At 40.8% G+C, this 72,089-nt stretch overlaps 1 long non-coding RNA gene across 1 annotated transcript; it reads left to right on the top strand.

The window, feature by feature from the left end:
• The first annotated feature begins 27,326 nt into the window (after window positions 1-27,326).
• Window positions 27,327-69,836, top strand: LOC140116682 (uncharacterized). The gene is made up of 3 exons (XR_011852903.1): window positions 27,327-27,411; window positions 29,384-29,546; window positions 69,505-69,836. It is a non-coding gene; the product is annotated as an uncharacterized lncRNA (long non-coding RNA).
• The last annotated feature ends 2,253 nt before the right edge of the window (window positions 69,837-72,089 follow it).

The raw sequence follows: 72,089 nt of genomic DNA, 5'->3' as shown, positions 1-72,089 counted from the left end.
ACAATTTCAGGATATTCCAGGGGCAGGAGAAAGAAAATTTAAGTGTTTTTTATTTGTCTAAGACATTTAGAGAGGAAAACTGAACGATATTGTACCACTTGTGGGGAAAATGTCTACAAAGAAATTCTTCTGAAAGATAGCATGTGAAAATAGCTTGGAAGACCAAGAAGTTTAAAAAGAAATATTAGAAAAGAAATGTAGCTGCAGCTAGTTTACTCTAGATTTATATACAAGCGGGCCCCGACTTACAGATGACCCCTAGTTACAGATGGATCTCTCAGAGCACTGTGACCTCTGGATGCTTTACTTTAGTCCCAGGTGGCAAGGATCAACTGTAAAGTGTCTGTAATGAAGCTTTATTGATAATCCTTGTTCCCAAAACAGAAATAAATTTAGAAATCCAATTCTGGAGTTACAATCATAAAATATACCTGTTCCAATTTACATACACATTCACCTAGTTACAAACCTAAAGAACTTACCTTGTTCATAAGTTTTGTGTGTTTTTCATATCTTTGAAATTTGGGAAAAAAATGTTTTTTGGTGTTTTCTGAAAAAATTATAATTAAAATGTGCATTTTTCATATTTAATTTTGCAATTTTGAAATAAACTTGTTAAAGTTATTTTTGTGAGTTTCCCCATATGATTAACATTAGGATTAGGCCACCACTACTTAAAACTGTAGATTTGTGATCACTCATGCTCATATTTTTACATTCTTTTTTATTTTTACATTCTATTCTATTTTACATAATATTATAACTTACATACTGTGGTGTGCTAAACTTTTCAATCCAATGGCAACTAACACAGGTCTATTGCTCAGTATGTTTCATCATTATTTAGAAGCTAAACCAGCAGTGTATTAGTGTATCAGTGTATCAGAGCATGAAAGATATGTAAAAAATTTGCAGTAGTGTAGACTGTACTCCTGGTTTTGGCTGACATATAATCATCCAAATAATGACCATCTGAAAGTCTCTCCTATTAGAATCTTCTAGAAGCAGAAGAGAATCTACTATAATCCACCATGGGTAAGTCATAGAGCAAAGATGATGGATGTGTTGGTATCCATGAAACGCATTGACCCTGATTTTTACAATGCAGCCACCTTGCCACAGTGACTGTATTTAAGAAAAAAAATAGTTGTATACTGTGTCCTTACTGATAATGGCCATTGCAGCAGTGGGTCAACTGTATATTACAGCTGACATGCGCTACCCATGCCTAAGAGTCCGGTGTTGAGTAGGTAATAAAAGGTCCTTCTGTTTAAGCCACTCTAGACCAAAAGAATAACAAGAATACTGTCACTTAATTTCAAACCCCCTCATATGAAAGGGGTCACTTGCAACCTCCTCCTTCAAAGGGAACCTGTCAGCAGAAATATACCTAATAAATCATTAACACCTTCCTGACAAAGTTTCTTTCATGATCCAGTGTGGTGGCATCATCCAGAAAATGAACTTTGAAGTGAGATGTAAATTTGTTGTATAAAGTCAAGGAGTCAGAGAGTTTAACACTGAATTTAAGCTTTCCCTGCCTCTGAACACCCCCTTCACTGTAATTGATGATCCTGCACCCAGAGACATCACTATCCAAATCTCCTGAAGTCCGGTGCATGATGTAAGTCACAGGCAAAGGCGTTAAGAGGCAGGGAGAACTTGACTTCATTGTAAAAATCTCCGCCTCCCTGAAAGAAGCATTATCTGTAAGTTGTAAAGCTGCTAGACAACATCCTGATAGTAGTTTAGTAGGCCAGTATCTGATGACAGGTTTCCTTAAAAATCTGTTGTTGACTTGGGTGGAATCAGTACTCACAAACTGTATTCAAGCATCTGTTCTCAACATTTCCACTATGCAATTAGCCCCAGCAGCAACGTCAATTTAAAATTTGAAAAAAAAGAGAAAGTTAACAATTATATTTTAGAGGATGAGATATTCTAAGCTGCAATTTTCTCAACTTATTGGTGCTAATATGTGACAACTTTAAGAAACTGCTATCGCATTTAGCTGGATGAGACCATTATAGAGGGAATTTATGCTTATAACATCCTGTTAAATATAACCTTTATATGTTCCTTTACAACCAAACATCTTAATATTATATATTGTTGCATCCTAAAGTTTCATTTTACAACAGTTATGTTAGCTTTGCCAATTGAAATGTATCCAGGAAAGCCACAAGTTTTTAAAAGAATTTTAACCCATTAATGACTAGGGCCTTTTTTATTTTTGTATTTTGATTTTTCACTCCCTACCTTCAAAAACCTATAACTTTTAAATGTTTCCATGTAAAGAGCTGGGCAATGGCTTATTTTCTGTGTAGCAAATTGCAATTCATAGTGACAGAATTTAATATTGGTGAAATTGGTGAAAAAAATGTGTCACGGCAAGGAACGCTGCCTCGTCATGTGACATGGGGTGCGACTGTACAGGTTAATTTAGCCTACTTAAACTTGCATTCACCTTTCACTCAGGACAGAAACTGAGCATAAATCACACCTCATACAGCTCCAGCACTCCAGATATGATCCGCTCCCACCACTTATTGCATTTATACTGGGACCGATAAGTAACCCACTCTACATCAACTCTTGCCTCTCAAGCAGTCATCTTGTCACACCACTAGACATGCACACTCAGCACTTTAGCAGTCACACAACTAATCACACTTTACAAGGCTATGAGTTTGCAGAGTATACATCGACCAAAATTAAAGCAAAAAACTTTAATTACAAAAAGTTGTTCAGTGCATAAAAAAGATGTTAAAAACAAAAGAATTACAAAATAAAATGACACACATCAAGGCAAAACAGTTATAAAATAAAAAATAAACAGTGAAAAATAACAGAAACTTACAACTTAATTTAAATCCTGATTCCCTGGAGGTGGGAGAAATAAGTAACACACAAGCAGCCCCCAAAGAGTGAACCCCATTTCCTGTATCTCATATTGTTTTATAAGATGTCTGCTTAGTTCAGGTTTAATAACCTCCCATTCATTAATAAGTCCACAGGGTCATTCAGGATTGAGCAAAGTGTTAATAAGGGGGATGGGGAGGGTCCAGGAATATTTAAACAGTTCTTTGTTGTCAAATTCAGATATAGGGAAGGGGGTATGTGCAGAGAAAAGGTGACCAAATGGCTTTTGAAGTCATCACAGGCCAGTCTTCAGGTCAGAGTTTATCTGGTTGTAAAGGTCTCCAGCATGTTGTAAACACTGCCTGGACGCTTCAATAGATGGCAATATATCATATATGTCATATATCTCAACAAAATTAGTAATTGCATTCATTGGGTCGGTACGATCACGGTGATACCAAATTTTTATAGATTTATAATGTTTTCATACATTTAGAAAAATTTAAACCTCCTGTAAAATTAAAATTCTTCATTTTGCCATTGCCTGTTGCTAATAACTTTTTCATACATCTGTGTATGGAGCTGTTTGTGGTGTCATTTTTTACGACTTTTGAAATGTAAGGCCTTTTGATCACTTTTATTGAATTTTTTATATTTTGCAAGATTGCAAAACAGTAGCATTTTCCAATTTGGGCGCTAAATGACAACCGTATATATATTTTGATAAATCGGAGATTTTAGGACTCAGTGATACCTAACATATTTATGATTTTTACTATTTATTTATATTTAAATCAATTCAATGGAAGGCTGGGGTAATTCGAATTTTCAGGGTTTTTTTCTTTATTTTTTTTTACTATTTTTCAGGCCTCCTAGGGTACTTTAACCCATTTAACCATAGATTGTCTGAGTGACCCTACCATATACTGCCATACTATTGTATGGCAGTATGTGGGGATTTTCCAAATCCTCTATTGGTGCCCAGGCGCCTCTGGTATTTTAATGCTGCCCGAAGCTTTGCCGGTGGTGATCGCAGGGTTAACACCTGCGATCGGGTGCAATATTCAGCAAACACTCACTGTGCGTGGACAGAGCTCAGCCCATGAGCCCTCTCCAAACACCCGCAGCTTATGTGTGACATTGCGTAATAGTATTACATCACATGTCATTAAGGGGTTAACAGTACCCTCTGGTTAGTTGTGAAATATTCTCATTTTGCCCGAGATACTGTAAGTCATTCTGAAGAGCTAAAGTCATGGAAATATGAAAAGAAATGAAGCTCTCGCTTTAGTCTCAGAATGACCTATCTATGGCAGAAATATTTTAATATAAAAGGGGGAATGTTGTAAAGGATTATTTAATACCATAATTTAGTAAATGCAAGTGTTAAAAGAGGCTTGTCTTAAAGAAGTACAAATCCACTATACGGCACATAGCTCAATGGACATCGCCTTCATCTACTTGCTTTCTGGCATTAGTGGTAATGAGATACCTAGCTTCTGCTAGACCACTGAAGAATATAAACTGAAGTGTTAGATTTTGGAAACGTCTTAAAATTGTATATAATGTTATTTTGCCACAGAATTAATTATGCAGCAAAAAGCGGTCGGTAGTGTGGTGCAGCAGCACTGACTGACTGAATATAATGGCTGTTGCTGTTGGCTTCAGCTTAATTTCTTTTTTAACATTTCCGAGAATACATATCATGCTGCAAAAATTAAATCTTCAAATGGCCACATCATCTTAAAAGAAAAACTCTAAATACCAACAAATGCATAAGGGCAAAACTGTGACAGGAACGGAAGTGTATAAGGATTGTATAAGCCGTATAGACACTGAAAGCAGAAATAGTCATTCTCTGCCAGTATTGGTTCCAGTGCACGGTATCCACGTAGAAGCAACCAACGTAGAACTTGCAACAAAAACTTTTGACACAGAACTCCGGGAATTTATGATAAAAACCGTAAATATTATTTTTACATATTTAGAACTGGATATGAAGAGGGCTCTGGGGCTATGCACTTACGAAAGCCAGGACCTTACCAAAGATCCTATGGCTGTCATAGAACAATCTCTAATTGATCTTACCAAGACAGCATTTAAAGTGGCAGCATTTCCAGGCAAAGTCAAACTTTCCGGCAAAGGATAAGTTCTGGATAGAGAGACAGGGACCTGGTGCAATTGGTTATGACCAGTGACCTCAAGAGCTAGATTGAGATAACAACCAAGATGAGGTACCTTTGAACCAGAAATCGAGTTGAACTGAGTTGCTCATATGCAGAAATTGTTTTCCAGATATTTAGTTCCTAAGAAGCAGAGAAGAAAAAGCAGCATGTCGTTTCTTTTGTGAATTCCATGGGACACAGATGGCAGAATTTCCTAACGTGTATTTTATTTGTTTGAATGAACTGTATATTTACAATCATTAAATATATCATTATCAATAAGTATATTTAAAGCTTTAAGGTCCCCGAATACCAAAGTGATTTTATGTATAAAAATGATCCCATTACAGATTGGTATAAGCTATGTGACATCTAGAAGTGTCTCATGGGAAGTAGGGAATAGGCTGCACAAGGAAACTTATTACAGCTATTTGCTCCCTTATGTCTCTAAAATGTCAAAAAATGTTTTATGCATATGTTGTGCATCCTTACATTTTTTTTTTTAATTGTGTTAGAGGCAGCATATTAATTTGTTAATATTCCCCCTCATTACACTCATTCTTCCACACCATTTATTATCCCTCACTGCTTGATTACATACTTTACATTTTAGTTAAATTAAGAGGTACATTTATCTTATTTTCGTACATTTTTTTGTGTTTTTTTTTTGGGGGGGGTGGACTTTCTTGATTTATTTTAGCATGTTGATCTGTTGAGTAACAAATTTTGTCCAAGTATGCAAATGCTCCAAAAAGGTCTAAAATATAATAGAAAAAAAAAGAAAAGGCAAAGATAAATTACCCCGATTGTCTTGGACTGAAGTTTATTGATATTGTTATTAAGGGGGTTATCTTAGTTGTCTTGCTATCATATCTTTTAATTGCAGGTTTTGTTGCTGTATTCTGTCCACACTAAATTGACCTTAGAGAGGAATGAGATTGCTAACCATAGTTTGTAATGCAATGTGCTCTTAAACTTCTATTTCTGTTTTATGAACGCAGCATTACAATTCAATTCACTCTAGATTCCATAATTTTTCCACACTCAAACTATAAAACAGCATAATCCAAAATTGCTCAGTTTTTAAGGTCCAAACAGGCCATGTTCCTAAATGACTATCATAGGGAGTACAAAAAAATTTTATTTCTGACATCTTGTCACTCTATAAAATGTTTTTCAGCAAATTGGACAGACTTCAGCCAAGGTTGAAGATAACATTTCTCAGAGGACCAGACAAAAATCCTAAAGTTGTATAAAAAGGATCTAGTGGAGAAATACTATATTATAAATATTATATTAAAAGTGAAGTATCATTGACTTTAAGTCTTCATGGCCTTACATGGAAAGTTCCCATGAGTAGTCTTGTAAACTCCCTGAGCTTTTAGTATGTCAGAGTTATCAATGGCTTAGACAGCCTGATACCTTTATATACTGGGAGTTATTTATCAGGGCTTCTATGCCAAAAAACCTCCAGCACTTGCAATTATTATCCCCATAACGCTAGCTCCTTGCTATAAGAGTTCTGAAGGGGGGCAAGGCTTGCCGTGAAGTGGGCCTGTGAGGCAATAATTTTGCAACCCCTTCTAAATTTTTTCATACACCAATAGGGAAGAGGGCCTTTTCTGTAATAAACATTTGCAACAATTTTTCATATAATTAAAGATGCACCAAAAGCAAAAATTTTGAACGTGGGATCTGTAGTTATGAGTGAACCCAAAATGCACAATTCGAGTCTGTACTGAATTTGAATCCCACAAATTTGGTACGCATGAAAACGGAGAGCGACCAAGTGCTACTATTCAGGGAAAAGTGCCAAGCTGATTAATTAAAGCAGCTTAAAGCCTTTTAGAAACCATAGGCATGTCTTCTGTAGGTAGGCTGTGATTGGCCAGGGTTAACATGTGACTGCAGTATGAGAACAGATAATTCCATCTTGTCTCTATCAGTCCTAGTGTACACAATTCAATTTCAATTGTCCCTGGTTTTCAACCCCGTATCTTCTGACTTTAGGGTCGGCAGCCATCTTGCCCGAGTCTTTACGGTGCTTCACTCTCCCTATGCTCCTGCAGGGGCTTGTCCTGTATTCCAGAACAAGCTCTCATTCACTGACACAGACACTGATATCATGCCAGCACGTACACAGCCTGAGGAGTTTTAATCTGCAAGCTAAAGGCAGATAGGTTCTTTATCCTGGGCGGGGGAAGGTAGTAGAGCTGACAGTATGTAATGGCTGTAATAGCAGAGAGGAGAAAGTCATGTGTAATATGCATTTCTTGGATCTCATAATTAGAGATGAGCGAGCACTAAAATGCTTGGGTGCTCGTTATTCGAGACGAACTTTTCCAGATGCTCGAGTGCTCGTCTCGAATAACGAGCCCCATTGAAGTCAATGGGAGACCCGAGCATTTTTTTAATAAAACTGAACAGTAAAAGAACAGTGCAAAAAAAAAAAATCCAGATGTTTGCAGATGTTTTACTTGTAAGAACACATTGAAATAACACTATTCTTCACTTTCCAGGTGTTCGCGCGTGTCTCCCGCTAAGTTAGGAGATGTGCACGAACATCTGGAATGTGAAGAATAGTGTTATTTCAATGTGTTCTGCACTTAAATGGTTCTGTATTCACTGTTTTTAATGTTTTAATTCTATTCTTCACATTGCAGGTGTGCGCGCGTGTCTCCCGATAGGTTCGGAGATACGCGCGCACAGCTGCAAAGTGAAGAATAGTGTTATTTCAATGTGTTCTGAAATTAAATGCTCCTGTGTTAACAGTTTTTAATGTTTTAATTCTATTCTTCACATTGCAGGTGTGCGCGCGTGTCTCCCGATAGGTTCGGAGATACGCGCGCACAGCTGCAAAGTGAAGAATAGTGTTATTTCAATGTGTTCTGAAATTAAATGCTCCTGTGTTAACAGTTTTTAATGTTTTAATTCTATTCTTCACATTGCAGGTGTGCGCGCGTGTCTCCCGATAGGTTCGGAGATACGCGCGCACAGCTGCAAAGTGAAGAATAGTATTAAAACATTAAAAACAGTGAATACAGGAGCATTTAAGTGCAGAACACATTGAAAGAACAATATTCTTCACATTCCAGATGTTCGTGCACATCTCCTAACTTAGCGGGAGACACGCGCGAACACCTGGAAAGTGAAGAATAGTGTGTTCTTACAAGTAAAACATCTGCAAACATGTGTAATATTTTTTTTTTTACAATAAAAATTCTTTTATTCAATTTATTTTATTAATTTACTGCTCGATCTCGAGCCGGCGAGATACTCGTCCGAGTAACGAGCCGGTCCGAGTATGCTAATACTCGACCGAGCAGTATACTCGGACGAGTATACTCGCTCATCTCTACTCATAATCTAATAATCTAACCAAATTGTCATCACATAGAACTACAGGGATCATAATGTGTCTGCTGAGAAAGTCCCTGCCCACACTCTGGAATTTTACACTGACCAGCACTGAACTACAACAGCAATAAAACTTACTAAAATTGTAAAGTAATTATCTTTATTGTATAAACATCACTAAGGGATTGAAATTTGAGTTTTTTCTTTTGTGGGCAAACCCCTTTAGCAGTGGGATGTGGTGATCTAATTAGCAGCCTTTATATAGTTCTATAGTCAGTTTTACTGGTGGTTTTGCAGCCATATCTTTTTGCAGTCAAAGCAGCAGCTTATTTTGGCATCTAACCTCACAGAAAAGCAAGTGTGCAAGCTTTATGCGAGTGTACATTGATCCTAAGTATGTGGAGTGTCCAAAGTGGGAGTTAGGATTAAGGGATTTAACCCCTTCCCGACGCGTGCCGTACTAGTACGGGCTGGGTCCCGGGGCATGGAGAGGACTTGCGGGCCGAGCTCTCTCCATAGACAGTAAGTCTTTGCTGCATATTGCAATATTGCATCAAAAAAGGCACGGATCCCGGGTGTTTTAACCTCGATCACCATGGGCGCCGCATGGGCGCCGCCATCTAGTCGCGGATCGTCGCTCCCTGATGATGTCACGGGGAGCAGCGATCCATCGCCATGGTAGCCTCGGGTGTTCCGAATACCTGAGGCTACTTCGTGTTAACTCATGCATTACAATGTACAGTAGTATGGCAGTATATGATAAGAGGAATCAGACTACCTAGGGTTAGAGTACCCTAGGGAGTCTGAAAAATTCAAATCACCCCCCTTTCCCTAGAACTGATATAAATATAAATAAACAGTAAAAATCATAAACACAATAGGTATCACCGCGTCCGAAAATGTCCGATCTATCAAAATATAATAACGTTTTTTCACTGCGTTTAACCCCGTAACGGAAAATCGCGTCCAAAGTCGAAAATGACATTTTTTTGGCATTTTGAAAAATATAAAAAAATTAATAAAATAAGTGATCAAAAGGTCGCACAGTCCCAAACATTATAGCAATGAAAATACCATCAAAATTCACAAAAAATTACTTTACCCACAGCTCCGTACACCAAAAAATGAAAAAGTTATTGGCGCCAGAAGATGGCAAAATAAAAAAAAAATATTTTGTACAGGAGGTTTTAATTTTTTTAAATGTATGAAAACATTATAAAACCTATACAAATTTGGTATCCACGTGATCATACCGACCCAAAGAATAAAATGTCATTTGGGACACAGAGTGAAAGCTGTAAAATCCAAGCCCACAAGAAAATGTGTTTTTTCACCATTTTTACTGCATTTGGAATTTTTTTCCTGCTTCCCAGTAAATGCCATGGACTATGAAGTGCAATTTGTTACGCAGAAAATAAGCTATATAACAACTCTTTATGTGGAAAAATAAAAAAGTTATAGATTTTTGAAGTTGGTGAGTGAAAAATGGAAGTGAAAATACTAAAAAAGGCCAAGTCGTTAAGGGGTTAAGCTTGAGGGATTTGAGCAGGTAACTGCTGTTTTTGATACACTTTTTCTGTGAATTCTTCTTTTCTTCCATATTTTCTCTTGTATTTCCCATTATCACAATGGACTTCATAAGTGGCAATGCTACACAGTGTACATCCTGGAGGGAGTCCAGTCCTGATCTGATGCATCCCAGTAAGTTTTCTAAGCTGGTGGATGAAGGGGATATCAGCTCAGAGGTAGCAATGCTGCAGCAAGACATGGCTTTTAGCCTCCAGGGGACTGTCTGCTCCAGTAAGAAGGGGAAAAGGAGCATAGACAGGTGAGACAGGTGCTGGTAGTGGGCTGGGGTGTCTGTCTGGGCTGCGGGTCTCTGTTTGTGGGGGAGGTGGGCATCTGTCTGGGCTGGGGGTCTCTGCCTGTGGAGGGGGCATCTGTCTGGTCTGGGGGTCTCTGTCTGTGCCTGTGGAGGGGGGCATCTGTCTGGGCTGGTGGTCTCTGTCTATGGGGAGAGGGGGAATCTGTCTGGGCTGGGGGTCTCTGTCTATGAGGGGGAGGGGGGCATCTGTCTAGGGGGTCTCTGCTTGTCACTGGGATGGGAGTCGATCTTTCTGATCTGGGGGTCTCTGCCTGTATAGATTTATTAATGCGGGGTTGGCGGCTGTCTATATAGATGTTGAAGGGTGGTACAAGGTTAGTATTAGTATTAGAAAACAGAGGGTTGTCATTGATGGAACATTCTCACATTGTGTTGATGCTACCAGTGGAGTGCCACAGGGGTCAGTATTGGGTCTACTTCTTTTTAATATTCATATTAAAGGCCTTGTAGTGGATTTACACTGTTAAGTTTCAATATTTGCAGATGATACTAAGCTGTATAAAGAAATTAATATTGAGGTCGCTAGATTACAGAGGGATTTATGAATGCTTGAGGAGTGGGTGGAGAAATGGTTGATGAGGTTTAACGTAGATAAATGTAAAGTTATGCACTTCAGTAGAATAGAATAGAATAAAACTTTATTAATCCTGTTGGGAAATTATTTTGTGCATCATTACTCCAGCCAAGGCATGGCCAGCGTTTCACATAATAAACAACACAAATAACATTATAGTTACTACCTTAATTTTGGGGGGTGGGGAGGGGGAATGATGATGTGACTTAGCCCTTCACTTTATCCTCCGTATGGTTGAATAGTTCTATTGCCTTCAGGATGAAGTAGTTGTGGAACCTCATGGTACGGCAATACACCTGGCAGAAGCGATAACTTCTGTTGCTCCGTTGCTGTAGTAGTGTGTCGTGTAGTGGGTGTGTGCCGTTTTTTCGAAATGGTGTTAAATTTTCTAAGGCATCTTGTTTGCCAGACTTCCTCTAGTGGATGCATGTTCTTTTCTCTACTGTTTAAGCCTTCTCCCCAACAGACAATTGCATAGAACAATACGCTCACCATCATTGTTTGGTAAAATATTTTTAATATTAGGGTGGAGATTTGGAATGACCTCAGCTTCCTCAACAAGTGAAATCTGGTCATAATCTTTCTGCATAACCAGTTAATATTGGTCCTCCATTCAAGCCTGTCACGAATGTGCACCCCTGGTACTTGTAGGTGTTGACTTGATCTATTTCTCACCCATTTATCCTAATTTGTAGTGCCACCGTTTTGTTCCTTTTTATGTCGAAGACCATCTCCTTTGTTTTTTCAACATTGATCACTAGATTGTTGCTTTCACTCCACTTAACAAAGTTGCTGATGGTATTTCTGTACTCCTCATCGTTGCCCTCATTGATGCAACTGACAATAACTGAGTCATCCAAAAATTTTTGCAGGTGACAGGAGATGGAGTTACACCTGAAGTCTGAAGTGTAGAGGGTGAATAGAAAGGGGGACAGTGCTGTCCCTTGTGGTGATCCGGTGTTGCTGATGACTGTATTGGAATGGAAGTTTCCTATTTGGACGTACTTTGTTCGGTTCCCGCAGGTAGTCATAGCTCCAGTTGGTTAGGGCGGTGTCCATTTGCAGTTCCCTCATTTTTTCTTTCAGGCCACCAGGTTCTATTGTATTGAAGGCACTGGAAAAATCAAAGTACATAATTCTGACTGAGATCCCCCTGCGCTCTAGGAGAATGTATGTCCAGTGCAGCAGAAACAGCACCGCATCGTTCATGCCTATCCCGTCCTTGTAGGCAAACTGGAGTGAGTCCAGATGCCCCTTGACCTCCCCTTTCAGGTGCTTAATCAGAAGGTACCTGAGCCTTCCTTAAGCTAACATTGAAGAGATCCACCAGCACATTACACAGCTCCATGGCACAAGTTTTGAGTAGGCATAGATATATCTCATCTAGCCCGCTAGCTTTGTTAACTTTGAGGGCCCTCAGTACATCTAGTACCTCTCCTGTGCTCACTGTTGATACCGTGCCTTGGGGTTTACTCGACAAATGTTCGGTTCTGCAAGCTCTTGTTCTAGTGCTTGCTTTGTCCTGGTGCCCCTCTGAAAAACGATTGAAAAAGAGGTTCATGTCGTCTATTATCTGCTTGCTTATATCTGAGCACTGCTCAGTTTTTTGTCTAGCCCCGTTATTTTCTAGAGTCCTGTACACACTGCCTTTACATTATTGGTTTCTAGATTTGTTTCTAATTTTCTTCTATAAGCTTCCTTCCCCTGTTTAATCATGGTTCTCAGTTCTTTATTAATTATATTCAAGGCCACCTTGTCTTTTTTCCTAAAGGCTTCATTTTTCCTGTTTAGGACTGCCTTCAGGTCTTTGGATACCCAAGGTTTGTTGTTCTGGAACCACCAGATTTGTTCCTCTGGGATTACCTGATCAAGGCAAAACTTGACACACCCCCTGAAGAAGCAGGGTTCAAAACGTGCGTTGGGGTTTGGGACAGTGTGTACTGGTAGGGCTGTCATGGCGTCTGGTGGGTACTGGTTTATACTTTTGTGTTTGTGACATATGTTTGAATATGTGTTAATACATTGTACAATATTACTTTTCTGCATGTCGCAATAGCAGTACCTGTCATATATAATGTTACATGGGCCTGGATAGTGTTTGACCAACACCAGCGTTGTATATACATGTAATAGTGTACCCCTCCAGTTTTCCCACACTGTCCGTATTTGCGTTTTGTTTTTAGATGTCCTTTTTTAATGGGGTTTTCTTAGTATGTATTTGTTTATTTCTTTATGTATTTGCTGTAATATACTGTTGATTGAAATTACAATAAAGATTCTGATTTATTTATCGATTGAGGCATATTTGTGCTCTTCTATGGAAGCTTGATAGGGGTTATTTAAAACTTGAGATAGGCTGACACACTCATTGATCTCTTCTGCTCTAAAGACTCCTCAATCAGGTAGGTGGAAGCATGGTCTTAGGGCTTCAGTTCTGACTATAGTCCATTTGCGCACAGTTACTAGTAGAAATCTCTTCACCAGCAGTTCGTAGATAGGTATCCTTATGACTATGTTATGGAAACAAAAAGTACAATTATGTTCTAAACCGTCAATTTCCTGGTTAAACTACAACAGAAAAAGACTTGGGGTATTGGTGGATTGTAAACTTAATTTTAGTGACCAAAGCCAGGCTACTGCTGCTAAGGCAAATGAAATTATGGGATGTATAAAGTGAGGAATACATTTGCATGATAAGGACATACAGTAGTTCTGCCTTTTTACAAATCACTGGTCAGACCACACATGGAATATTGTGTATAGTTTTGGGCACCAGTGTATAAAAAGGACATAGTAGAGCTTCAACAGGGGCAGAGATAGCAACCAAGATTATTAAGGGAATGGGGGGATTAAAATACAATAATAGATTACAAAATTCAGGGTTATTCAGTTTAGAAAAAATACGACTATGGGGAGACCTCATTAAGATGTACAATGAAAGGGCAATGCAAGAATCTCTCCAAATATCTTTTTATACCTAGGCCTGTGACCACTACAAGGGGGCATCCTCTATGTCTACAGCCGAGGGGATTCTACCATTGCCATAGGTGGGGATTGTTTACTTTAAGAGTAGTTAGACTATGATACTCTCTGCCATAGGAGACTGTATGTACATGTTCTGAGAGCAAAAATGACATAGGTTTGGGGGAAAAAACATTTGTTTAATACTTAAAGGTTGGACCTGGTGGACTTGCGTATTTTTCCAACGATGAAACATTTCCAGATGCCATTACATGCCTTAGGGTCAGTCAGATTGAAAAAAAACAGGCAATAAACCTTTTCAGGGCACTTACCTATATATCCTGTTATTAGGAACTAGTGGAAATCTGAAGTAATTGTCCTTATTAGGGCACAATGAAGAACTGCAATTGGCTGCTCATAAGCTGCAATAGCACAGGAAATACTGCAAAGACCAGAAAAGAATATTAGCTTTCACCATATCATCCAGCAAGATCTGTAGGGTTCTGTCTCTGTATAGTATTCAGCTGTAAAAAAATCAAAAATCATTCCCTGTTTGTAAAATTACTATCAGTAAATAGTGCACATGAATATAGAAATCATAGAAGTGCTAATCATAGTGAATAGTACACAATAATGCATGAATTGTAAAAGTATTCATCATAGTGAATAGTGCTCATTAATATATGTATCATAGAAGTGTTTATTACAGTGAATAGCTGGCATAAATATGTGGGTTATTGTGATAACTTCTATGTTCTTCTATGATAATTATCAGACTTAAAAAATAAGGCTCAGGAGACATACCTGCAAATCACATGTTAACTAAACAGTGAGTAAATGATGCAATCATAACCATTTTAATATAAGAAACTAATTCTCTGAGGAAATATCCTTTGCTAAGTGATCAGTATTTCCATGTAGGAGAAGAAAGAAAATAGTTTTTCAACATATATATAAACACTAACAATTGATAACTAGTTGGGAGCTAATTGCCACAACTGAGTCTTTAACTTTAATATTGCGAAAGTATTGCTTCATATACAACAAAAGTTGTTATTATTGGTGATTAATAAAAGAAATATTTTAAAGTTACCAGATATGGGAAACTATATTTGCCATAGACAAAATTTGTAAACATCATAGAGAACAACATGCATTCATATATGGATAATAAAAGTGCTTTTCTCAATGAATAGACTGCATTAAAATGTGGATATTAATGATGCATAGTGACATATTACATATTTAATGAAAAGAGTGAATAGCATACATTAATACATGGATCATAAAAGTATTCACTATAGTAAATAGCGCCAATTAATCCATGCATAATAAAAGTGCTCTTCTCAGTGAATAGTGCACATAAATGCGTGGATAAAAAAGCGCTCTTCGAATTGTATAGCATTAATATGTTGATAAAATAAAGTTCTCATCATAGTGAACATGTGTATTATAGAAGTGCTTATCATAGTAAATAGTGCACATTAAATCATGGATCTGTCTCTACCTGCTCCAAGTTCATTTAATTCAATCTGAACACTCAGAGTGGAAGAGTGTGTTGTTTTGTTATGTTATTTCAAGCACATTCCATAGCAACTGTCCTGTTATTCACACCATTTTTCAGCCCTCAAGTCCTTATTTGCCCTATTTTACAGCTGAACCTAATTTTGTCTTGAAATTCGGACAAATCCTTCAAACCCAAATTTTGACCAACCAGCTCATCTCTAAAGATCTGTCATCAATCAAGTGCAACACAAACATCAAACAGAAATAATAAAATGCCACCTATTCTCGTTGCCTGTCTGTCTGGTAAAGAGATTTTGGTAAAGAAAATCATCTTCTTGCAGTTTTTCACATGGGTGTATTCATGGAATTGGTGGAGACAAGACAGGAGGGATGAATAACATTCATGGTTTGTCCCTAAGTGTTCCACACATTGCTCGTGCCTTTACAAGGGCAGTCCAAAAGAAAGATCCTGATCCAATATGCACCCCGCCACCCACACATTTCTGTCCCTGAATGACTCTTCAGAGGGAGCATGGGAAAGGAATAAAACACCATTGGAGTGTAGACACATTGGAGGTAGATAAACCAAGCAGTTGTGGGTCCCAGGTTGGCTATACACCTCCACAGTGGCGGCTGACACTCGTGTCATGTGTCTGCAGTAGACTGCATGTGGTTAAAGTGTTAAGGCAATGTTCACAACTCAAGATAAAATTGTGGCAGCAGCATCATTGTCTCTGATCAAGTTATTTTTTTTAGATGATACAGTAAAAGATGTCCTCTGCTGACAAGTTGCCATTTCTGTCAAAGGGCAGACAATGGCCTCCTAAACTGAAATATATGAAAGCCTTTTAATCGTAGTCAGAGGTTGAATCTTATAGACTATTTGTGAAACTGACAGCGACAATAATTAGCAACACAGAAGTATTGCAGGGTAATGTCCAATCAAGTAACTATTTGCAGTTGTTTAAAAACAATATAAAGAACTCTTAAAATTTTCTGCATTCTGCATCTCAAAAAAGGGCAGGTAAAAGTTATCAAGAGTAATACTTATCCTAAAATGGCACAAGTTCATTCATAAAAGTATCCTGCAATAAATGAAAATTGTCTTAGTAAATAAAACAAGTTAAAGCTCTCAGGACATAATTGTTCAAAAAGAAATGAGTCTGTCTAAAGAACAAGTTACAACAGTGTGATTTATTAATCAATAAAAATGACCTTTTTCGGCAAAACAACAAGCACTCATATGAAAGTAAATAGAAAACAATTCTTGGTCCTAATGCCCCAACAGGTCAGGTCATTAAGCGTATAACCTGTGAACTAAGAAAGTGGTCACATTTTTAATTTCATTTTTTGCAACTTGTAAACATGTTTTAAACTCCACTCACTCCATAAGCTTATTTAGGTTATTAGTCATGTAATAATATTATTGATGCCTTTGTCATTCTAAAACCCCTACAGATATCAGAATCAGTGAGAATATACAAAGTCTTCCACATGCAGATGGATGTTGGATGAAACATCTGTGAAATCGGTAGAATATCCCTGAAAGTGTAGTATATTGTAAAAGCAAACTAAATTGTTTGCTGTTTGTTGTATTTGAACAATGCTTAAAGAGCTAAATTAGCTTATTATATTCATCTGTCCATTTATTTCAATTAAGGACCAGTTCCTTTCCAAACAAAAGACTAGATATCTGCTCAGACTTAAATTGTCTATTAATCATGGAAGTTCTGAAATGGTTCTTAGCGTTTCATTTGCTTGCCAGTAAAATTTTTTGCACATCAAAAGTGGAGCTTAAATAATAGAACAGATTTATTACCAAAAGAAAAGAATATTTAGAACGAAGAATGACATAATATACATCACACGCTAGGGTTTGATGAAGTTTTAAAGTTTTATACAAAGACACTGTCTTTGGAAAATAGCATAAGGAGATGAAATATCAAAATATATAAACAAATATATAAACAAAATTAAAACTAGGTTAATCATACAGTGTGAATGATTTGGTAAAGTTTCTTTCTATTTGTTTCTTTCAAGATTATATATATTTACAGCATGCTGGAGTCAGGAATAAAATGTAGCTGTTCAAGTTAGTCAATGCTATTCAACGCTGTGTTTTGTAGCCTACATTTTGTATTATGTGAATATTTATATGAAACTTCATTATGTCCACCTACTACTCTTCCACTGGCAGCCCCCCTTCTCTCCCCCATATGCTGCACATATTTCTGTGTAGTCTAGTGAAGGGGAGAGTGAGATCAGAGAGTGATACAGGAATTAGTACAGGGAAAGCTCTGGCCCGAGCACCTGCTCTCCAGTACTCGGCCTTTCCCTTCCGGATCCCTTTACTGGAATATGTTTATGTGTTTAAAATCTGTACATGTGCAGATGACTTGGTTTTGTGTATATTTGCTAGAAACTATACACTGCTGGACAATATTATGGACACAGAAAATTTTAATCTTTTGCATCTTTCAATGGATATAAAATGACTTATAAACAGGGGTGTAACAATCTCTGCAACCGGGTCTGGCACCCGGGGAGGGGCCCTCGTCAGCACACTAATAAATGGAGGCTCGATCCTGGGTTCCTCACCTTAGTGCTGAGACCTATTTGGCCAGAACAGGCATTTTAAAGGCAATGGTACAGCTAGCTTATGCCCTCATGATTATGAGGGTAGCGGAGCGCAGCAGGGACTTCCCCCTGCAGTGCTGCTGCCTTAAGATACAAGCTATGGGATGGTATCTTCCAATGGCTTGCGTCATGACGTCACTGCATCAGAGGGGCATGTGAAAAAAATATAAAATAATAAATATAATAAAATTATATTAATATAATATTAATATATACGTCACAGGTGTTTCCATGACCAGATATTGGTTTGCCGGCTCACCCATGCCCCTCTCTGTGCTTGAGCATCCCGGCAGTCCAACTCACATCTAAATTGGAATTATTTCACATGCTTTAAATGTTTAACATTTTGCATAGTAACCTCTTTTGTCAAAATTCTTACATTTTTTTAATTGGTTACTTCTAAGGGTGAGGTCACATGTAGTGATTTTAATAGCATTTTTAATGCATTTTGAAACTAATTACAACAGCTGAGGAGAGGTGGTTTGCCTTATTTCATTACTGTTTACATTTGTGTTTACAAAATGCTATATAAACGCCGCATTAATGAATGTGTTAACATTGCGTTTACTATGCGTTTTGTAAATTCAAATGTTAAAAGTAATGAAATAAGGCAAATCACTTATCCTCAGCTGTTGTAATTAGTTTCAAAATGCATTAAAAATTAAACGTGTTAAATCCCAAATTACCAGTAGTGTCCACTCCTGCATATAACCACGTGGCTTGTGTCCATGTGGATTTGAGACATTTGCAACAAAAAGTCTCAAAAAGAAGCCAAAATTTGCACCTGTCAGGATAGGAAAAACTGAACATGTATCTCAAGTAAAAAGACAGGATCATTCATAAGGTGCAAAAACTTGCCGCCAAAAGTCTCTAAAATTCACCTCAGAGAGACCAAACTATGATGGATGTGGCCCAGTGTCTCTATGGGAAGATTTGTCAGAAGTGTCTTAAAGCAGAACTGTTCTAGTTGCCCATGACAACCAATCAGTGGTCAAGTTTCCTTTCCCACAGCCATTTATAAAATTAATCCCCCTAACATAGGGCTTGCGACAGACTTTGCATGTTAAATCTGGCGCACGGTCTGACTGAGCACCGGAACGCCCCATAATTTATGTCGCATTTGTGGTGCAGACACTTTTTAAATACCTGTGCAACCAGTTTACGCTAGAAAGAGCGTGCAAAGTCCAACAGAAAACTGGCGTAAAGCCCGTATTAAATGTGCTACAAAGATCCTAAGCATACAGCTAAAATAACACAGCAGTGGCTTCAGAACAACTTGTGGCTATTCTTGACCAGCCCAGCCAGAGCCCTGACCTAAACCCAATTGTGCATCACTGGAGATAGTTGAAAATGGATGTCCACCAACGTTCACCATCCAACCTAAGGGATCTGGAGAGGATCTGTAAGGAAGAATGGCAGACGATACTCAAATCCAGGTGTGAAAAACCTGCTCCGTCATTCCCAAGAAGACTCATGGCTGTAATAGCTCAAAAGGTGCTTCTACTCAAAACTGAGGAAAGGGTCTGAATACTTGTGGCCATATGATATTTCAGTTTTTCTTGTTTAATAAATTGGCAAAAATATCTACATTTCAGTTTTTTCTGTCAAGATGGGGTGCAGAGGGTACATTAATGAGCAAAAAACTTTTTTCAGCTTACCAATTGGCTGCAATAAAAACAGACTGATACATTAAATGTTTCACTGTAGGTGGATCGGAAAAGTTGTTGTCAGAGGATAGTGTGCACTATTAAGTGAATCAGAAAAGTGTTGTTGTCAGAGAAAAGCATATGCCATTATGTGCATTAGTAAAGTGTCATTGTCAGTGAATAGCACAGAATTTTTATTGGAGTAAGAAGGCGGTAGACCGTCAGAAGACACCTATGAGGATGATCAGGTTGTGGACAAAATCAGGTATGCACTGTGCAAAACTATTAGTCCTGAGGTGCACCACTTTTAGCAAAGCCATGATGAAACAGCAGTAGGTCATGCTAAAACTCATCTGTCTGGGTGAAAGACCACATATAATAATAATAATAATCTTTATTTATATAGCATCATCATATTCTTTAGCGCTTTATAAATCATAGGGGACCTATACAAATAAATTACTACATTACAGATTAAAACAGTTATAAGGAACAATAGGAGTGAGGACACTGCTCAAAATAGCTTACATTCTATGAGGATGAGGGGGTGAGACAAGAGGTATAAGAGCTTGTTTAAGGGTCCTCCCATTCTTTATAAGGGAGCAGTATAAAATAATTTAATAAATAAAAATGTTGATTCTTGTATGACGTCCAAGGTGAATGTGACTGCAGAGAATTCTGGAACTTGGTATCTATCTGGTTTTTGCCAGAGAACAGTTGGAAAGAGAACATAGGATGGGTTAGTGAAGAGAGTTGACATTTCATGCAGTTAGCGAGTGTGATAGGCTTCCCTAAAGAGATGGGTTTTAAGAGCACATACTGCCTGGCAGCTGTAGACTGGGATCCAGGAGTAAACAGAAGATCTGCCTCTCTAATAGCAAAACGGAGATCCTAACATTTGAGATAAGCAAAGCATCGATCCCACACAGCTTGGTTTTGCCACTGTCTGAATAAGTTCCATATTCCTGTAACCGCAACTTCAAATTTTTCAGTTCCGATTTCTTGAAACTTAAATGTAACATTTTTCAATTCTGCATTAATGGAGCTTCAAATTAAAAAAAAAAATAATAAAGGAACTTCAATTTCAAATAACTGGGTCTGAACATTCAAAGTGTCTTTAACATCAGTTAGGGGAAGGGTTTGTGGTTTTCCCATTGCTTCTTTCACTTCTATGAGAATTACTAACAAGGTCTAAATACCCAGAGCACCTTTGATTGCAGTGAGAGGAAGGGCTTGTGGTTTCCCAGAAAAAAAATAAACCAGATTTTTAATTTTACCTGATAAAAAATCTATTTTATTGGATATAATGTATATTTAGTTACTGTACATACGACAACCCCAATAAATATTCAACTCGAATTGATATGTACTCTAAAATTATCAACTTTTGCTCTCATTTGTAAAAGGTAAGATATAAAAGTAAAAGTTGGAGAAATAATCATCTTAAATATATAATATATTATATGTAACTGGTATAAATATCATTAACTTTGATAAAAAACATATATATACATAAAAATATAAAACATATATTGTCACTCAGATCCTGCATACTGTGCTTACAAAGCCTTGTTCCTTTGTTATTACCTGTTAGTAATGTTGTTATTATCCAGGTGCACTTTAATCTCTGTGCTTTCTACTATAATATTCCTAAGTGTTGCAGTTTTTTATATATGAAAACATGTTTTTGTGTACTGCTTTATAAATATTACATGCACTTTCTTAGTGTTTCCTGTGGTCTAATCTTGTATTGCTTTCTATGAAAGCACAATTTCCCCCTAGCCTATTTCCAAACATAAAAATTTTATGAAACATATTCTTTATTGCATTTTGTCTTGTTCCATGTGTTTTCTTGACTATTTTCATTTGTTTAGAAAAGTGTTTGGTAAAATTGAAGGAGTAACAAAAAAATCACTACATTTTAAGAAAGTAAAGAAGATGTATACAAAGCATGCTCTCTATAAATTTCAGACTTTTGAGAAAGCATAAGCACGCATTAAATTCATAAGATTTTATTTTGGTCATAAATTAACACACCGAAATACTTTTCTTGCTCCCTGCTAGAAATTGATCTCCATTCCCTATATTTTGTAGACAAATCATAAATCTTTTAAAGTGTTCCATTTGTCATTAGTGGACTACAACAGCTTTAGTGACAACAGCTTTGGTGACAACAATGACAACAGCCGGTTGTCACTGCCGGCTTCTGTTTGTAATCAAAGGCCGGCAGGGACATTAAAGGGGTGTTCCCATTTCAGCAAGTAATTGATATTGTTTGAATAATGCAAAGTTATGCACATTTCTAATTTACTTCCTCACTGTGTTCTAGCTGCCTGCTTGCTGTCCTTCTATAGAAAGCTTCTATGTTTACTTCCAGTGGACAGAAATCTGACCATGGTCACACAGATGCACAGCTTGTTACCACACACAGCTCTGATTCTGTGTCATAATAAGCCGTGCACCTGAAGCTTTCTTTAGAAGAACAGCAAGCAGAGATCTAGAAAACCATGAGGCAGTGATACAGAAAGTATATTGGAAAATTGTATTATTTTTCATAATACAAACAAGCACATTAATTTACCGAAGTGGGAATACCCCTTTAAGTCAGCTGTACACACGCAGCTATAGCAACATTTGGCAGGTTGTAGCAAGCATGCAGCTTTTGATGCCACATCATTGCCAGTTTTATGCAGGATCAGGGAACAAATTGTAGAAACAGACAGAGTAAATTTGGTCCTGAGACTATCCCCCGTCTCAGCTCTGCCTGCTAACTTGCTCAGCATATACTAGGCAGTAGGTAGACAATGGTGCCAAAGCGAAAGCATATAAACAAGATAATACAAATATAACAGGAAAATCACCAAATACGAAGTGGATCCTGCAATGCAAAATCCCCAGGCTAATGCATAGTCAAGAATAGAGGCAAAGGGTGACATGAATCATTTTTTGGAATAATATTTGGAAGGTCTTATTTGTGATACATGATTTATTTTTCCTGTCCTGGTAGGTGCAACTTTTGGCTTCTTTTTGAGACTTTTTGTTACAAATGTGGACACTACTGTAAATTTTGGATTTGAGGCTGTGGCCTGCATTTTTAAGCACTCAAGTCACCACAGGGAGATGACGATATATGAGGTTGTAGTCACATGTGTTTTCAACTGCATCACAACAGCTGAAAAGACGAAATTTGCCCAATTACACTGCTGTCAAAATGGTGCTTACAAAATACATGCATTTACAAAATGTTAACATACATGCTAAAATTGTGTTAATTTATTATTAATTTATTAAGTTATAAATGTATTACGTTAACACACGTGTTTTGTGAATGCCATGTTAAAGGCAGTGTAATCAGCCAAATATGTTCTTCTCAAATGTTTTGATGCGTCTGAAAACACGCATGTGTTATCTTATCCGTAGAAGTAACCAATACATTTCCAAAATATGTAAATGAAAAAATGTATTAATTATTTAAAAAAGAGCCCAAATTTCCAATGTCCTACAGGTTCTGTTAAATATAGCAGGTTAACCATTAGTAAAGCCATTTGCAGTCAGGCCACTTCAGTGAAAATCCAGATTGCCAGGAGAATAAATGCACCAGAGTTCAGACTAGTGTTCAGACCACCTCCCAGTGGTGAACAAGAGATGCGGTACTCAGGGAGCGTCCACCGGATGGCTCCCTTCCTGTGTGTCCTGAAGTGGAAGGTCCTAGAATTGGTGAGTCCATGCGTGCAGCTACTCTTTGAGAGACTTCAGGTCTTGGCAGAAATCTTTCCCCAACCAGAAGAAGGCCATACAATTTTTTGCTCTAGGAGGTCATATAAAACTTTCAACATCTCCCTGTTTCCCCATGGAGCAGTATTTATCTTGCCAATTCCATTCCCTGCGTCTCTGTGCATGGTCTTAGCAAGATAAATGAGTCATATTTGGGGGTTCTTTGTTGAAACTTGGAGGTCATGGAAGCCATATCCAATCTCCTGGAACCCTTTCCAGTATATCCTAGACCAGTGATGGCAAACCTTTTAGAGGCCGAGTGCCCAAACTACAACAAAAACCCGCTTATTTATCGCAAAGTGCCAACACAGAAATTTAATTTATGATTTTTTACTCCCTTCTCTGTCACAGTTTTCATTGATACCGGCACTCTGAGGACACTAATAAAGCAGAAAATAGTCCCAGGTAGAGCTGTCACTTTAAAATACTTCTGTGCACAGCAAGTCCTGGGCTGTCTGGGACTGCAGGAATATACCTGGAGTCATCTCTGGTGATGGCCTGAGTGCCCACAGAAAGGGCTCTGAGTGCCACCTCTGGCACCAGTGCCAGGCCCGGCGCCAGCACCCGGCTAACCCGGGCAAGTGCCGGGGCCCCGGGGTACTGGAGGGGCCCACTCGGGTTCCCTGGATCTCCCCGGGTCAGCAGGACATCTGCCCCGCTGCCCGGGAGGTTCCTTCCCTCTCTCATCGAGAACATGTGCAGTCACTCATTGCTTTCCCCGGCAGGAGCTGCAGCATGAGAGGTTGAAGGACCTGTGATGACGTCACGGTCACATGACCTGCCGGGGAAAGCAGTGACCACACAGAGAGACCTGCATAAGTGAGGTAAGGGGGAGACTTACAGGGGCCAGGGAATATACAGGAAGAGGGGGGGCAGAGTGTATACAGGAGGAGGGGGGGCAGTGTGCATACAGGGGGAGAGGGGCAGTGTGTATACAGGAGGAGGGTGGCAGTGTGTATACAGGAGGAGGGGGGGCAGTGTGTATACAGGGGGAGGGGGCAGTGTGTATACAGGAGGAGGGGGGGCAGTGTGTATACAGGTGGAGGAGGGGGGGCAGTGTGTATACAGGAGGAGGGGGGCAGTGTGTATACAGGAGGAGGGGGGCAGTGTGTATACAGGAGGAGGAGGGGGGCAGTGTGTATACAGGAGGAGGGGGGCAGTGTGTATACAGGAGGAGGGGGGCACTGTGTATACAGGAGGAGGGGGGCACTGTGTATACAGGGGGAGGGGTGGCAGTGTGTATACAGGAGGAGGGAGGCAGTGTGTATACAGGAGGAGGGGGGTAGTGTGTATACAGGAGGAGGGGGGGCAGTGTGTATGCAGGAGGAGGAGGGGGGCACGGTGTATACAGGAGGAGGGGGGCACTGTGTATACAGGAGGAGGGGGGGCACTGTGTATACAGGAGGAGGGGGGCAGTGTGTATACACGAGGGGGGGCAGTGTGTATACAGGAGGAGGGGGGCACTGTGTATACAGGAGGAGGGGTGGCAGTGTGTATACAGGAGGAGGGGGGGCACTGTGTATACAGGAGGAGGGATGGCAGCGTGTATACAGGAGAAGGGGGGCTGTGTGTATACAGGAGGGGGGGCAGTGTGTATACAGGAGGGGGGGGGCACTGTGTATAGAGGAGGAGGGGTGGCATTGTGTATACAGGAGGAGGGGTGGCAGTGTGTATACAGGAGGAGGAGGGCAGTGTGTATACAGGAGGAGGGGGGGCAGTGCGTATACAGGAGGAGGGGGGCACTGTGTATACAGGAGGAGGGGTGGCAGTGCGTAAACAGGGGGAGGAGGGGCAGTGTGTATACAGGAGGGGGGGGTGTACACGGGGATGGTGGGGCAGTGTGTCCACCCGGGGGAGGGGGGGTGCAGTGTGACTACTGGAGGGCGGCCCATAAAGGGGCCCACTAGAGCTCTGTCGCCCAGGGGCCCACTAAAGACTGGAGCCGGCCCTGACCAGTGCCATAGGTTAGCCATCACTGTCCTAGACTGTGTTTTGATATTTGATGAAAAAAAACAGGAGTTATGGGACTACCTGGGAATTTTTTTCATGTGCCCTATGTTTAATGATACAGTAAGTTTATTCAACCCCTTATTATATTACTGATTCAAACATCCTCAAAATAAATGCTCATTTCTGGATGTTTCTTAGTGTCCTTTAAAATCATACTTGATGCTGTAAGACTATTTTACTGTGTAAAGCAATGAAATATATTCATGAAAGCATACATTTTATTTGGTAAAATATACCACGGTTTTGATTTGATCATATTTTATGAACCATCTAAGTAAACATAGAATAAATATATCAATGTGTACACATATATTAGGTGCCCAAGTATAGATCTCTTTGAGATGCCAATTCTGTCAACTAGAAAATGACTAATGTAATATGTTGCCTTTAAATGTTATGCCAGAATATATAACAAGTGGTGAAGTGCATCCGGCTCAATGATAATCATCAGGGAACATTAACATCTACTTGCAAGAAATACAAAACTTGTTATATTTGAATTTATATTATTTTTATATAAGTTGACTAGATCCTTTGTTCATTCAGACAATCTATGATCCTTTATAGGACAGAAAAAAATACATGCCATTCGTGGTTTACATGATGGAATTTGCAACTCTTTTGGCCCTTTTTCACCACACATGCAACAACATACCATTCTTAATACATCCTTGTCCCAGGATTTGGATGAAAACATGAAATGAATTGAATAAAATAAATGTAAAATTTATTCAGTACTTTCTGTAAGAACATAGAAATGAAAAAAAGAGAAATTTACGGCCCACCGACCCGAAAATCAAATCTGTTCACTGTTTTAGATTTGACCTATGTGCCCTAAGATTTTAATACATATCTATTAAATATTTGTTTTATAAAATATTGTCACAAGTAAGGGTCCACATTATCTTGCTTGGTTAATGATTAGTTGTTAGTGAGGACCAGGTCACTGTCAGTCACTTATTTGGGACGCGTCTGAGATTAATGTTTTGGCTTATTGTACTGGAGTATAGGCAATTTCTTTTGGTACTTTCTGTAAGGGTGCAGAAGCCTCTAAATGAATTTAACTTTTACTTTATATCATACATATACCAAATATTTCTTTTTCAAACGCTTCTATTATTTTACAATTATTTTTTTTTTCATACAGATGAAAAGATTGATAGACTTGAAAATTGAGGCTTCTTTCAGACTACAAAAAAAAGATATTATTATTCAGTGGGAATCATTGAGCAAGTGCCCAGAATGAACTCCAAAGGCTGGAATTTCAATCTTGAGGCGGTATTATCTTCACATCTTTTAAATTTCTAGAATATCATAGAGTATTACTGATTATGCTGCCCTTTAATTGTCTCACATTACAATTTCACATAAAAAGCCTGCATATATTGTCCTCTATTTTCTCAAAAGTCTTAATATGACTACGACAGTTATATGAAAGCTGTTTTTAAATTAAAACAGTATCGGACAGGTACTCTAGTTATTTATTGCTTCAATAACCAGTTAATAGACAGGTAGAAAAATAGCAACAATTTTTGCAATTTCATTATCAGAAATAAATGACAACACAGTGTGATAAAGCATATAGATAGGATAGGGGATCTCACGATTAAACACATTTTTTCTAACACATGTGAAAATCCCATTAGATTTACTTGCTATCATTTTGTTTTTCAAGCCAAAGCCATGATATTAATGAAAGTAGAGCTTTAAATCATTACTTTGTAAATGCACAACTGACTTTGTTTCATAAAACTGTAGCACAAAATGCAGCAAAATACTGTGTGGGACTTTAACCCTTTCCAGACTGGTCAACTGGTTACGATCATGTTTGTGTTCAAGAAAAAACTGCAAGATGGTTGACTGACTGCTGAGCATCCAGTCAACCAGCTGTCAGCCCCTTAGCAACTATAGCCATTCCAACATTCCCACAGCATTACTGTGGTAGGCTAGGTGGGATATGTGACCCATGTCACATGTCCAAGCACCATTACAGAAGGGAGACAGAGCTAAGGAGAGGCTGCTGATTAAGATAGGGTCAGTAATACAAGAATAATTGCCCTTTAAAGAGCAACCTGGAGAACTCATATATTGCTATAGTGCAGGACCAGTCTCATTTACAGCATCATAAAATAATACTTTAGAGGATCATTCTTAGGCTATTTGCATTTACACTATCATAAAGTAATACCTCAAAGGACCAGTCTTAGCACTATTTGCATCATACAGTGTTATGTTACAGCACTAGATTTAGTACTATTTGCATTTACAGCATCATACAGTAACACCTTAAAGGACCAGCCTTAGTAGTATTTGCATTTATAGCATCATAGAGTGTTCTGCTAGACTATCAGTCTTAGTAATATTTGCATCATACAGTGTTCCTTTAAATACCTGTCTTCAAGGGGTTTCTGAGACTTTTAAAAAACTTTTATGTGGCCGGTGGGGGCTGCTTAAAAAATAATCTGTACTTACCTCTGTGGTCTTCCCAGGCCATGCCCCTGATTGTTTACAGGGGCATGGAAGCCGCTCTCAGCCCGGTTTCCGGACGGCCAAAGTGGATGGTACTCCCACCCATTCCCATATCCAAGCGTCTGGGTTGAGCATGGCTTTCGAGCCCCTATAAACAAACAGCCCACGGTCCACATCATTGTGGGACCCCTTACAAGTTTATTCTTCTGAGGAGCCCCCCAACAGCCACATAAAAGTTTTTTTCAAAGTCTCGGACAACCCTTTAATACTATTTGCATCATACAGTGTTGATTTTTGAATTTCCAGCATCATACAGTGTTCCATTACACTAGCAGTCTTAGTATTGATTGAGTTTACAGCATCATACAGTGTTTCATTACACTAGCAGTCTTGTTATTGATTGAGTTTACAGCATCATACAGTGTTCCATTACATTAGCAGTCTTAGTATTGATTGAGTTTACAGCATCATACAGTGTTCCATTACACTAGCAGTCTTAGTACTCATTGGGACACATTTACTTACCCAGTCTTGTCGCGATCCAGTGGCGCATTCTCCGTCAAGGATTCGGGCAATTCACTAAGGTTGTGCACCCGATGTCCACCAGGTATTGCTGCTGCGCCGAGGTCCGCCGAGGTTCGCCAGAGTTCACCAACCTTTCCTGGGTGCATGTAAGCGCGTATCAAGCGACACATTTTTTTTTTAAATTCGCAAATCAAAAAAGCTTGGTAAAATAAATTAATACATTTTTATCCCATTGTAAGTGTCTGACCACATTTATACTTATAAACTTTTATGACACTAAAATATACTAATATAGGTTACATTGTAGTGATACAAAGTTGTTGAATTTGCTAAATGACACTTTGTTGTTAATGGGATCAACCATTTCATCTGGTCCAATATGAATTAACATTTTAGCAGTTACCGTTGATGCGATGTCATCACTATGCCACTTTTTACTAACAGAGACTAGGAAGACACTGTGCTAGACAAGAGACACATACAGGGGTCAGGTTTACTTTTTCATTATTCTTATACCATTTATTTTTAAATCTAGTTTTAAAATTACTAAAACTAAATACAACCTTTAACTGTTTTATGTCTACAAAATCAGATAGATCCTACAGAAGGCAAAGTCCACATTGTTAGTGGCAGAGATATCCAATACTACACACATTGAAATTACTTATTATATTAGCGTAAAGTGGGTCAATCGCTTTAAATTCTGATGTTCTTAACATAGTTTTCCAGGTGTATGAACGTGGTATACAAAATAGTTATTTACATATTTCATCAGCCTTGAAACAAAATTATCTGATCATTGTATATTGATCTTAGTGATTACCAGGTTGGGAAATATCTACATGACAATGTGAATGAACTAAAGGCTATTCATTGTCTGAGTCTGAATCTGAAGAATCTGCAGATATGTATTTGTGGCTACGGTATACCTCTTAAACGTAACATAAGAAGTTCTACTTTGCTTAGTAAAAATTAGACTTTTGTGCTATTTTTAACCTTCTAACATTTACAGGTGAAAAGTAATGTCAGCTAACAAAATATCAATGGTATGATATTAATAAATAAATAGAGAGACAAGTGCCTGGAAGTTTGAATGAAAATATATGTAAGGAAAGTGTCAAAGATAAGACTGCAAAATGAAGAGGTAGGAAAGTTATCTCTCCAGTTTTAAGAAGGTCAGAAAGTTTTCTATTTCATATTTAACAGTTTAAAATAAAATATCAAATAGACATTTCTACTATACTACTAACAATAGTACTTCTAATACCAATATAGAAGTATGAAAACTTCACCTTCAGGACATCGCTTTTCTAAAAGAAGATTTTTTAGATGGACAGGATATTAATTTATTTTGCAATGCATATACTAGAAGGCTCTTTTCATAAGGGTAGCTGTAGACATTTGATCTAATTGAGCAAATTATTAATGGTGCACCACTCGCACAGGATAGATATATGAACAATGTACAAGCACTCATCTGCTTTATGGGGTAAAAAAGCCAATTACGACCAGTACCCTCAGGGAGACTGTAATATAATGGTTTGTTGAAAACTTGTGACTTTGAGAAGTCATGAGTGGACCCATTAAAATCCGGATTTGGATAAATTCGACCAAACCCGAATTTTAAAAATCAGATAACGAATCTAGACTCGAATCCCCACCAGTAACACCAGCGATGTTTTCAAATGCATGTGCGCTACAAAGAATTTTTTAAGATGGCAACCTCCCGAAGCGCTGGTCTTTCTATGTTTGTACTCTTGCCTTGAGTCCATGGGGATCGCTTGTTCTTCCGTGTTCAGGGAGTGAATCGTCAGAAAGGTGACCTGGACATTTGGATATCCAAATTTCAGTACATAGATACAGGGCCGGCTCCAGGTTTTCGTGGGCCCCTGGGCGACAGAGCCCTAGTGGCCCCCTTTATGGGCCGCCCTCCATTAGTCACACTGCCCCTCCATCACCGTGTACACATTTCTCCCCTCCCCTTGTATACACACTGCCCCCTTCCTCCTGTATACACACTGCCCCCCCCTGTATACACACTGCCTCCCTCCCCCTGTATACTCACTGCCCCCCTCCCCCTATATACACACTGCCCCCTTCCCCTGTATACACACTGCCCCCTGTATACACCCTGCCCCCCTCCTGTATACACACTGCCCCCCCTCCTGTATACACACTGCCCCCTGTATACACACTGCCTCCTGTATACACACTGCCCCCCCTCCTGTATACACACTACCCCCTGTATACACACAGCCCCCCATGGTCTACCCCTCCCCTGGCCTCTGTCATGTCTCCCCCCTCACCTCACAGATGCAGTTCTATCTGTGTGGTCACTGCTTTCCCCGGCAGGTCATGTGACCATGACATCATCAAAGGTCCTTCAGCCTTCAGCCGCCAAGGAAAGCAGTGACTGCAAATGCTCTCATCGCGATCTGTCTCCGGAGGACACAGACTGTGATGAGAGAGGGAAGGAATCTCCCTGGCAGCGGGGCAGATGTCCTTCTGACCTAGGGACATCCGGGGCCCGAGTGGGCCCCTCCAGTACCCCGGGGACCCGGCACTTGCCCAGGTTAGCTGGGTGCTGGCGCCGGGCCTGCATAGATACATAAATCACTGCTTAGAAACAAAGGAAATTGTTCATGTGAGATATAGTGGTTACCTTTTTCTTACTGATAAGGAACAAGTATCAAGTCATGTTGTCTTGATCTTTTAATAAAGCCTCCTAAGATACTTATTTATGTTGTGACGGTCCCTTAGCACCACAGTGAGCACTCAGCTTTCACAGATTCTTCTAAAATTGATACATAAATAGACGACCAGAGAGATTATATACAGATGTTAGATATAGATAACTCAAATCACCACAGTCAATAACAGGCACAGCGCCTGAGGGATCGTTTGCAGTTGTAATCGTAGTTGACCTCTACAGAATAAGATCTTTTTTTATGCTGTACTGTGAACAGTATAAAATTTATAACGTGAAAAAATTGCATCACAATTTAGTCCCTCTCAGAAAGTTCTAATGAAATGCAAGCCTTGTATAGTTATGTAAAAAAAAATATATACAATATACATATATCATGATAATAAGAAACATTATAAAGGTAGTTCTGACTCTACAAACTATTTCAAGAAAAAAATGTGAAATGAAAGTGTTAAAAATATTCCTGAATCTGCTTTTTATGAGATATTAGTGAACAAGTTTAACAAACCTTAAAGGAAATCTACTGTCAAATCAAGCATGATAAACCAAGGACACTTACTCATAGATCCAGGTACTGCGACTGTGGCCTCCTTTCTTATAAAATTAGCTTCTAAATTATTCTAATGAGCCTGAAGAACCCCCTTTAATGTAGCCTCCAAGGCTTTCTCTGTTGCCATAAGGTAACATCAAGAGGGAGGAGGAAAGTACTGAGTGAGCAAGGAAGGGGGGGGGCAGTGTAACAGCTTCTGAATCTGCAGCACAGAGGGGCTCCAGTAACACCCCCAGAGACCTCCAGACTTATTAGCATGATTTTTAAAATTAATTTTAGAAGGAAGGAGGCCATGGATAACTAATGTAAGATTACCACAGTCATAATATGAGCTGTCTTTGGTTATTCATGCTTGATTTTAGAAGGTATATATCCTTTAATGTAACATTTTGTAGTACTTTATGTATTTTACAGTACTGTATACAGTACTGTATATCAAGTCACTGTTTACAGTATAAACAAGTTAAAATAGTGAATCTCTATTTATAAGTCTATATTTCAGCAAGAAGAGGAAACACACACAAGCAAGTGTAAATCACAATAAAATTACAAACATTATACTGAAGTCTACTCATGTAAAGTCTAATGAGCATGCTACATGTATTCCTTCAGGTTCAATATGCCTAACACTAATAGATACTAATGTCAAGATATTGTACTGTATGTCACACACTGTAAGGATAGACCCACTGGGTCACTGCAAGGATGCAAAAGATGCATGAAATTGCTGAATTTCAGATGCAGACACCAAATCCTCAACAACCCAGTATCAAGATCCTGCAGATTTTGCAAAAGTTTTGTCTATAGTACAAAGCCATTAGGATTTGGCTTTTGCAGTGATCCCAGAAGATTTTCTGCAGTATAGAAGTAGCAGCAGAGATATTCATATTCATCATATATATTACTAGATACATACATTAGCAATCACAAAGACCTTCTAAGAATATCCTGAGGTATTTAAGTATCTTCCTCCATTTACCACAGAGGCTCCAATTTCTGTCCCTGCTTCCATTTTTCCACTAGCATCCATATTCTCAGTAGTAATTCATCTTTCACTTTTTCCATCTTTTAAAGTGCAAACATCTATCCATCGTTTATTGGTCTTTTAAAAAGTAAACTTTTATTATACGTTGTGCTTTATTCTGAACCCATTTCACACGTAGTTACTATATGAAATAAAAGCCACACATAAGTGGTAAGTTCTTGTATAATAAAGGACATCATTAAGAAAGGCAATATCCCGCCAATATCTATAATGTAAAACCCCATAATTGCTGTAATTCTCATTCATGAAACACAGTATGCAAAATTTGTCTGAACTGCTGATAATTATTTGACCTTTCCATTAATTAGTTGTTCTCTGCTCATAATTACGCACTTGACCATTCTCCAGGGGGTCCATTTTATTATTTGTAGCTCTTAGACAAATTTGACCATTTATTAAAATTGTTATGACTGTTAATGTTTGAATTTATGTTTAATTATCCTGAATATCTCTATAGGTTAACTGTGTACCAAAAGGGATTAATTTGTGCATGGAATTCACAGGTTAATCTTTTTTTCTATAAAATATCTTGTGTTCATGTGTTAATTCCATGGAAAATCTATGCCACCCCTTGCAGTTACATGGCTTCAAAAGGATCAAAGGTTTACATCTCTCTACTTACACACTTGGACTTTCTAGAATTAATATATGAAGGTAAATACAAGACTCCTGATAGCTAAAATATTTATGGCTGCTACCACTGTAGTTACGCCCCTGCTGCTAAATAGCTAGGTCCATAATAGCAGAAAGAATAATAAACTGTATCTGTCTGCTGCAGATGAAAATTGAGCCTTCATCTGGGGGTGACCCGAGCCCCCAGACGAAGGCTCAATCTGAGCCGAAACATGCGTCGGGGCTGCTGGACAGTGGAGATCTTTACCTTCTTCACCGGTAAGGTTTCACAAGCAATTCCATGGTGGACCACATTTGGTCCAGTATAGGACAAAGTTGTTTGCTCTCCTATACCTTATATATGTTATGACTAGAGATGAGCGAGTATACTCGCCCGAGTATACTGCTCGGTCGAGTATTAGCATACTCTGACCGGCTCGTTGCTCGGACAAGTATCTCGCCGGCTCGAGACCGAGCATTAAATTAATAATAATAATAATTCTTTATTTATATAGCGCACACAGATTACGCAGCGCTGCACAAGCATGTCAAATTGGTCCCTGTCCCCATGGGGCTCACAATCTAAACAGCCTAACAGTATGTTTTTGGAGTGTGGGAGGAAACTGGAGTACCCGGAGGAAACCCACGCAAACACGGAGAGAACATACAAACTCTTTGCAGATGTTGACCTGAGTGGGATTCAAACCCAGGACCCCAGTGCTGCAAGGCAGAAGTGCTACTCACTCACCACCGTGCCGCCCAATTAATAAAAGACAGTGAAGAACAGTGTTTACAGTGAAGAATAACACATTACACATGTTTACAGATGTTTTCCTTGTAAGAACACATTGAAAGAACACTATTCTTCACTTTGCAGGTGTTCGCACGTGTCTCCCGCTATGTTAGGAGATGTGTGCAAACATCTGGAATGTGAAGAATATTGTTCTTTCAATGTGTTCTGCACTGACATTGTCCTTTGTTCACTGTGTTCACTGTGTTTATTCTATTCTTCACTTTGCAGATGTGTGCGCACATCTCCGAACTTAACAGAAGACACGCGTGAACACCTGCAATGTGAACAATAGAATAAAAACAGTGAACACAGGACCATTTAAGTGCAGAACACATTGAAAGAACACTATTCTTCACATTCCAGATGTTCGCGGATATCTCCTAACTTAGCGGAAAACACGTGCAAACACCTGCAAAGTGAAGAATAGTGTTATATCAATGTGTTCTTTCAAGGAAAACATCTGTAAACATCTGTAATGTGTTATTCTGCACTGTTCTTTTAATGTTTTCTTTCAGTGAAAAAATGCTCGGGTCTCCCATTGACTTTAATGGGGTTCGTTATTCGATACGAGCACTCGAGCATTGGGAAAAGTTCATATCTAATAACGAGCACTCGAGCATTTTAGTGCTTGCTCATCTCTAGCTATGACACTTTATTATATGCCACCTACTTCTCCTTTCCATTAGTGTTTACAAACCTCTATTACCAGCATCTCCTCCAATCTTGTCCGGGGTGACGACTTTTTCCTCTGTGTCACCGTCACTGTACTGCATACCTTTAAAGCACCTTATTTGGGGTGCCCACAAATGTTTTTACCATCATGTTTTATCATATTTTGCAACAATAAAGTGTTATATTTTACTTTACTGGTATAGCTTAATTCATTAAATGTTGTCTTTCTTTCCCCTTATGTCAAGGGGTACTATTGGTTGTTTCAAAGGTTACATGGAAGCACTAGATCTGGTGTGGCAACTAACATAAAGATGCCAGGATATAATGAATATTTGCCATATTATTCATCAACACACACTTACATTTTTTCGGCATCTTTTTCCCCTCCTTTTTCCTGTTTTCTATTTGTTTGATTTTGGCAAGCTATATACTACAGGGGCTGGCTGGCTATACACTACAAGTGGCTGGCAGGCTATATACTACTGGGGGCTGGTAGGCTATATACTACAGGGGCTGGTAGGCTAAATTCTACAGGGGGTTGGCAGGCTATATACTACAGGAGCTGGCAGGCTATATACCGGGGGGCTGTGACCAGTTTATTTCCCTTTTTTGGCTTATACTCAATTCAATAGGTTTTTCCAGCTTTTTATGTTAAAATTATATATATATACAAAAACAAATAAACAAATACAATAATATATATAGGCTCCCTTTATGAAATTAGATGAAACAAAAATGAAATGAAAACATAGACAACCAAGTCAAAGACCAATTGTCACGATACATTTGCCCCAATGAGTCATCCTGCGCATCAGCATAGGCTGACAGTTCTAATACCCTGCAATACATCAGTATTGCAGGGTAGTACAATGAAAAATCAATCAAACAATTGCTTCTTCATATCCCATAGTTGAACAAGTAAAAAAATGTTTTTTTTTTAAATAAAAATAAACTAATAAATTAATAAAAAGCCCCATTGCATATAACACTTATATATAAGAAAAAAAGATGAGAAAATTACCATACAAAACCCACATGTAAGGCATCGTCGTGTTGTAATGACCCATACAAAAAGAAAATTATTATTAAACCTGCATGATGAACGTCATAAAAGAATTTTTAAAAAACCACCAAAAAGTATGATTTTTATCATTATCCACATAAAAAGTGATAAAAAAGGTATCGGAACAAAAAATGCACTGTTGTGATGTACAACATGTCCCAGAAAAACAAGTTGTTAACAAGTTGACAAAAGTTGTCAACATTTCACCAAAAGTAAAATGAGTTATGAAACTTGGAAGATTAGGATTTATTCTACAAAATTTGTAAAAATAAAGATATTTGTTCTCGCCTTAATCATACTGACTGGCAGAATAAATATAACATATTACTTACAAAAATACATCTCATTCCGCAAAAAAAAGCCCTCACATACCAACATTAAAGGAAAATCAAATATGTTATAGTTCACAAAATTGCGCCAATGAACCATATTCTATAGGGCAGAACTGGCTCATGGCTTCCCTTCTGCTGCCGGCTGTGCACCCATACAAAATTAACATCCACTTTTGGGTTGTCTCTGTACTAGGGAGAAATTGCATAACAAATTTTAAGATGGGTTTTCTCTTTTTATCTTTTGTGAATGTGTAAATTTTATGGTTAAATGAAAGTATTAAAGACAAAAATTGGACCATTCTAAATTTCACCTCCATTTTGTGTTTATTATCATCTATGAAGATCCCAAAGAGTTAACAAACTTTCTGAAGGGTGCAGATTTGAAAATGGAGTGATATATAGGGGTTTCTAATATTATATATTTCAAATCTCATTAAATTGATGATCCCAAAAAAGTCAATTTTGAAATCTTGAAAATACAGAAAACCAATATTTAATTTGTAAGCCTTGTGACATCAAAATAAAGTATCCAAACATTTTGAAAATTATGAAAATAAAAAGAAGACTTATGGTAAATGGTATTTATTAACTATTGGGTGCTAAAATGATTTGTCTGAAAACTGTTTGATAAGTTAAAGTGTTCAAAAGTACAAATTCACAGGGCAACCAACCAAACAAAGACAGTCAGAGACAAGGTAACTGCTAGCTCTATTTTGGCTTAGTGCATAACTAGGATTTTTTTATACTTTACAGTTGCTCTTTAAAAGGCATCTACCACCAGGATGAAAGCCTGTATGCAAATGAGCCTGAGGTGTTAATGCAGCCTGAAGCCCCATTTGCATACAATCTTTCGTAGATGCCATTTAAGCTATAAACTGGCTGCATCTTAAAGTCTTTTGAATGTTTGTCACGCTTAAATTTCTCAGATCACTAAACAAATTATTAGACAAACATGGCACATCTAAACACAAAGGAAGGTCTAAACACAAATGAAGGCTTGGAAACCCTCCATTGTGGGAGAATTATAACAATTCTGCAAAGATGTGTGGGTAAAAATTTCTCTGGGGCATTGTAAAAGACTGATTAGCAGTTATCACAAACGCTTGGTTGCAGTTGTTCCTGCTAAGAGTGGCCTGACCGATTATTAGGGCAATTATTTTTTCACAATAGTAATGACCTTCAAATAGATACTGCATTTTGCGATTACTTGTGTTATGTTTGTCTATTATTTCAATTTCTTGGTGATCTGAAACATCCAAAATTTTAATACACCAGGCAAGGGGGCCAACACTTTTCCACACCACTGTATATAACCCCTACTAAGATTGCACATCTGCCCTACAACACTGACATAGCACTCAAACATCCCACACTCTCCCACTAACAACCCACAACAAATACTACATTCTTTTTGGTAAGGGCCTGCTTTTTACTTAGGGGGTTAGTGCTCTATATTTCTAGCAGCTCACTGTTTTGAGCAGCAAGATTCTGTACTGTGAGAGGATGGGCCGTGTGGACAACAGTGAGTCCTGGTAACCCATAGGGCCAGTCCCCATCTGGTGCTAGTTGTAAATTAATTTGGACATGCTAAGTTGTAAAATAAAATATTATGGTCACAGTGTATGTTTACACAGTATATAACAGTACAGGCAGTCCCCTACTTAAGAACACCCGACTGGCAGACAACCCCTACTTACAAATAGACCTCAGTATGTGGGTAATTTCTTGTACTTTAGTCCCAGGCTACAATAATCAGCTATAACAGTTATCTAAGGTTTCTGTAACTAAGCTTCATTGTTAATCCTGGTTCTGATGACAATTCAACTTTTTTAACCCCTTAGCGCTCTGCGCCGTAGCTGTACTGCGCTGAGTCCCGCGATTAGCGCTCAGCGCAGTACAGCTACTGCGCAGAGCCGATGCCGGTTCAGCGCTGTATAGCAGCCGAACCGGCATCGTTAGCCGCGGGATTTCAGCGGTAATCTACCGCTGACATCCCCGGCTAACACCCGCGGTCGGAGTGGGCTCCGATCGCGGGTGTTTAACCCGTTAAATGCCGCGGTCAACGCGACCGCGGCATTTAACATGCCTTCTGGGGGTCTTTACCCCACGATCGGCCCCCCCGCACCGTTTTCGGGGGGGCCGATCGCTGTTTTGGCTCCTCTGGGGTCCGATCGGGACCCCAGAGAAGCCTGGAGGGTTTGCCTTTAAGATGGCGTCTGTGACGTCATCTTAAAGGCAAAGTGTCAGCCTATGCATCTGCATAGGCTGGCACTGATAATACCCTGCAATACATTAGTATTGCAGAGTATTATCAAGAACAAGCAATCAGATGATTGCTTGTTCATATCCCATGGTGGATCATGTAAAAAAATGTAAAAAAAATGTTTTTCAATAAAAAATTACTTTATAAATCACTAAAAATGCCCATAAGCCCCAAAACATATAAAGAGACATATAACGCTCAAAAAAGTCTAAATCATAACACAAACCCCACATATATAGTATCACCGCGTCCGTAACAATCCATAGAATAAAACTAAATAACTATTGAACCCATATGATGAACGCCGTAAAAAAAAAACGTCAAAAACCCGCCAAAAAATATGATTTTTACCTATTATATCCCACTAAAAATGCAATAAAAAGTGATCAACAAAACATATGTACTCCAGAATGATATTGTTGCAAAGAACAACATGTCCCGCAAAAAACAAGCCATCAACCAGCTCTGTAGCCAAAAACGTAACAATGTTATTCCACTTGGAAGACGGCGATGCAAAAATGATAGATTTTTCCCCACATTAGGGTTTTATTTGGCAAATTTAGTAAAACATAAGAAAAAATATTCTTGTCTGGTATCCCCGTAATCGTATCGACCCATAGAATAAAGATAACATGATTATTAGGCTATACGGTGAACACGAAAAAAAAAAAAAGTTAAAAATCCAGTACAGAATTGATGCTTTTCTACTCCTGCCCTCAAAAAAAGTTCCTAAATTTTCAACAATAGGTGATACCAACCCCAAAATGGTAACACTGGAAAAAGCATCTCGTCCCGCAAAAAAAATGCCGTCACATGGCCCCAATAACGGAAAAGCGAAAATTTTATAGCCTTCAAAAGGGGGCAACCAGAAAACTAAAATCCTGGCAGCTGCAGGGTGCTCCTTCCCTTCTGCGCCTCGCTGTGCCCCCATAACACAAGTAACGGCCACGTGTGGGGGGTCTCTGCACTCAGGAGAAATTGTAGAACAAATTTTATGGTGAGTTTTCTCTTTTTATCTTTTTGAAATGTGTAAATTTTAGGGCTAAATGAACGTATAACCGACAAAATTTGACCATTCTAAATTTCACCGCCATTTTGATTCAATTACTATGAAGATCTCAAGGGGTTAACAATCTTTGTAAATGCTGTTTCTGATAGTTTGAGGGGTGCAGATTTGAAAATGGGTTGGTTATATAGGGGGTTTTGTTGCTAAATATGTAAAATTTGATTTCAAACAGTATTTATCCCCAAAATAGTCAATTCCGAAAATACGGAAAATCGCTATTCGATTTGTAGGCCGCGTGACGTCAAAATAAATTATCCAAACATTTCAAAAATTATGAAAATGTAAAGTAGACAAATGGGAAATGTTATTCTGCAAGTTATTTAGGTGGTAAATCGATCTGCCTGAAAACGCGGTGATTTTGAATTTCGAAAATGGCAATTTTTTCTAAAAATTCATCATTTTTTTCTTTTTTTTGTAAATAAACGCAAAACTTATCAGCCAAAATTTACCACTAAAATGAAGTACAACATGTGGGGAAAAAACAATCTCAGAATCGCTTTGATAAGTAACAGTGTTCAAAAGTTATTACCACAGGAAGAGACACTGGTCAAATTTCAAAAAAAAGTTGCGAGCCTTAACCTGCAAACAGGCTGCGTCCTTAAGGGGTTAAAATCCAATTGTCACAGAGACCAAAAGAAAATTGTCTGGGGTTACAATTATAAAGTGTACAGTTCTGACTTACATGCAAATTCAAATGTAAGAATAAACCTACAGAACCTATCTTGTACGCAACTAGGGACTGCCTGTATTTAGAATCACCACCATGTGGACACATTTGTTTAGTAAATTATTTAGAACGTTAACGTGCAAATTCTGAGGTGCTCTTTATGCCAAACTGTTTTTCAAATAGTGTTCTTAAACTTGTCCTTATTTATGACACTTCTGAGGATGAGAAAACTGGAGATTCAGAAAGCTAAAATGTAATCTTGGTGAACTTCTAAAAACCTGTAAATGTATTTCACTTATGAGTTTCATGCTACTAAGAATGTACTAAAAATACGATTAGGAGCAAAAACCTCAACTCCCATCAGAACATGTATAACAAATGTAAATAGGTCACATTTGCATGAAAAAGTGCTTATCACCTTTACTGTGGCCAAGACCTTGCATCCCAGGGCAACTAAACATAAAACTCACATGGATATATTGTACATTTAAAACAATTTGAATAAATCATGTCCTGGCGGGTGTTTTTTTTATGTAAGTTGTTCTGAATCTCCATCTGCTTTGGTTTTTACAATATTCAGCTATTCTATAAAAGTTTTAGTTTCTATTCACATCAGAATATTTTTTAAGTGTTTCAGACAGTCAGAATAGAGCAGTGTGATTCTTGCCATCCAAACAATAGTTATTTTTATACATTTGTTTCTTGATTCGGGGATAGCAAATTACCATATATACTCATGTATAAGCCAAAAAATTTGCTGAAAAACTTCACCTCGGCTTACACACAAGTCAATTTAAAAAAGTAAACTTATATACTCACCCTCCGGCCCCCCCAATTCTCGTCACGGCTCCCGATTCTCGTTGTGGCTCCTCTTCGGTCTTCTCTCTGCTGTATAAGCCAGCAGAGATGCTTTCTTGCGATCTGCCGGCCGGCAGATCCCGTGGACGCATCTCTGCTGACTAATACAGCAGAAAAAAGACCGAAGAGGAGACACCAGGAGCCGCGGCGAGCATCGGGAGCTGAAACGAGCATCAAGGAGCCAGAGGGTGAGTGTGCAAGCTTGATTTTTTTATGTTTGGCAAACTGCGGGCTGGCTTGCTGTGTACTACTGGGGGCTGGCTGGCTGTATACTACATGGGGCTGGCTGGCTGTATACTACATGGGGTTGGCTGGCTGTATACTAAATGGGGCTGGTAGGCTATATACTACAAGGGGCTGTACTGTATCTCAATGTGCTATTCTTGGCTACCTTTATTTGTCTCAGGGACAGTGGGGGAACACCTAAATGACTGAATGCTTTGCAGTGGTTTTCAGTCATAGGCCCAGATATATATTTTTGTGTCTGTGCCAGTTCTTGTCTAATTTTGCTTTGGAGCTTGCGCATTTATTTACTTAGTGTTTGCGCTACTTTTGTTTTGCAGCTGCATTTTGTCCGACACTTGTGAAACCTGTGCACCTAAAGGGGCCTGGTAGTGTGTGTTGCCAGTTTTGGGCCACAATTTTAATTTGATTCAACACAATTCTGTTTCAATAGCATAAAGCAAAGTGCACGAAGAAAAAAGTTACATGCCCAAAAACAGACGACATTAAATAAGAGAGTGCCATACACATGCAGATTTGTGCGCTGAGAGATGCCATCTCCTTCCTCTGTTCTCTGCCAGCAAGTTTGATAAAAGCTCATGGTGTTGAGCCAAATGTCACATAATTTGTTTGTACACTGCTGCAATAAAAAAAGGTTAATTGATTCAAAAATAGAGTGCATGGATCATTTTGAATCATATATGGACTAGGAACACGTTCAAAGCACCTCCTACACCGTTGGGTGCGTAACCAGGATTTGCCATTTTATACAAAGTACACAATACTGAATCAAATTGCATGAAGGCACCAGTTTTCTTGTACTTGGGCCTTTGAGTTTTTCTTAGTTTTATGGTAATAAACAACTTGAATTTTGTAACAGCACAAACAGTGGGATTCCTTATTTAAATAACAAAGAAGCAGTTCTGTCTAATAAATGACTGCTATATAGAGATGAGCGGGTTGGTTGAAAGTTTTGAATTTTTGAAAGTTTTGGACCCGGACTACGGATCAAACTTTGTAAATTTGGCAAAAGTTCGTACAAATTCTTTATTTTCAATGTTTGAAATATTCTGCTTTCCAGATAGATAAACTACCCAAAAAGCTAGATTTCATGAAAATCGCCAAAACTCACATTTTGAGGGGCAACTTAGCTTTCAGGTGACTTTGAAAGTCCGAAATAATAGCAAAACCCAATAAATTACCCCCCTATTGAAACTACAAACCTCAACGTATGCAAAACAATTTCTATTAAGTCTATTATCCCTTTAGATGTTTCACATGGGTTAAAACAAAAAGTATGTTTTAGAAACTTAAGAATTTTTTGGGAAAACATATTCATTCAGGCCAAAAATGACACTTTCATAATGACTAAAATGCTGAAATGCTCTGCAAAGTTTGATGCCCAATTTCTCCCGAGTGTACTGAGACCCCATATGTGGTGGTAAACTGCTGTATGAATGCATGGCTGGGAACAGAATCAAAGCAGCGCTATTCACAGTAGATTTGTATTGTACAGGCTATAAAATTAACATTTTTTGGTAATGTAAACATATGAGAGCTTATTCTTTGTGGAGTGAGATGTATAGATAATTAATTTTGGAGTCTATAACTTATTCTTGAGATTTATTAACTATTTCAAGGGAGGTACAAACAAAATTATCAATATTTATTTGGGATTTTTAGCACTTTTTTTCCCACTTGCCATAACATAAGAATAATATTTTATCTTTATTCTCTGGTTCACTACAAATTCTGTGATACCTCATTTACATAGGGCATAACTTCTGTTTTTTTCTGTTGACAGGTCTGGTTAAGGGCTTATTTTTTATGAAAAGAATTGTTATTTTCAGTTGTATCATATTATCATATTTTGATCACTTTTTAGAACATTTTGCTTGAGGGTATTTGATTAAAAATTGTATATTACGGGAAGTTTTTCGTGAGTTTTTTTTACATCATTCACCGAATAGGTTCTGCCACAGGATGGATGTTAGGGACGCACTTACCCTCCACGGTCATGCTTGACTGCAGAGGTTAAACACCCAGGATTGGAGTTTTTCTGATCCCGGGCGTTAGCACTTGCAGGACCCGATATCCCGCAATCTTCTTTTGAGGCTCCAACATAGAAAGGTGGACAATAAGGTGGTCATTAAAGGGTTAAAGAATATAATTTAAAAAAAACCATGATGTCACAACAGTTAAAGGCCCTCTTTGTGTTCAGACCCAGTAAGTCATTCCCATAGTAATAAAAGAAGCAATGGGAAAACCACAAACCATTCCTCTCACTGCAGTTAAAGGCACTAAAGAAGTTAAAAATAACATACATACAATACATACAAACAGTTATGGGAAAAAGGAAACAAAATATGCTTACTATCAAAAAGCAAGTGGAAATTGGCTGGAGGACACAGCATGGAGAGAATTGGATCAGTCTTCTAATGAATAAAGTCCTCAGAACTGAACAAAGCCTTGTTGCAGATTTACTAATTTAAACCCAGTGGGGTTTTGACCCCCACCCCTGGCCTTGATGTCACTGTGAGGAGGAGGTCTCCCTCTTTCTCCTCCCTCCAGAGAGGTACTTCCTGAGTCTGGGGTTTTATTAAAACCCCAACAACTTTAGATTGAAAGATGGCACAACCTTCCAATCAGCAGGGTACCTCGCTACCTTTCACCCAATACCAAGCTTGGGGTGTCTAGGCCTAATGTTAGGGGTGTCCTGCAATTGTCTGGATTCCCATGCAGCTAAGCTTTTGATTCTTGGGCCATACTCGGGTATCTACATCCTATAATTCCCCTTGTAACTGTGTACCCATAAATATGAATTATGCCCCAGTAATGGACAGCTATGGTATTCCTCTCTGCCTCTTGTAGATTTTTGGCAGGAAAGCAACACACAGTCTATTATCCTTTTTATCACTCCTTCCCCAGAGATGAGCTAGCAGAGTTGTGAATTCTTACACTTAATGCAAACCAGGCTGTCTCCTATGGTCATAAAGGAACCTCCTGTGGTGTCAGGTTTGAGTTAGCACATAATTACCTCACCAGTAGTAATTAACATTTGCTCCTCCAGTAATAAAATTGACAACACAAAATAAAGAAAAAAAATGTACTGCTTGTGGTCAGGACGAGCTGTCTTTGGTGGGAAGAGACTCCCCCTACCCCTCTGCATCTTCAGTGACACCTGTGAGCTTCTCTAAATGTCGTCCAACTCTGCTTCCTCATCATGCTCCTTCTGCAACCTGGTCCCTGGCTGGACAAGGCAGTAAAATACCACTTGTCTTACCAGGGTGTAGGATGAGGATGGCAGAGCTGATGATGGCATCATCAGCATTGACCATATTTATGGCATATTGCAGTGCAGCACCAAACAAATATCTCTCATGGAGGGCGAGTCATTGGTTGTGAAGTGCTGCTGGTTACTACTTCGACTCAACTTGGCAATCTGGAGCTGGAATCCACAGCTGCCTGTTATTGTTCCTGACTCACCTTTTCCAGCATATGTAAAGTGAAATTCCACCTAGTTGGTACATCACCTTTGAGGTGGTGGCTGGGTAGGACACAGTTCCTCTACAGTGCAGAAAGGAGAGCAGCAGTGAAGTTTGAACTCTGAAAATACGAACTGCTTGGTGATAGTGAGGGTGGTTCTGCTGCTGCTGGTGCCACCACACCCTCCCTTTGCAGAGAAACTGGTAATTTTGTGACTTGGGAGTACTTGGGAGAAGGTAGAAGAGGCTGGACACATTGAGGCAGCAGGGGAAGCCTTAGCTGTTTCCAAGTCTTTTTTGGTGTCTCAGCCGTTGCCTAGCCTAGTTATACACGAGGAGCTCAGATTGTTGAGGCTTTGGCCATGCTGTGTGGACTAGTGCACATTGTACAAATGACATATGTTCTGTATTTTACATTCTGTGAGAAAAAATTTCATGCTGCAGATACCCTGTGGGATGGCCTTTGTTTTCATGGGTCTCTGGGCATGGCCAGTAGCAGTCAATGAAGTGGCTACGAGCTGACCACTGCACCTTCACCCCTTTTGATTTGTTTTGCCAGTTGTCTGTAGATTTTTGTGATGTATTTATGATTGTGCTACATTAATCCCTTAAGGATGCAGGGTTTTTTTGCACATTTCTTGCTCTCCACCTTCAGAAATCCATAACTTTTTCATATTTCTGTGTACAGAGCTGTGTGAGGGCTTATTTTGTGTGTAATAAATTTTACTTTCCCGTGATGTTATTTATTATTCCATGCCAAGTACTGGGAAGCAGGAAAAAAATTCTAAATGTGGAAAAATTGAAAAAAAAAACGTATGTGTGTCACGTTCCTGTGGGCTCAGTTTGTACGACCTTCACTCTGCGCGTCAGATAACTCGGTATGTCATTCGGAATGATCATGGTGATACCAAATTTATACAGGTTTTATTGCAATTTAATACATTTTCAAAAATTATACGAATGTGTACGAAAAAGGAAAAAAAAATTTTGCCATCTTCTGACTCTAATAACTTTTTCACACTTTGGTATATGGAGCTGCTTGAGCTGTTATTTTTTGCGAAATAAGCCGTTGCTTGCATTGCTTCCATTTTGAGGACTGTGCAACATTTTGATCACTTTTCATCTTTTATGTCATGTAAAAAGGTGTGAAAGTCGCATTTTGTACATTTGGGCACCATTTCCCATCTTGGGGGTCCCCGCCGGTTAAAACCTTTTTTATATTTTGATAGATCGGGCATTTTGGGATGCGGTGATACCTAATGTGTTTGTGATTCTTACTGTTTATTATATTTTATATGAGTTCTATGGAATTATTTTATAAATTTTTTACATTTTTTAAACTTTTTTTCTCTTTTTTTTCAGTATTTCTTATACCATCTAGGGTACAATAACCCTAGATGGTCAGATCATTCCTACCATATTCTGCAATACAACTGTATCGCAGTTTATGGCATTTCTGCACACTGTACAATACAATGAGCCACTAGCTCATTGTAATGAATATGCAGAAGCCATTCAGCCTTGGGTCAAATGAAGACCCGAGGCTGTCGTGGCAACCAATCACCGCCCCCCGATGATGTTTGGGGGGTGATGATCGGTGGAAACATGCTCATGCACTGCCATGCTTTCAGTGCAACTGGCAAAGAAAAGGTTAACACCCGCGATCGGTGCAAGCACCGACCGCGGGTGTTAGCGATGGGTCTTTGCTGTGATATGCTGCAAAGCCCATCTCTGTATGAAGAGGTCTCAGCCCGTGATATATCCGTCACAGAGCATGAAAGGGTTAAAAAACAGGAGTAATTTTATGATGTACACATAAGTGTGCAATATTAACTGACAACAGCATTTTTATTATGTATGTATAAGTGTACAATATTAGCAGACAACAGCACTTTTAGAATTCATGTATCAGTACTCAATATATTAACAGACATTTTATGATCCATTTATCAGTGTGCAATATTAACAGAAAACAGCACATTTATGATGTACACGTCTTTGCACAATTCTTATGGACAACAGCATTTTTATGATGAACATATGAGTGCACAATATTAATGTTCAACAGCTCTTTTAGGAGCCGCATATCAGTGCTCAATATTAATGGTAAAAAGCACTTTTATGAGGTACGTATCAGGGCGCAATATTCATGGACAACAGCATTTTTATGATGTACATATGAGTGCAGAACATTAACAGACAACAGCACTTTTAGGAGTCATGTATCAGTGTGAAATATTAACAGACAACAGCACTTTTATGATGTACATATGAGTGCCCAACATTAACGGACAACAGCGCTTTTAGGAGCCACATATCAGTGAACAATATTAACAGAAAACAGTACTTTTATGATGTATGTATAAATGCACAATATTAACGAACAACAGCCATGTATCAGTTTGCAATATTCAATTCAGAAAATGATTTATGATTTTTCTGGAGCTGAAAATTGTATAGACAAGAGCTTAAATACTTTGCCAGATGATACAGTAATTGGTAATTTTCCTGTCTGTATTGCTGTATAATCCTCTATAAACAGTAACACTATCTTTACACTAAAGCAGTGTAATACAGATCTTGAGAGAGCCCACAGAAGGGCAATTATTTCAGATTTCCAACCCTCCCTTATAATAGCAGTTTCTCCTATACACCTAACTGTCCTGAGAAGGGCAGTTTTATAATGTATAATGGTATTTGGACATGTGACCCTGTTCTTATACTGCAGAATTACATGTCCAGTCTAGTGAATCACAGGCATGCCTACAAAGGACATGCCTTTGGTTATTAAGGGGTTGCAAGCTGCTTGATTGGCTGTACTTAAAAATGTAATTTATCCATCTTCTGCTGCAAATAACTTTTACATACTTCAGTGTACAGAGCATGTCATTTTTATAAGGTGAGATATCATTTTAATTGCTACCCTTTTCAGGCTGTAATGGTGACAGACTGTCACTCCCCGATGATGTCACAGGGATCTAAGCCAGGATGATGGCTGCACACATCATTTAGGGGTTAATGTCATTTGCTTTATAGCATGATTTACAAGCCTGTAAATTCACTACATTTACTACTAATATATGTAAATTGAGAAAGTAAAATATTTGATTTAGTGTACAGTACTTGTTAGGTATGTGTGTCTTAGACTGGCTGAGCCCCAGTAGTACAAGAGTTTGTCTGCATCCTTTTGGCTATACAGTAAAATAAAGACATTGAAATATATAGTATGACCTATGTTGAGAACTATTTATTCTCTACTTTTTCTTTAACAACTAAGCAATGACAACCCTGGACAATCAAAAGTAGTTACTAGGGCTGTTTATTTGCCCTGGATGTTCAGCAGTCAACCTAGCAATATGTCTGGGTCGAGCGGGAGATAAACCAAACCCCGAACATGAATGGGAAATTAGGAGCCACTCATTTCTATTCATCAATTGCACTTGTTTTAAATAAATCTTCTGTAAATTCCTTTATTGACCAGCAATTTGAGTACAAATGCTGACACTTCTTGTTGCTCATGTTAAACTTGTATCTTATTAGATATCTAGAATCAATTAATTAGGATCAATTAATTTCATCAATATGTTTATGTTAACTTGAGCTCCTTCAATAGTCTAATGATTACATTTCCATCACTGGAGTGACTTATTTTGCTTCCTCAGCTACTTTACATTGTACTTCGTATTTCAAAGGACTCAATACAACTAACGAATCACTAGACCCTGAATTGTGACACTTTGGTTGCATAAATCATCTATTTATTTCTATAATTCAGGACATGGTATCTATTTTGATAGAAGCACATATTCATAGGTTTTTGCTGGATCACTTTTAATATGATGCATTTCAGGAACTACAGTTATTTGTAAATTTTGCAATAAATATTTTATTCAAGACTTTCAGGCTATTGACATGGTCGTACAGATTAAGGCATTTAGTCTGGGATTAGACATAAACACACCTGATTTACCATCTCTAAAGCAAAATTACATGAATAAATAACTGAGTCAGAAAATTTAAAGGGGTTATCCGGGTTTAAGAATTAACTTAGGGCCGGGCTTGGGCGAGCTGTTTAAAAAAAAAAAGTATACTCACCTCCTCTGGCGCTGCTGATGTCCCGCACTGTGGTCCGTCTGATCCATGCCAATGTTTGTTTACAGAGGCACAGAAGCCATGCACAAGGAGCTTCCGGCCAGCGAGGTGCACCCCTGTAAACAAACTGGTGCACAGATCAGACGGACACATCACGGGATATCAGCTGGAGGTAAGTAAACATTTAATTTTTTTTAAATAGTCCGCCACAGCCTGTCACTAAATTATTTCTTAAACTCAGATAACCACTTTAAGTGGACCCCAACCAGAATACACTCAGGTTCAAATTCAAGCTCACTCAGAAATGTTTTGTTGGGCTGCTGAGCAGCCGATTGACCAGCTTTTCACACCCACTGCTAAGATCTGCCATTTTTCATAGGATTGTGGCTCCTTGATAAGAGCTTTGTACAATGTATATTTAACAGGTAGAAATAAGCACATGGGAGATTTATTAAAGTGTCACACATTAGACCAATGCAGAGTTAGACTAGACAGTTTTCTGCACAAGAATTATCACTGTGTCTGATGCTGGATGATAAATTTGGTGTAATTTATGTAATTGGTGAGTTGTACTTTGCACCACCTATTAGTTGTCCTAGTTTACTGCAAATATAATTGCACCAGGGGGCATGGACAGATGACTGGCTGAGAGGATGTGCAGCTAAGAGCTCCCAGGACCCTGATTGCCATCCTTCCAAATAGGCAGCCATCATAAAATCACTCACCAAGTACCCTGTGCTCCCAGATCCCAGAACCTGAACAGGGTGATTTTTGTGCTGTCCATCATCCCCCTCTCTGCTGTGGACTGGTCTTCCTGTTCCTGTTCCCCACATCCTCCGTCATTTCAATAGATTTTCTGTGGCTCAGTTGTCCAGTTCCTTTGGGGGTTCCACACTGCAGACAGGAAGTAAGGGTCGTGGGGACGTCTGGTCACTCTCTGCTACACTGCTCTCTCCATACCTGGCCCCACTGCACACATCTCCAGCAGCTCTGCAGCCTCTGGATTAATGGCCTTCTATGTGCCACCTCTGACCTCCCTACAGAGTGCTGCATAGCCCTGCTACCCCCTCACTGCTGACCCTTCAGTATTACTATGACTATGATAACATTTTCTGTTTTTGTTTTGTCCGCTGAGCCAGTGAGCTGTATGCTTGTGAGCATGTGCACACTGCTCTGAGCTTGGCTCCACACACAGCTGCCGCCTACTAGTTTCTGTGAGCAGCAGAGCTCAGTAATCACATGCAGTGCACACTCACTGTGACACCCACTACCAGGTTATCTGATGAAGGGAAGCAAAAGCCACGCCCCTCCACACGGAGCACTCACTGTGACTGACAGGAGGCTGTCTTCTCCCAGAGTGCCAGCTGCTTGTGCTACAGGGGCAACAAATAACACTAAAGAGGGGCAGGGCAAGCACAGACCGGAAGGACAGAACATGTGACCAGTACTTGAGTCTCTGCTCCTGTGCCTGCTGTGCTGTACTCACAGGTTTGTGAAACTGACCAATTCCCAAAGAGTAGTAGTACACTAATGTATGGTGAGGTGAAAAAAGCCGGGCCAAGCATAATCACCCCACATATAGAAAAGAGCTATCTTAGTTTGTCCTAAGTAATCAAATGACACAAAATAAAGTATATACAGGTAATCTTTATTGTGTAAACTACATATAAGGTAAAACAGACATATTGGGGGCAACAACAGATAAAATGGCAGACATTACCCCGGTAACAATCATATGGTACCCCTATGTGTAACCTGAGAGACAATTAGTCATAACAACAAGCTAAAGTAGCTGTAAAATTTATGTACATAACCCCTTCTCAAGCCCACCTGAGGGGAAAAGGTATATAGAGTGGTGAATCAAAAGGATTGGCGACCCGTAACTATATAAGTACAAATACCGACCGGAGGTAGTGAGTGCCAACCCCGACACGTGTTTTGCACACTTCGCTTCATCTGGGGGAATGCCATAACAACAGAGCAGCACACATTTATACAGGAATCGGCCTATCACAGTGGAAATAATCGATACCTAAATCAGAGACACATGGACAAACTTACATAAACTGTGCAATGTGATGCATGGTGGCGTAACATGGATTCCCATCAGTTATCACGATATATCGCACCCCTAACCATGAAAGCGGGCATTGGAATTTATCAAACAACGCGAGACTGTGCTATCACCTTAGCCCGTAAATATTGCGAGATCTCGCAAGTCCGCCATGTAACATGATACTAGGAAACCCTGTCAAACCCCACGATACCAGACAATTTAGTAGTGATCGCTATCTGGAGACTAGTGATCCCAAATACAGGGGAGTAAGAAAAAGAGGGATGCCTAGAATGCTCATAAACCTATACATAGAGTGTTATAAATCACAAGACAATTAATAGACCATAAAAACAAACAGTGAGTTAAGTTGAATACACATATTCATACTCAATAAAAATATAAATATTGTGTAAAAGTATTCTTATAGATTCTGAACGCCAGACAAACAAAAATTAATAAGAACCCAAACATCAGTCATATAAATACATGAATAAATCTCCATATTGCACAATGCCAACATACATATTGCACATTCAATTACAGTGTTATGATACATACAGTACATGATTACGGATGTATTACATTATTATATGTCTACCTCACATAGTTTTTAGAATAAAAAGCCACTATAATTCCCAAAGAGACAAATTCATTGAGCCTGACATAAGTATGTAATATAGTACAACATAGTTAAGATGATTGATATTGTATGCATGGGTGAACTGCATGGGACACAGGAGGTGACAGGGCTTGTACAATGGTCACAGGAGCTTACAATCTATGTCGACTCCTATGTCCTCCTCCTCATAGAGTGTAAGTGTGTGTCACCATTGTACAAGCAATGTCACCTCCTGTGTCCTCCTCCTTATAGAGTGTAAGTGTGTGTAACCATTGTACAAGCACTGTCACCTCCTGTGTCCTCCTCCTCATACAGTGTAAGTTCCTGTGACCATTGTACTAGTGCTGTCACCTCCTGAGTCCTCCTCCTCATAGAGTGTAAGTTCCTTTGACCATTATTCAAGCACTGTCACCTCCTGTGTCCTCTTCCTCATAGAGTGTAAGCTCTTGTGACCATTGTCACATATACTCATACCTATTGAGACCCCCTGACTATGTGCCAGCATAATTCTATCTAAAGAGCCGTTTGAGAGCCATTTGAGAGCCAAAAGAGCCGGCTCTTTTCAGTGAGCCAAGCCAAATGAGCCGGATCATTCAAAACAGATGTAATTCCTCACTAATTCTGCGCCCAACACTGGTTGGCTGAGCTTGGTGCCAGCCAAGCCCTAGCCAATCAATCTTGGGTCAACGGAACAACACAGTGTTCTGTATAGAGCTGAATCTGACAGAACACTTGTAGTGTCGGCAAGGGAGTGATCCTTCAGCACCTGGTAAGAGTGTCCCATAAAATGTACCCTAATAAAGTCTCCCCATTAATTCTCCCCACACAAAGTACACTATTAAAACTTCACCAAATGTCACACAATGAGCTCTAATAAAAGTATCCCCTACACAGTCTCCTTAGCCTACATTTACACAAACATGTGCCCGCCATACCGTACTGTACAGGAGGAAGGGGTGCTGCTCACCCCTGCCCCTCTCCAAAGAGAAACATGGCTGCACCACACTGCTCCGTACGGCACCGTTACTTTACTGTTATTTTATTAAATATTTTAGGTGAAAAAAACTTTTTTTCTTATTTTTCCTCCTCTAAAACCTAGGTGCATGTTATGGTCCAGTGTGCCTTATAGTCCAAAAATATGGTAAATGCTTGTTGTGGATAGCCAGAATATTATGGCATGTTATAGAAATAAGTACCAAAACAGTAGAGCAAAGAATAATAATAATAGGTTAAGAAAGCATTTTGGTAATTCTTGCATGTGATGATGCTAAAAGCTGATGAAACGGTATGTTTTTTGCATATTTAAGTAGTAAATCAAAAGAAACATATAGTAAAGCTAAATCTTCCAAATATTCACCTTCCTAAATTGTATAATTGTAACAAGTTTAATTAGCAGTAGGTTACAGCAACCATCTGCAAAGCGCTAATTTGACTTCTGAGGATCTCAGCTTATGGATGTTATTTTCAATTTCTTGTAAGTCTATGTTCACACATTAAATTCCCAACTAAACTGTGATGGTTATGCTGGATTTGTTTTTGACAATTTCTACACAAAACCCTGAAAAATCTATTTGGATTGCTTCTTTCAAGATTTCTTTTAGATTTTTTATGATTTTTGAAAGACAACTGAAATATAGAATACAACCACAACCATAACTGACCACACAATTTGTAAATGAGCCTCTAAGTAATTTTCTCCATTAACAGAATGGTATGAATAGAGACAAAGGGGGATATTTTTCAGGACCTCTGCACACCGCCAGTGGTGCAGAGGCCCTGAAATAATTGCAAATGCTAGCTTACTGCTAGCTTTTGCGATTATTTTCCCCAATCCGCCGCCTTCACGCCAGTGGGGCATAAAGGGACGTGAAGGGGGGGGGGCGTGGCCGGCCAGACGGGAGTGGGCCTGCGCGGGGCGTTACTGTCCCCGCGCCTGCGCACTCGCTGCTGCCGGCAACTTTTCATATGTGAAAAGGCTTGGCTTGTGCTGGAGAAGTGATCACTTCTCCAGCACAAGCCTAGACCTGAGGAAGCACTCATTGGAGTGCGAAACGCGTTGTCCAAAATATCTTTGAATAAAAGGAAACCTCTTACCCCTGATGACCAGTGCCTTTCTGACGTCCCATTTTTACACATAGGGTGGCACAACCAGTGACCTACCCTCCAGCCCATTTGCTATACGCCCTTGTCACCCAACCTTCGGGCGAGGGTGGGGACGCGGCAGCGGTTACTTATCACATATGCCTGACCCAGCGTTATGCCTGTCTCTAGCACAACCAGCAAAGGTGAGTACCCAATCTCACCCAAGAGCACCTCTTCCTCAAGAGCACCCCCGAACTAACCAAGGATAATCTCGCACTAGGTAGCGCTGTTTCTCTCTGTCCCCATCCCTTTTTCTCTGCATATCCACAGTAATTATCTTCTGTGGGTGCTGTGTGATTTCTTCTGCACGTTTTGTTCTATAAAAAAATAAAAAAACACAAAAAATTTAAAAAAATTTAAAAAACACAAAAAATTTACAGTTTATATTTTTGTTTTGTCTATAATAGACTTTTGAAAATGTTGAACCCGAGGGCTAGGGGTAGAGGACGAGGGCGTGGGCGTCCAACTACTGCAATGGTCAGAGGCCGTGGTCCTGGGCGAGGTGAGACACCACCTGCTGATGAGGGAGCAGGGGAACGCCACAGAGCTACACTCCCTAGGTTCATGTCTCAAGTTACTGGAACTCATGGTAGAGCACTGTTGAGGCCAGAACAGTGCAAACAGGTGATGTCGTGGATTGCGGACAATGCTTCTAGCCATTTGTCCACCAGTCAGTCTTCCACGCAGTCCACCCATGTTACCCAAGTGAGCACTCCTCCAGCTCCTCCACCTCAACCTAGAGGCTGGGCCAGAGCTGGTGCATCAATGCCAAATGTTTCACGTAGTGAAGCTTCCGTGACGAGGGCTAGATTTTCTGAAGTCTGAAGGTTCTTTAAAGAAACACTGGATGACCGACGGACTGTGGTGTGCAACCTGTGCCACAACAGGATCAGCAGTGGTTCCACTACTACTAGCTTAACCACCACCAGTATGCGCAGGCATATGAATGCTAAACACCCCACTCAATGGAACCAAGGCCATTCACCTCTGGCCCGGTCCACCACTGCTCCTTCCCCTGTTTCATTTGCTGCCTCTGCTAGTCAGCCCCCTGCCCAGGACCCCGGCACAAACACCTCCCGGGCAAGAGGAAATCCAGTGCAACCCACCCACACGCCCAAGCCCTCAACATCCACATCTCCAAATTACTCAGCCTGGAGATGCTGCCCTATAGGCTGGTAGAGACCGAGGCCTTTTGCAACCTCATGGCGGCGGCCGCCCCTCGGTATTCGGTATACTACTTTTCCCGATGTGCCGTCTCAGCCCTGCACCAGCACGTGTCAGACAACATCACCCGTGCCTTGACCAATGCCGTTTCTGACAAGGTCCACCTGACCACGGACACGTGGACGAGTGCTGCCGGGCAGGGCCACTATCTATCAGTGATGGCACATTGGGTTAACTCGGTGGAGGCTGGGACCGAGTCTGACCCTGGGGCTGCTCATACACTGCCGAAGCAGAGGATTGCGGGGCCTACCTCGGTCCAGGACTCTCAGGCCAGTGAGGGGAGTGAATTCTTGTGCGTTGAGACTCTGGCGCATATGGCAGATGTCATGCTAGGCTGCCTATTCCGTGACTAGAGATGAGCGAACATACTCGTCCGAGCTTGATGCTCGATCGAGCATTAGCGTACTCGTAACTGCTCGTTGCTCGGACGAGTATTTCGCCCGCTCGAGAAAATGGCAGCTCCCGCCGTTTTGCTTTTTGGCGGCCAGAAACAGAGCCAATCACAAGCCAGGAGACTCTGCACTCCACCCAGCATGACGTTTTACCCTTACACGTAGATAGCAGTTGGCTGGCGAGATCAGGTGACCCTGGGATAGACTAGCCGCTGCCCGCGCTGCTCGGATCATTCTCTGTCTGGATGCCGCTAGGGAGAGAGCTGCTGCTGGTCAGGGAAAGCGTTAGGGTGTTCTATTATCTTACTGTTAGGCAGGAGTGATTCTACAACAACCCAACAGCCCTTCTTAGGGCTACAATAACGTTATACTTTTTTTTTTTATTTGCTTGTGGCTGGGCTTGCTGGCACTAGTAGTGCAGCTAGTACCATATTGTGAGGAATTAGCAGGGGGACTTGCTACCGTTGTGTTTAGCTCTTAGTGACACACATATCCACCTCAAACACCAAAGTGGGAAAATGTATTAGGGGTTTGATTTCAATTAGGCACAGTCTGCCAGTTTCTTTTTATTTTACGTTTATTTTTTTAATAACTCAGTGTCATCTCTTCTTGCATAGTAGTGTGCTTTCATACTTGGCTAGAAAATAGCCATAGGAGAATCCAAACGGCTTACTTACGCCTACAGTAGCGTTATATATATTTGATTTCTGGTTGATCTGCTGGTGACTGTAGTTGCTGCAGTGCATCTACTAGCAAATTGTGAGCAATTTGGAGTGAGACTTGCGACCGCTGTGTTTTGCGCTTAGTGACGCACATATCCATCGCAAAGACCGAAGTTGGAAAATTTATTTGGGCCCGGGGTTGGATTTCAATTAGGCACAGTCTGCCATTTCCTTTTTTATTTTACGTTTTTTTTTTCATAACTCAGCGTCATCTCATCTGGCATAGTAGTGTGCTTTAATACTTGGCTAGAAAATAGCCATAGGAGAATCCAAACGGCTTACTTACGCCTACAGTAGCGTTATATATATTTGATTTCTGGTTGATCTGCTGGTGGCTGTAGTTGCTGCAGTGCATCTACTAGCAAATTGGGAGCAATTTGTAGTGAGACTTGCGACCGCTGTGTTTTGCGCTTAGTGACGCACATATCCATCGCAAAGACCGAAGTGGGAAAATTTATTAGGGCCCGGGGTTGGATTTCAATTAGGCACAGTCTGCCATTTCCTTTTTTATTTTACGTTTATTTTTTTCATAACTCAGCGTCATCTCATCTGGCATAGTAGTGTGCTTTAATACTTGGCTAGAAAATAGCCATAGGAGAATCCAAACGGCTTACTTACGCCTACAGTAGCGTTATATATATTTGATTTCTGGTTGATCTGCTGGTGGCTGTAGTTGCTGCAGTGCATCTACTAGCAAATTGGGAGCAATTTGGAGTGAGACTTGCGACCGCTGTGTTTTGCGCTTAGTGACGCACATATCCATCGCAAAGACCGAAGTGGGAAAATTTATTAGGGCCCGGGGTTGTATTTCAATTAGGCACAGTCTGCCATTTCCTTTTTTATTTTACGTTTATTTTTTTCATAACTCAGCATCATCTCATCTGGCATAGTAGTGTGCTTTAATACTTGGCTAGAAAATAGCCATAGGAGAATCCAAACGGCTTACTTACGCCTACAGTAGCGTTATATATATTTGATTTCTGGTTGATCTGCTGGTGGCTGTAGTTGCTGCAGTGCATCTACTAGCAAATTGGGGGCAATTTGGAGTGAGACTTGCGACCACTGTGTTTTGCGCTTAGTGACGCACATATCCATCGCAAAGACCGAAGTGGGAAAATTTATTAGGGCCCGGGGTTGGATTTCAATTAGGCACAGTCTGCCATTTCCTTTTTTATTTTACGTTTATTTTTTTCATAACTCAGTGTCATCTCATCTGGCATAGCAGTGTGCTTTCATACTTGGCTAGAAAATAGCCATAGCAATAGGATAGCATCGTTTGGCTTTAAAAACTAAAAAACACACAAAAAAAAAAAACACAAAAAAAAGTTAAAAAAAAAATTAAAGTTATAACTCTCATTTTCAAAATGTTTAACCCGAGGGCTAGGGGTAGAGGACGAGGGCGGGGACGTGGGCGTCCAACTACTGCAGGGGTCAGAGGCCGTGGTCCTGGGCGGGGTGAGACACCACCTGCTTATGAGGGAGCAGGGGAACGCCGCAGAGCTACACTCCCTAGGTTCATGTCTGAAGTTACTGGGACTCGTGGTAGAGCACTGTTGAGGCCAGAACAGTGCGAACAGGTGATGTCGTGGATTGCTGACAATGCTTCGAGCAATTTGTCCACCAGTCAGTCTTCCACGCAGTCCACCCATGTCACCGAAATCGGCACTCCTCCAGCTCCTGCACCTCAGCCTCCTCCCCCCCAGTCTGCCCCCTCCCAGCAAAATTTGCCATTTGAACCGGCATACTCTGAGGAACTGTTTTCTGGACCCTTCCTACAGTCACAAACCACTTGTCCGGTTGCTGATGAGCAATTTTCCGATGCCCAGGTTTTCCACCAGTCGCAGTCTGTGGGTGATGATGACCTTGTTGACGTACTGGAAGAAGTGTGTAAAGAGGTGTCCGACGATGAGGAGACACGGTTGTCAGACAGTGGGGAAGTTGTTGTCAGGGCAGGAAGTCCGAGGGGGGAGCAGACTGAGGGATCGGAGGATGATGAGGTGACAGACCCAAGCTGGGTTGAGAGGCCGGGTGAACACAGTGCTTCTGAGACGGAGGAGAGTCCTCGACCAGAACAGGTTGGAAGAGGCAGTGGTGGGGCCAGACGGAGAGGCAGGGCCAGACGTGGTGCATCAGCGCCAAATGTGTCAACTAGTGAAGCTCCCGTGGCGAGGGCTCCTGCGGCGAGGGCTAGATTTTCAGAAGTCTGGAGGTTCTTTAAGGAAACACCGGATGACCGACGGACTGTGGTGTGCCACATTTGCCAAACCAGGATCAGCAGGGGTTCCACCACTACTAGCTTAACTACCACCAGTATGTGCAGGCATATGAATGCTAAACACCCCACTCAGTGGCAACAAGCGCGTTCACCTCCGTCCGTGCACACCACTGCTCCTTCCCCTGTGTCAGCTGATAGTCAGCCCCCTGCCCAGGACCCTGCCACAAAAACCCCATCGTCGCCTCCACGATCCTCCACAGCATCCACCAGCGTTCAGCTCTCCATACCCCAGACGCTGGAGCGGAAACGCAAATATAGTGCAACCCACCCGCACGCCCAAGCCCTTAATGTGCACATCTCCAGATTGCTAAGCCTGGAGATGCTGCCCTATAGGCTAGTAGAAAGCGAGGCCTTTCGCAGCCTCATGGCGGCGGCCGCCCCTCGGTATTCGGTCCCCAGCCGCCACTACTTTTCCCGATGTGCCGTCCCAGCCCTGCACCAGCACGTGTCAGACAACATAATCCGTGCCCTGACCAACGCCGTTTCTGACAAGGTCCACCTGACCACGGACACGTGGACGAGTGCTGCCGGGCAGGGCCACTATATATCGCTGACGGCACATTGGGTTAACTTGGTGGAGGCTGGGACCGAGTCTGACCCTGCGGCTGGTCATATACTGCCGACGCCGAGGATTGCGGGGCCTACCTCGGTCCAGGTGTTTCAGGCCTACTATGCCTCCTCCTCCTCCCACCCCTCCTCCACCTCCTCCTCCGAACGACCATCCGTGGGCATGGCGCCATCAGTCGGTAGCTCTAGGCACAGCAGCAGTGCCGTCGCTAAGCGACAGCAGGCGGTGCTCAAACTGCTGAGCCTAGGCGATAAAAGGCACACCGCCCAAGAACTATTACAGGGCATCACGGCGCAGACTGATCTGTGGCTGGCACAGCTGAACCTGAAGCCAGGCATGGTTGTGTGTGACAACGGCCGTAACCTGGTGGCGGCTCTGCAACTTGGCAGACTGACACATGTGCCATACCTGGCCCATGTGTTAAATCTGATAGTTCAGCGTTTCCTCAAGACATACCCCAATCTGTCTGATTTGCTCACGAAGGTGCGCCGCATCTGTGCGCATTTCAAGAAGTCCAGCGCAGATGCTGCCACTCTCAGGGCAGCGCAGCGCCGCCTCCAACTGCCCGCTCACCGACTGTTGTGCGACGTGCCCACGAGGTGGAATTCAACACTGACCATGTTATCCAGAGTTTACCAGCAGCGCCGAGCGATTGTAGACTGCCAGATGTCAACTTCCACCAGAACTGGTAGTCAGGTCAGTCAGCTTCCTCAAGTCTACAATGAGGAGTGGACGTGGATGTCTGATATCTGTCAGGTGCTGAGTAACTTTGAGGAGTCAACACAGATGGTCAGTGGCGATGCCGCCATCATCAGCCTCACCATCCCGCTGCTTGGCCTGTTGAAAAACTCTCTGGTCAGCATGAAGTCGGAAGCTTTGCGCTCCTCACAAGAGACGGGGGAAGAAGATTCCCTTGTTGATAGCCAAAGCACCCTTAGGTCTGTTTCTCAGCGCATATCGGAGGAGGTGGAGGTGGAGGAGGATGAGGAGGAAGAGGAGGAGAATGTTGGCGAGACACAAGAGGGGACCATTGTTGAGTCCTTCACTGTTGAGCGTGTATGGGCAGAAGAAGAGGAGTTGGAGGAGTTGGAGGAGGAGGAAATGGACAGTCAGGCCAGTGAGGGGAGTGAATTCTTACGCGTTGGTACTCTGGCGCATATGGCAGATTTCATGCTAGGCTGCCTATCCCGTGACCCTCGCGTTCAAAGAATTTATTCCAGCACCGATTACTGGGTGTTCACTCTCCTGGACCCACGGTACAAGCAAAATCTTTCCACTCTCATCCCTGGAGAGGAAAGGAGTGTGAGAATGCATGAATACCAGCAGGCCCTGGTGCACAAGCTGAAACAGTATTTCCCTTCTGACAGCGCTAGCGGCAGAGTGCGTAGTTCTGCGGGACAAGTAGCGAGGGAGAGTAGGCGAGCAGGCAGCTTGTCCAGCACTGGCAAGGGTACGCTTTACAAGGCTTTTGCCAGCTTTATGTCACCCCAGCAAGACACTGTCACCTGTCCCCAGTCTCGGCAGAGTAGGGCTGATCTTTACAGAAAGATGGTGAGGGAGTACGTAGCTGACCATACCATCGTCCTAAATGATCACACAGCTCCCTACAACTACTGGGTTTCAAAGCTGGACATGTGGCACGAACTGGCGCTGTACGCCTTGGAGGTTCTTGCCTGCCCTGCCGCTAGCGTCTTGTCCGAGCGGGTTTTCAGTGCAGCTGGTGGCATCATCACCGATAAGCGTACACGCCTGTCGACTGACAGCGCTGACAGGCTGACGCTTATCAAGATGAATAAAGCCTGGATTTCTCCTAATTTCCAATCTCCACCAGGTGAAGGAAGCTCAACCTGAATAATTTATCCACTCCTCCTCCTCCTCATTTTCCTCCTTCTCCTCCTCTTTGTACAGTAAAGCAGAGGAAACTGGCTATTTTTTGACAGGGCCCACTGGCTCTAGCTATAGTACTTTATGCATTTAATTTTTCTGGAGGGCCACCGACCCGGTCCTCTGTTTTAAACAATTTTTGGGAGTGCCACATACAGGCACTCAATCTATTCAATTTTTCTGGAGGGCCACCTACCTGCTCCTCTGGTTTGAAAACTTTTTTGGACTGCCACATACAGGCACTCAATGTATTCCATTTTTCTGGAGGGCCACCTACCTGCTCCTCTGGTTTGAAAACTTTTTTGGACTGCCACATACAGGCACTCAATGTATTCCATTTTTCTGGAGGGCCACCTACCTGCTCCTCTGGTTTGAAAACTTTTTTGGACTGCCACATACAGGCACTCAATGTATTCCATTTTTCTGGAGGGCCACCTACCTGCTCCTCTGGTTTGAAAACTTTTTTGGACTGCCACATACAGGCACTCAATGTATTCCATTTTTCTGGAGGGCCACCTACCTGCTCCTCTGGTTTGAAAACTTTTTTGGACTGCCACATACAGGCACTCAATGTATTCCATTTTTCTGGAGGGCCACCTACCTGCTCCTCTGGTTTGAAAACTTTTTTGGACTGCCACATACAGGCACTCAATCTATTCCATTTTTCTGGAGGGCCACCTACCTGCTCCTCTGGTTTGAAAACTTTTTTGGACTGCCACATACAGGCACTCAATCTATTCCATTTTTCTGGAGGGCCACCTACCTGCTCCTCTGGTTTGAAAACTTTTTTGGACTGCCACATACAGGCACTCAATCTATTCCATTTTTCTGGAGGGCCAACTACCTGCTCCTCTGGTTTGAAAACTTTTTTGGACTGCCACATACAGGCACTATCCAAATTGAATTGTCTCCATAGCAGCCTCTACACGTTGTCTCCATTGCTACCTCCAAAAGTCGTCCATATAGCTGCCTCCATACATCGTCCCTTTATCAAACGAGGTGTGTCAGGCCGAAATTTGGGTTGTTTTCATGGATTCCACATAAAAGTTGTTAACTTTGTCGCCACCCTGCTGTGTTATCCACAAAATACACTGGCAAACTTTTACCATTTACAGATATTATTTCAGCGCTTCTTGCGCATCTGTTTACATTCCCCTCACCCGCCATATCCTAAACTTTTAAGAACGCTACTACACTTGATCTTATACAAAAGGTTCTTAGAAGTGCTGTTTGGGGAGTAGCCTAGAGACAGGGGCTTGGATTGGCGAAAGCTCGCCTGGCAGCGGAGCGCCAGCTCCATGCCAAGAACCAACTAACATAGTTTTAACTGCAGAACCTTTAATCTACTACTAGTTCACTGCCTCCATACATGGCCGCCTTATCAAACGTGCTGTGTCAGGCAGAATTTTGGGTTGTTTTCATGGCTTCCACAACAAACTTGTTAACTTTGTCGCCACCCTGCTGTGTAATCCTCAAAATATACTGGCAAACTTTTACCATTTACGGATATTATTTCAGCGCTTCTTGCACAGATGTTTACATTCCCCTCACCCGCCATATCCCAAACTTATAAGAACGCTACTACACTTGATCTTATACAAAAGGTTCTTAGAAGTGCTGTTTGGGGAGTAGCCTAGAGACAAGGGCTTGGATTGGTGAAAGCTCGCCTGGCAGCGGAGCGCCAGCTCCATGCCAAGATCCAACTAACATAGTTTTAACTGCAGCACCTTTAATCTACTACTAGTTCACTGCCTCCATACATGGTCCCCTTATCAAACGAGCTGTGTCTGGCAGAATTTTGGGTTGTTTTCATGGCTTCCACATCAAACTTGTTAACTTTGTCGCCACCCTGCTGTGTAATCCACAAAATATACTCGCAAACTTTTATCATGTACCGATATTATTTGAGCGCTTCTTGCTCACCTCCTTTGGTTCCTCTCTGCCACCCATTGGTTTGAAGCCTGAGTCCATTTAGGGTATGTCGCCATGCCACTCTCTAGCCTGCCGCTGCTGCCGCTGCCTCTGCATGCCGTCCCCTATAGTGTCGGGGTCAATTATTGGATGTTTTAGATGCTATCTAGCTTCATTCTGTCACTCTGTCATGGCCATGCTGTTGCCCATAATTTTGGCATAATGGTGCATTTAAGCAGCCTCAGAGGCATCCATGCATGCTGCCCCTGCTGTTTCCTGTCCATTTCTGTGGTGTTTCCATGCTTTTCTGAGGTTCCCAGGTGTTTGGCCAAGCTTCCCTGTGCAGAGCCTTGGTCCCCTTGAAAACTGCTCGAGTCTCCCATTGACTTCAATGGGGCTTGTTACTCGGAACGAGCACTCGAGCATCGGGAAAAGTTCGTCTCGAATAACGAGTACCCGAGCATTTTAGTGCTCGCTCATCTCTATCCGTGACCCTCGCACTCAAAGAATTTATTCCAGCAGCAATTTCTGGGTATTCACTCTCCTGGACCCACTGTACAAGCAAAATCTTTACAACTCTCATCCCTGTAGAGAAAAGGAGTGTGAGAATGCATGAATACCAGAAGGCCCTGGTGCACAAGCTGAAACAGTATTTCCCTTCTGACAGCGTTAGCGGCAGAGGGCGTACTTCTGCGGGACAAGTAGCGATGGAGAGTAGGCAAGCAGACAGCTTGCACTCCTCCTCCTCATTTTCCTCCTTCTCCTCCTTTTTGTACACTAAAACAGAAGAAACTGGCTATTTTTTGCCAGGGCCAACTGGCTCTAGCTATAGTACTCTATGTATTTAATTTTTATGGAGGGCCACCTCCCCGGTCCTCTGGTTTGAAAACTTTTTTTGACTGCCACATACAGGCACTATCCAAATTTAATTGTCTCCACAGCAGCCCCCACACATCGTCTTTATAGCTGCCTTCACACATTGTCTCCATTGCTACCTCCACACGTTATCTCCATAGCTGCCTCCAAAAGTCGTCCATATAGCTGCCTCCATACAGCGTTCCCTTTGCAAATGAGCTGTGTCAGGCAGAATTTTGGTTTGTTTTCACGGCTTCCACATAAAACTTGTTAACTTTGTCGTCACCCTGCTGTGTTATCCACAAAATATGCCGCCAAACTTTTATCATTGACCAATATTATTTCAGCGCTTCTTGCACATCTGTTTACCTCCCCCTCACCCGCCATAACCAGGACAATTACTTATAAGAACAGTACTACACTTGATCTTATACAAAAGGTTCTTAGAAGTACTGTTTGTAGCCCCCGCCTGCTTTGAAAATTATAATTTTTCAAAATAAACGCTTCTGGCCCCCAGGCCCATATTTGGTGGGGAGGAGCCCAGAGGCAGGGGCTCGGACAGGCGAAAGTGCGCCTGGCAGCGGACCCCAAGCTCCATCCCAAGATTAGGCGGCCTCAGAGCCATCCATGCATGCTGCCCCTGCTGTTTCCTGTCCATTTCGCCTCCAGAATCCTCCACAGCTTCCACCAATGTCTCCATGCACAGCGATCAACTGTCTATACCCCAGACGCTGGAGCGGAAGAGGAAATACAGCACATCATCCCCTTAGCAACGAGCTGTGTCAGGCAGAATTTTCGGGTGTTTCACCAGATACATAATGGAACTCGGCCCATCTGTCGTTGCCATCCTGGAGACCTGAACTTTCAATCATAGCAGGGCAATATGGATGCCCCATACTGTCGCTCTTAATCATGGAACCATTTCCGAAAAAAATAAAAAATAAAATCGCTATGCTATTCCATTATTCCTAGATGAAATATTCAAACGACCCCGCCTGCATTGAAAATTATAATTTTTTCAAAGTAAATGCTTCTGGGCCCAAGCCCATTTTGGGTGGGGAGGAGCCAAGAGGCAGGGGCTTGGACAGGCAAAAGCTCGCCTGGCAGCGGACCGCCAGCTCCATCCCAAAATCCAACTAACATTGTTTGAACTGCAGAACCTTTAATCTACTACTACCTTACTGCCTCCATACATGGTCCCCATTAGCAATCAAGCTGTGTGAGGCAGAATTTTCGGGTGTTTCACCAGATACATAATGGAACTCGGCCCATCTGTCGAAATCATGCTGGGGACCTGAAGTTTCAATCATAGCAGCGCAATATGGATGCCCCATACTGTCGCTCTTAATCATGGAACCATTTCCGAAAAAAATAAAAAATAGAACCGCTATGCTATTCCATTATTCCTAGATGAAATATCCAAACGACCTCGCCTACTTTGAAAATTATAATTTTTTCAAAGTAAACGCTTCTGGCCCCAGGCCCATTTTGGGTGGGGAGGAGCCAAGAGGCCGGGGCTTAGACAGGCGAAAGCTCGCCTGGCTGCGGACCGCCAGCTCCATCCCAAAATCCAACTAACATCGTTTGAACTGCAGCAATGTTCAACCAACAACCTATAACCTTTTACCCCTAAAATCTATCTTTTCACTCCTCTTTTGTCACTTACTTACGTCCACCTCAAGTGCCATAACCGTCCCCATTGCCTCCACACGTCGTCTCCATAGCAGCCTCCAGATGCCGTCTCTACAGCTGCCTCCACACGTTGTCTCCATAGCATCCTCCAGACGTCATCTCCATAGCTGCCTCCACATGTTGTCCCCTTAGCAAACGAGCTGTGTCAGGCTCATTTTTCGGGTGTTTCACCAGATAAGTTATGGAACTTGTTCACTTGATACGTTATGGAACTTGTCACCGCCATGCTTTGTTATCGACTAAATATACCGTCAAATATACAGGGAATCATTTCAGCTCTTCTTGCTCACCTCTTTTGGTTCTTCTCTGCCGCAATAACCAGGCCAAATACTGATACGTACAGTGCTGCACGTTATCCTCGCCAAAAGGAATTTTTTTAATTGGTTTGAAGCCTGAGTCCATTTGGGGCATGTCGCCATGCCACTCTCTAGCCTGCAGCTGCCTCCGCATGCCGTCCCCTAAAGTGTCAGTGTCAATTATTGGGTGTTTTAGATGCTATCTCGCCTCACTTGGTCACTCTGTCATCCCCATGCTGTTGCCCTATAATGGTGTGATTAGGCAGCCTCAGAGGCATCCATGCATGCTGCCCCTGCTGTTTCCTGTCCATTTCCATGGTGTTTCCATCATTTTCTGAGGTTTCCAGGTGTTTGGCCAAGCTGTGCAGAGCCTTGGTCCCCTTGGTCTCCCATTGACTTTAATGGGGTTCGGAGCATCGACTCGAGTAACGAGCACTCAAGCATTTTAGTGCTCGCTCATCTCTATTAACTACATGTTTTTTTTGTTGTTATTTTAATTAGCCAATCAAAGATTACAAATGATTTAAAAAATTCCATTTAAAGTTTTTCTAATTGTCAGGATCAGTGGATCCTCTGGACCACCGTGGGACTTGGAACTAGCCGACACCTGGGACCGGAGTCTAAGTGGCACCTGGTTTTCACCAGAGCCCGCCGCAAAGCGGGTTGGACTTGCTGCGGCAGGATACCACCAGGTCGTTCCACAGGTGTGACTAGCCCTCGGTGGCAGCCTAGGTCAAGGTACCTTAGCAGAAGTCAGTCTTGGGGTCAATTCCAGGCTCAGGGTCAGGGCAGGCAGCAGAGCTTTAAGGTCTGCTACCAACTCTTCCACAGCAGGAACATCAGCAGACACAGAGAGAGGTAGGGGTGGACGTGGATGCCTTTCATATAGAACAAAGAAAGGTGAGGCGCCAGCAGACTCCGAATCCAGGGAGCTATATGGCAGGCTTATGTAGAATTGGACAATATGGCCAGCACCAATTAATGGCACGCTGGCCCTTTAAATCTGGAGAAGCTGCCGCGCGGGCCCTAGCACTCGGGGACGCGTGTGCACAGCGGAGGGGAGCGAGCCAGGAGCCGGGACGGGTGAGATGCACTGGCGGTGTGCTGGTGGGGGAAGAGGAACACGGGTGAGCCCGTGACCCGCGATGTGGTTCGCAGGACCACCCATGACACTAATAAGTAGTAAAACTGAGTAAACCTTTACCAAAATATGTTATAATATGTACAGCGACATTCCATCACCCTTTCCCAGGTTTAGCTAAAGATGCAGAGGGCACATGTACTTCTGCAAACAGTCAGCTAAGTCTTTCCTGCAGTTCCTTCTGCATTCTGTCCTTCTATTCAGTGCGAGGTACCATCTATAATGGATTTCTAGTAAATTTGCATTTGTGAGCCCAGTAGGAATTTCTTTATGTTACCTACTCCATGAAAGACCATATAAATGCTCTTAGTCATTTTCAACACTTCAGAGGAAGGGAAAGAAAGGTGTTAAAGGGTTTGTAAAACCACTTCTATACTTGTTCCTATAAATTGATGTGGCTATTAGTTTTTTGAAAACTAACCTTGCACACACTGGACGGTGTAAAAAAGATTGCCGTTGTGCTCCCAAGATACTCCATTCTGTGCACAGTACAGATATTGGCTGCTATATAGAGCTGAAACGTGCACATCTATACGCACAGCTGCTTCAAATGAGCACCACCTTGTGTACAGCACACATGTGCACACTCCAGGGGCTCGGCAACAGAACTGAGAGTTCAGACCACCCATGTGCGACTGGCACTGAAGCAGGTCATTACCGTGGAGATCGGTAACTATAAACAGGTTCTGTGCTTGCAATTACTTATTTTATTATCAACAATACTGCCAGGAATCATTAATAATATTAAATTAGTTTATGCTCACACTTTTGTATATCTAAAATATGACTGGCAGTGTCCTCTTGTAATAGTTGAGTTTATAGAGAAAACTCCTTATTTTTGTGTACAGAAAAATGGGAGGCCGTATTTGGTAGTTTTATCTGGGAATGAAGCCAGCCCAAGTTATTTGTAGAGTAACACCATTGTTTTAATTGTCTGGTTATTATTAGTCTATGGTAAGATTGTTGGTAAGGGCCCCCCATATCACCCTTGAGTATTGAAGTATATGAGATATTTACAGCTATACAGTGTTTTTGGTTTCTCCAAATAAACAATATCATATGTTTGTGGAGTTTATTGAGTTTTGAGTAAGGTGCAGGTACTGGTAAGGTCCTATGGTAGTATAGTGTAATCATGTTATACATCATCCAGGAAAACTCTGCTTTTGACATTCATTTGCATTTCTATGTTGCTATAGGCACTGACATTTTAGTATTCTAAAGTCAAAACTCTTAATTGCATTAACTGAGACTTGAACCTATATTGCCATTGGGGTAATGGGTTTTGGTGGTAGGTGGGAAAACTAGTACAGTTGATATCATCTACCTCAAAAGTGGCATACACTCGTTGAACAAAATATAGTCTTACAAACAATGTTCCTTTTCTTGACAAGGGATATGACTAAATTGGATATGACTTAAATTGGTGACAAATCTGACAATTAACATGGATCAGTAGATTTTCCCCAAAGTTTTCTGCCTGAGATTTATGCAACTTAACAACAATGCAAATGTATCACTTTAGAATCTAAGAATTTCACAAAATACATGTGGACTAGTGAAAAGAACCTTGGTTAGGTCAACCACATTAGATCAAAGGCTATGGAAGATTGCATGGATATTTGCAGATTATAATCTGAAAGAATTTAGGAACAGATTGTGAACATGACATGAGTGCAGGAAGATTTTATATTCATTCAATAACATCTTTAATAATCCTAAACAAGGGAAATAAGAGGGAACATTTCACAGTATGTCAAGGTGAACATGAACTGATATAGATGGAAAAAGGTGTATTCAGGAATATGTTGGTAGAAAAGCTTCCTTTAGCACAGCAAGGGTTTCTCTTATGGAGCCAAAGGGTTGTAAGATCATTTCTAAAACTCATTAATTAAAGCACTAGCTCCTTACAAAATAAAAGAAGTAGTCGTATGAGCTAAAACATTAATACTGCATTCCCTTCTTCATGATTTATGGAATCGTAGCATGTTCAGGATTTTTAATGTATGAGAAATTTTAATTTAATACTGACTTGATTGAGAATTTAAAGCAAGCTGCACTGACGCCACAGGAAATCAAAGGTTTCTTAAAAACATGTAATATTTAAGCCCTTTCCTAGAGAACATGCAGCACAAATTTCAGATGGAAAATGGAGATTAATGTAATTTTGAAATATCCTCTATGCAGAAAAGGCACTATTAAGGCACTTGTATTACACAAGTAACCAAAAAATTTATCCAGAAAACAAAAGAATAAACATTAAATTCTCCATATGAAGATTCAAGGTAATTTCTTGTCAAAAGAACAGGCAAAAGAAAAGTCCAAAAAAGCCCAATTAATAATAATAGTAATAAAAAAATAAAAAAAATGATGATGACAAAATACTGCAAAATAAATAATCATTCAAAATACCATTATTAATGATAACATTTTATGTGCTGAATAGATTATTATTACTTTTCAGAATTTAATTACAGCTTTGAAATAAAAAAAATGTCTGAAATGGGCTTAGCTGCAGGACATTGAAGAAATCTCACACTGTAGTGCACCAGAATTGTCGAAAAGGTATGGTTATACAGATCTCCATGGCCAATACCTAACACCGTCTGCAGTTTTATACGGTCAACACTTCTGACGGATTTCCTTTAGGCATTAATTCTTGGGCCCAATTCACACCTGGGTTTGGACCTCTGTTATTATGTTTTTAGAGATTAATGATTATATATAAGTCCAATGATTATAAAATTACCAATAATTTCAAGTCTGTTAGTGGTTGTATTATCTGATCAGAAAATTGTACAGAAGCATTTCCAAGGGACAACATTGGGGCGGGGGCCTGTCTTCCTGACTACATGGACGTGTAAGGAGTCAACTGATCGCCACATACTGTGACTTTACATTGCTAAAGACCCATCTTTTTCTGCCAAAACAGGGATATAACCAAGAAGAGGAGTCACACGGCCCTGAAAGCTTATGGAATTTCATTTTTCACCTGTTCCAGGCGCGCTTCAAAATAACATAACGTCCCAACACTTGAAAAGATACCAAGTAAAGAGGAAGAAGGTAGCGACTTACTGCACACCAGCCAAAGATCCTTTTCTGCTCATGCTTCTGCTTCGTCATTGGAGTTATCAAGCTAGGAGACAAGAAATGCTGATTGTCCAGCGTATACCAAATGAACTTTGAAACCCAACCTGGTAGGTATGATGAGCAGCAACTCTGCAACATGGCAGTCTCATGACATCAAGCACATCCAATATAAATTGTCAGACACAGTATACAAATAGCAATATTAATTTTCTGAAATACTAGCTGCAGCACCCGCGGTTGATTGGCATATTAAAAGACTGCTTTCAGCTATAACAAGATCTATATGTCTGTCTATCTGTATGTTTGTCTATTTATCTATATGTCTGTCTATCTATCTGTATGTCTGTCTATCTGTATGTTTGTCTATCTATGTTTGTCTATGTTAGCCTAAGCTGTATTAAATTATATCATAAAGCATTATATTCATTGCCTATAGTAACCTGTCAAAGCTCATATTAATGACCTGTGGCAGAATAGCAGCCAATCACGGCTCAGCTTCCATTGTCACAGCAGCAGCAGCAGCAGCAGACAATGGCTCCTGTATATGGTGGTAAGCATAATACCTCCTTTCACCTTACATGTTACCTCACACCTACGTTGTATTATAATCATTGCCTATAGTAACCAATCAAAGCTCAGAGCTCATATTAAAGACGTGTGGCAAAATAGAAGCTGAACTGTGATGTGTTACTTATTGCCACAGCAGACAATGAATCCCGAAGATGGTGGTTATCATAATACCTTATATTACCACACATATTACTTCTAATCTTACCTCACACCTAAGCTGCATTATACTCGTTGCCTAAACTAAGCTATCAAAGCTTAGAGCTCATATTAATGACTTGTGGCAGAAGAGCAACCAATCACGGCTCAGCTTCCAACTGCCACAGCAGCAGTAGCAGACAATGGCTCCTGTACATGATGGTAAATACGTGGATTTTGGAAAGTGTTGGGGTGAAAATGTCAGAGTCTATGATGTTCCCTGAGTCACAGAGAGTGGCTATGCACATGTGGTGACTGTAAACGTGAAGGTGTAGATTCCTTAAAGGGGACAGGCATACATAAAAACACACACATATGCTCAGATCTGGGTATGTTTTCCATGAAAAGGGCTTAAAGGAAACCTACCACTTGTAGTGGCAGGTTTCTGATGGAAATACCGGGCACCAGCTATTTTCACTATTTTCATTAGTGTTTTAAACCGCGGTATCGCGGTTTAAAACACTTTTTAAACTTTATAGCCAGCGCAGGCAGGTACGCGCTCGGCGCTTACCGTGCGCGCGGCTACATAGGAAGTGAATGACAGCCGCGCGCATGGTAAGCGCCGAGCGCGTACCTGCCTGCGCCGGCTATAAAGCTTAAAAAGTGTTTTAAACCGCGATACCGCGGTTTAAAACACTAACGAAAGTAAGCTCTGGCACCAGCTCACCCTGAGCTGGTGCCCGGTATTTCCATCAGAAACCTGCCACTACAAGTGGTAGGTTTCCTTTAACTGTCCCTACAAAAGATCTCAGGTTTGGAGGGACGTGTGCATACAATCTTGTGATGTTCTCTACATTCAAGAACCTCTTTTAAAAAAAGACAATGGTGGTAATTTACTAAGGGCCTGAATCACATTTTTCCGTTGTGTTTCTCGAATATTACCAATTTGCGCCGGGTTTTTGGTGCACGCGATCGGATTGTGTCGCCGTCATGAATTCAACGAAAATCGGGGGTGTGGCCGTCGGAAAACCTGACAGATTCGGAAAAACCGCTGTATTTGTTTTAAAAAAGTGTCGCTTGACACACGCTTACCTGCACCCACGATAGGACGGTGAACTTCCGTGAACTCCAGCAGACTTCAGAGCAGCAGCGTCACCTGGTGGACATCGAGTGCACTACCTTAGTGAATTCCGACTGGACCCGAATCAGCGTCGGAGAACCCGCTGCACCCCCATTGTGCTCTTAGTCTGTTCTGTTCTATGTGCCCTAATGTGCAGTGATTTGTACGTCCTGATTTCCCTCATAAATTTTACTCAAAAGTCCAAAAGTAGAGGAATTACTTTTGCTATCAAAGCATCAGTTGCTTTTCTGGACATTAAGGTGCTTAGGGATCATATGGGTAGGTTTGTTCTGATTACTTTTATGCATATTAATGAACAATAAACCTTGGTTTCCATAGACGAGCTAAACAAAGCCATATTAATTTTATGTATAATGCTCCATCTGACACACATCTGGAGATTTTAAACCAACCTATCTCCTCTGACCTATCACGGACATTAACCCCTTACACTGTATTAGGTGAAAAAGAGCTTGAACAATCGATCAGAGTATCACTTGCTCAAGCCAACTTGTAAAAGTAAACAAAAAAAGTTAAAAACACTTAATAAAAACATTAAAAAAAGGAATTAAATAAAGTTAAAATCCCCTAAAGACAAATAT

This window comes from Engystomops pustulosus, chromosome 2 (assembly GCF_040894005.1).
Source record: "Engystomops pustulosus chromosome 2, aEngPut4.maternal, whole genome shotgun sequence".
NCBI lineage: Eukaryota > Metazoa > Chordata > Amphibia > Anura > Leptodactylidae > Engystomops > Engystomops pustulosus.
Note: the sequence above shows the minus strand (reverse complement) of the source record. Positions and strands in the feature narration are given on the sequence as shown.